General features: G+C 49.9%; 1 protein-coding gene and 1 long non-coding RNA gene across 2 annotated transcripts; one reads left to right on the forward strand and one right to left on the reverse strand.

Moving 5' to 3' along the window:
- Positions 1 to 6,915: 6,915 nt before the first annotated feature.
- NUF2 (NUF2 component of NDC80 kinetochore complex) lies at positions 6,916 to 21,538 on the reverse strand. Its single transcript, XM_081121446.1, has 14 exons — positions 21,433 to 21,538; positions 20,537 to 20,679; positions 19,411 to 19,485; positions 18,589 to 18,665; positions 18,051 to 18,112; positions 16,157 to 16,254; positions 15,006 to 15,079; positions 13,679 to 13,775; positions 12,866 to 12,928; positions 12,072 to 12,209; positions 10,048 to 10,188; positions 8,957 to 9,132; positions 7,916 to 8,051; positions 6,916 to 7,254 (listed from the first exon to the last, which is right to left on the reverse strand). The coding sequence occupies exons 2-14, from the start codon at positions 20,657 to 20,659 to the stop codon at positions 7,120 to 7,122; spliced, it is 1,395 nt and encodes a 464-aa protein (XP_080977572.1). The 5' UTR covers positions 20,660 to 20,679; positions 21,433 to 21,538; the 3' UTR covers positions 6,916 to 7,119.
- Positions 21,539 to 21,656: 118 nt separating this feature from the next.
- LOC308549138 lies at positions 21,657 to 28,340 on the forward strand. Its single transcript, XR_013997717.1, has 4 exons — positions 21,657 to 22,059; positions 23,741 to 23,817; positions 25,467 to 27,320; positions 27,572 to 28,340. It is a non-coding gene; the product is annotated as an uncharacterized lncRNA (long non-coding RNA).
- Positions 28,341 to 54,354: the final 26,014 nt, after the last annotated feature.

Here is a 54,354-nt window from a genome sequence, read left to right on the forward strand (position 1 = left end):
CAGGAGGGATGTTAGGGGCAGGAAGTATAAGGAGACCGTTCTAACCACAGGAAGTTTACAGTGTGGTGGGAAAGACAGGTGAACTTGTAAAGAGATAATGTAATGTTGTAACAGACAAGCTAGACACCACACACACACACACCACGCACATATATACACAATCCACACACACATACACACACTCACATACATACACACATAGACATAGACATGCATACACATGCATACACAGAGATACACAGCCCACATACATATACAGACACACACCCCCAGATACACACATACACACATGCACATACACATGTGCACACACATGCACATACAAAAGCCATGTACACACACATTCACATACATACATACACACACACGCACACATGTACAGCATCAATTCTGCCAAATTCTACTTGCTGAAAGAATCACGAGGTCAACCCAGGCGAAAGGCAGGAAGGAGGGCCTCAGAGTCACCTTGCAAATGACAAGAACACAGGCAGGGGTGAGGAGCCGGGGAAATTTGGTAATGACCACAGTCTACATGGAGAAAGTTTCAAATAGTGCTGTATCTCTGAGAGGTCAGATCACCGGTGATTTTCAGTATTTTGTGCTTTTCCACTTGTTTTCTACAAGCAGACTTTCCTTTCAGGAGCAGGTAAAAATATTTGCAATGAAATTCTGGGGCCCTTGCACAGGGTGGTGGCCATGTGGGCGGTTGTGGGACCACACAGGAGCAGGGCGCAGGCTGCGTGGGAGACACAGAGGCTTCCGGAGGGGAGGGGTGCCATTGAGCTGGAAGTCGAGAGTTGGGGGGCTGGCCAAGCCGGGGCAGACAGCGTCCCCTAGTCATGGGAAGGTCAGGAGGAAACCCTGCGTGGTTTGGGGGAGAAATGCCAAAACGAGGAGGGAGCCACTGGTTGATGAAAAAACCTTCATTTCAGACACCTGTGTGGATTGCAGCCTGCTCCAGTCCGGGGTCTTAGAAAGGGTGGGGCGTGGGGAAGGAGGCCGTGCCGGCTTTGAGCACAGTGAAGGAGTTGATGAGGGCCCAGCCGGTCCCGGCAGGAATGCGAGCCATCAGGTGAGAAGTCTGCAGAGCAGGTGGGACCCAAGGGCTGGACCCTGTAGGATGCACCTGTATGTCCAGAGCAGCCATGGTCCCAACAGACAGGACTCGGCATCTGCTCACGCGGACGGTGCTCGGAGCCCTGCACCTGCTCTGTCCTGTGGGTGGATGACTGTCCAAATGACCTTCGCACTGCCCAGCCCCTGGGTAGATTGTCACTGACCAGCAGACACCATGTGTGGAGATGTAACTTCTCCTGGGTCCCGGGCTGCTTCTCTCCTGTGCTGCCCTAGTGAGCCAGAGACACCAGGTCAATGGACCTGCTCTTCTTGTCCTAACAGGTCGATGGTGTGACCCTCCCACAGAAAACCACACATTTCCTCCAGCACAGAAGTGAGTTGGAGCACCTACCGTGTTTCCGTGTTCCTTTAAGAAGGGCGTCCCGGTTCAGAAGTATGAGATTACGCCATCGTGAACCATAGGAACACCCTGGTGCCCAGTCAGTGACAGGAGATGTTAGCAACTGACCTAAGCCCTTTCTGTAGCCGTTGTGGACCAGCCCCTCCCTGCTCTTGGGGTCTTTATCCTAAGGCTGAGGTCTTAGCTAGGAAGAGGGTTCCCTGGAGGCTGGGCCTTCAGGCAGATTTCCCTGAGCCCAGTCCTTCTGAAGGTAAACGGGACTCCCTCCCACCATAATCCGTTACCAAGTGATGCCACTGACTTCAAAACCCTGGAGAAAGCAAGGTGAGTGTAGAGTTTTAAATATTCAAATTCATTACCATAGAAATGAGCCTCTTCTCTGTCCTGGCCAGCAGCGCAGAGGCCCCTGCCCGATGGCAGCCCTGGGTCCCCTGGCAGGGGCTCCGGCTTCCCTCTTCCATCCGACCCCGCTTCATAGACAGTTATGGGCTCTCTGAACCCCAGAGCATCAGAGGCAGCAAATAATCGCCAATAGTAATTTTAGGATAAAGCCAGCAGAAAGGAGTCCAGTTCAGTTGTGCCATACTGAGTGTGGCATTATTTTCAACAAGGACAGCAAACCTGAATCCCAAAGAGTAGTCAGATCCCCAGGCAGCTGCCTGTTACACCTCTGACCTGTTTGTAGAATCTGCACACCATCTACCAAGGGGACAGGCTCATGATTGCAAACTTCTGTGCTAAGGCCATTAAATGCATAATTTCCTTAAGATCATATGGCAGATCTACAATTAATTAAACCCACCACGATATTACGGCAAAATAATTTGCTTTTCTAAAAAGGTAAATGTAATTTGCCAATCTGGTATTTGGAAGAACGCTTTGCCCAAAACCAATTCCTTTAGTTTCTAGAGAACAAGAAGGAGAGGCAATCTCATTTTAATTATGTCTCTTTATTGCTAACAAAGGAATGATTTATGCAATTAAATTAACTGGCTAGAAAACTGTTCTCTGCTGAGCTGTCCCGATTCTTTGCTTTCTGAATTGCAGGCTCTTACACTTCCAGGTGTAGATTAATTTTTCTGATACGCAAACAAGGCTTCGTGTTCGCCTTTTCCACTTTCTTATTCAGAAGTCCCCTTTTCTGCTTGCCAACGACATGAATAATATTTGTTGAACTGCTTGGCTCTATTTTTTTCTATTTTATTTAATGTTAAAAAGATGAAAAAGATCCCTTCTTTCCAGTCTCATTAACCCAGGGGAGAGCGAGGTGGGAGGGTTCTTATCTCTGGTCTTGGAAAAGCAGCAAAATCTTAGAAACTGGCAAAGGTGTCAGAGCCCCGACCCAGAGTCAGTTTCTACAGCCCCAGGATGTGTAATGGGCAAGTGCCTTGGGGACCATCCCTCCTCATCGCTTCTCTGTACCTTCACCTCCCCCACCCACCAGGCTCATCTCTGTCCCCAGGTAAATGACAGTGCTGTCATGCCACCAGCCATGTCCACCTCTGTGACCTCCGTGAGAGGACACTGGATGAGGTCCCAGGGAGGGGACAGCCCGGGGAGGGGCAATGGAGGAATTCAAAGCCATCCACTCTGTCCTGCCCAGGAGGGCAGTGGTGGAAATTCCTATGAAAGAACCATTTCTGCAGTGATGGACAGAAGATAGGATGGCATTGTGTGGGTCCTACATTAATTCAGATTATTTTAAAACATCCGACATATTTTGTGATTCATTCTTTTAAGATAGGATGAGGTCAGGAGTTGCGAAATACCAGATGGGATGCTAAGAAAGTAACATAAAGGATAGGGTCTCTTTTTTCTTTTAAAGCCACAAACACATGACAGCAGCCGCTTCCCCTTTGCTCTGCTTTATCTGCAGACCAGGTGGCCAATGTCCTCTGAGGCAGCCAGATAGTAAACAGTCTTTACCTGTAGGTCCTGTGGTCTCTGTCGCAGTGGGCAGCAGCAGCAGCGACAACATGGGAGCAAGGAGCCTGAACTGACAGAGCAGGTGGGGCTGGTCCGGCCTCTGGGTCACCTGCCCTGCTCCCCACCGCCACCCCACCTTGTCTAAACTTGGAAAGCACCATCGGGCCCCATGAATACGAGGTTCAGTCACAGTGATGACTACTTTGCCTTCAAGGAGCTCACAACCTAGTGCACTGAACATCTGAGTGGATTTAACGGACTTCATGGATTAAAAAGTTACAGGTCAGTGGGACAGGTACCTCAGTGAAAGCTTTTCAAATGTCCCACGGGGAGAAGACATGAAGACACACCAGGGGACCTGGACATTTGCAGACGGACCACTGACAAGGAGTTTCCAGAATTAAGTGTATATATCCTTGAAAGCAATAGGGAAAAATAAGTGGGCAAATAGCAGAATGTTCAGAAATGTGACAGGTAATTCGCCAGAGAGGAAAGTGAACAGGAACAAGCACGAAAACATGGCCATCCTCACTACCCACAGGAAAAGAGAACATGGAGGCCATGGTAAAACATCACCTCATAGTCATCACATCAGGCAGTCTGGATGCTGATGACGACAGGAAGCCTCTGGGACACAACCCAACAGTGCAGACCCCACAGTTCCCCTCTTTGGTATAGCTCCCAGAATTTTCATGGCATAGCACACTGACAACTGCAAAAACAAAAAATTAAATGGGGATCAGCCTAACTATCCTAGACAGGGGTAGATGATGCAGCCAGGCCATGAAATACTATACAGCAGTGAAAAAGGAATGCAAAGCTACATATACAAACCTCGCCATCACTCAGAAATGATATGTCTGTTCACCTGGGGGTGTTGGAGGGCCCTTGCCAGGCCCTGTCCTGAGCGCTGACAAGGTCATCACTCTCATTATTCCCATTAAATGAAACAAGTGGCAGGAGGGTGTGTCCCACGCCACGCCTGTATGTTGTTAGGGGAGCCTCACATAGGCAGTAAATGTGTAAAGAAACCCATGGGAACAACAAAACAAAAACTTCAGTTTCAGAGCAAGAGTTCCCTGGGAGCAGAGGGCGCAGGTTTTTGTGATAACAGTGAGGGCTGAGGTTGGGTTGCGAAAGTCTTCTGTTAAATTAGGGTGGCACGTGGGTACTCAGTACTATTTGCTGTGTAGTAGGCTTGTCTGTTCTGAAGCAGAATATCTTTCTTACAGGAAAACAGATGCCTTCACGTCAATCATTATGTGAAGGTTTTGATTACTGAATGTCACAACCACTAGTTCGAGGACCTGCCCTGCGGCCTCCCTCAGAACAGAGTCCTTCAGTCTTGTGGGCTTTACCCTGAAATGGGTCAGCATCAAAAGTTTTCAAAGCAGGGAGAGGTGACAGGCATGTATTTTAGGAAGATCTGTGTGGGCTATGTGAGTGCATTAAAGAAGGGGGTGACTGTCACCTTATCAGAAGAGAAGGATGTCACCCTGACACAGCAGGTACTGGTCTGGGTCCATTTCCTATGGGGCTTCTCACCACTGGGCGCTGTCTCAACTTGTCATCTCAGGAAAAGTCACCCTGTCTTAAGTTTTAAGACTTGCATGGAATCTGAGCTAGAAATTCAGAACCAAGTGCTCCAGGGCTTAGATAGGATAACCCCAAAAAAGATAAAATAGAGTCCAACTTGGAGCTTTGGCAGAACAGTCATCCTTTTATGAATTTTTAAAATAATTTTAAGATGCTACTTAGAACCTATTTCAACTCTAAATAGACGGTCTCTAAATTCTATCTCATGCTTTTTCTGAGTTCCTCGGATAACTTTAAATTTTTAGCTTTGCTGTTTCAAGCCCTACGCTTCCTGGTGGCAGCGTGGACAGAAGACGCAGGGTTGTCATCCAACGGTGAGCACAGAGTTAACTGAAATGGGTGGCAGGCCCTGAATTTGAAATGGAATTTCATATAAAATTTTTCTGGCCTTTCTATAAATAGAAAACACCATTAGACCGAAGTCTGGCGCATTAACTTTGGCCTACAAGGTGCATATTTCAATTTCCCATGCCTTGTCACAAACTGGATTAGCTCCTTGAAATGTCCGTTGAACTTGGTTATGTAATGGCTTTATACGTGGCGCAGTGGCCAGACTACTGTGCTGGTGCCCATTTCCATTTATGGTGATAAGCTTTAGTGTTTACATGGCCCCAAGAATCATTTTCAAGAAGGCTTTGGGGAAAGACTCAAAATTTTATAATTTATTCTTCAGTCAAAACAGCCAAATAGAGGTTTGACTGTGGGTGGCACTGAGCTTCTGAATAAGGCTCATGTTTGGGGGAAAAGGTGAGAGAAGATAGGAAGCTGCCAGGACACGTGTCAATGTTTGGGTGAAAGTGCACAGAAGGTGAGCATTTCCCGTGGGATGAACGTGAACCTGGCCCAGTGGCTGTATGTCGCAGGAGAGAATGGCTGTCCCCCAAGTAAACACAGTGCGGGCCAGGCGCCAGGGGCTGCGCTTCACCAGGAGGGAGGGGCTCTGCGGCTCACAGAGTGGAAGACACGTGAGAAAGTACAACACAGCCCTGCAGGGTGGCTCAGCTGGTTGGAGCGTCAGCCCTTGCACCCAAGGGCTTGATCTTCTGTCAGGAAGCATACTGGAGGCAACTGATCCATGTCTCTCTCTCACATCCATCTTTCTTACTTTCCCTTCCTTTCTCTTTAACATCAATAAAAAACCAACCAACCACCTTTTGTTTGATGTAGTTGCATTTATTTTTTCTGCTTCCCTTGCCTGAGAAGACACATCTAAAAAGATACTGCTAAGGGTAATGTCAAAGAGCTTACTGCCTATGTTTTCTTCTAGTTTTAGGGTTTCATGTCTTGCCTTTGTCTTGAATCCATTTTGAAATGACTTTTCTGTATGGTATAAGAAAGTGGTCCAAGATTACTGTTTTGCATGTGCCTCTCCCATTCTCCCGGCACCACTTACTGAAGAGACTGTCTTGACCCTGTTCTGTTGTATGCTCTTGCCTCCTTTGCTGTAGACCGACCGCATGAGGATTTATTTCTGGGCTCTCTAGTCTACTGATGTCTTTATGCCAGTGCCATACTGCGTTGATTACTGTAGCTTTATAATATAGTTTGGTATCAGGGAGCACACTACCTCCCACTTTGTTCTTAAAATTTCTTTGGGTATGTGGGGTCTTTTGTGGTTCCATATAAATTTTAGGATTAGTTGTTCTGAGAATGCCACTGGTATTTACCGGCATTGTTGTGGGTAGTATGAAAATTTTAATAATCTTAATCCTTCCATTTATTTGTATCTTGTTCACAACTTTTCTTCAGTGTCTTAGTCTTGCACATCTTTGGCTCAGTTTATTCCTGGATATTTTTGGTTTTTGACATAACTGTGGATGGGGTTGTTTCTTAATGTCTCCTCCCGATGGTCTGTTTTTGGTTTCTAGAAACGCAACTGACCTCTGTGCACTGCTGACAGAAGGAGCGGGGCTGAGTCAGGAACAACTACACAGCTTTATTGTCAGTGGGTTACGGAAAGTCCACATTAAACGCATTACCCTACAAATAATAACCTATGAGGATACAAAAAGTGACTGAGCAACATTATTTGGTACTTCTGATGCTTCCATTAACTCCAGCTTCCAATTACAAAGGCCATTAAACCACGCGAGCTACTCACAAGCCCCTGCGTGTGCGGGTCAGGTGGGCAGTGAGGCCATCCTCCTCCTCAGCTCCGCGGCCTTCCCCTCCAGCTTGGCACAGCCCTCCTCCACCGCCTTCCCAATGCCTTCGTGGTACTTCTCCAGAGCCCCTTTCAAGGTCAGAAATATTTCCTAAGTGGAAAATGAGGGGAATGAGTCCATGCATCAGACTCAACTGAAAATGAACCATAAGAATCCCCGGTCAGACTCATATGTTTAATACTATTTTGAAGCCTAATGTCACGTGCATTGGCCTGTCACCATGGCCTGGATTCCAAGGCACTGAGAACTTATTTTAATTGTCAAGGAAACATTTTAACTTCGATGCTCTCCATGGCAAACACCAGGCACACACTTAGATCAGTGTGAACAGCTAGAGCCTCTGCATCTGACCTTGCCGTCATGGAAAGACGTGTGAACAGAGTTACTATGAACCTACAGGACAGAGACACACCAACGCCTTGTCTGGTTGTCTTAACTGGCCAGGCAGCTCTACCAGCAGTAACAAGTTTTCATGCAAACCTACGTGCATATGTGAAGATGACAAATGAAAGCAGAACAGTTTTCAGACTGAATATAATTCCTTCCACCTCATACTCAGCCAATGCATTTTTGATCTTTTATTATTTACTTTTCTTAAAATTGTTAAACCTTGATACAAGAAAAAGTGGGATTAGGTTATAGAAAGGGTCAGCCTCTACTCTGGAGAACTGATGAAATCTTCAAAGTGAGGGTGACATAATTTACATAAACTCTTGAGATTATCTGAAACTAATTTCTTATCAACACTCACCTGGGACCTCAGCCTCTCCCTCTCAGTGGCATCTTTCAGCTGCTGAACGGTAAATCTAACCTTCTGGATTTCTTGATTAATGGTGGTTATCCGCTCATAGACAGCACCTCTTTTTTCTTGAACTTTATTGCAATCTCTAAAGGAAACAGACAGCCAAGTTATAATTCCTTTCTAGGATCTAAAAGGCAAACATTTAACTTAGCTTGATTACAAAGTACCCACCGTATAAGACACACTTTAGCCTCTCCTCAAGGCATAAAAGTGAACAGATGACCACCCCTGTGCGGGGCTACCCTCATGCAGGACCCCAGGAGCCACACAGGGTCTGAGGTCACAGTCTGTGCCCAGGATGCGCCTTGCGTGCCAATGGTGGGAATGAGTTGGGCAGCCCTGCTTCCAGGCAGCTTGGCCAAAAATCTAAGCTCCCAGGCTCTGCCCTTTGCTGTGTCCACAGGAGGAAGAAAGCAAAGGGAATCTTCCCACAACCGTAACGCACCTTTGAGAGGCTCAACAGTGACATCACAGGCATTCCTGGGGCCTCAACTATTCTAAACACCTTTTTAGCACGGACAGGAAGACCGCACCAAGGAAACCCAGCACTCTGGCCGACAGCTAGGACAGATGCTAGCACAGTGCAACTCTTATCCAAACACAAAAACCACAGGGGTCCAGGCTGCAAAGGAGCTGGACTAGGAGCTAGATTAGGGGCTGGACTAGGAGCTGGACTAAGAGGGGGACTAGGAGCTGGAGGAGCTGGACTAGGAGCTGGACTAGGGGTTGGACTAGGAGCTGGAACGGCTGGCTGACACGTTGGAGCACCGGGCCGCTGAAGAATTACACAAATTACAGAACTGTGACCCTGGAGAAGAAATCCAGAGCAGCAACATCTCTAAGTCTGGACACAGCCTCACAAGATTGCCAGCTGACTCATCTGTCCTGGCCTCCTCGTGGTGGAATACCTTTCTGAAATTACACGAGGTGTGGAATCTTAGGGGAAACTACTGGTTTCTTCAGCACGTTAAACTGGACATAGCTCCGTACTCGATCACCGTGCGCTTGTACTGTTTGACGTCCTCATGCTTCTTGTTGATTTTGAACTGCACCGTGGCGAGCTTTTCCTTCTTCACATTCATCAGTCTCCGCAAAGAGTTTTCCTCAGCCTTCAGTTTCTTCAGTTCTGACTCACCGCTCTCAATCTGGTCCTCCAAGTTCAGGTTCTGTCATGAGAAGACTTCGATCAATGCAACCAAGTAGGGGTACAGATGGAACCAACGACTCTTCTAGGAAGAGCTGCAATAAGACACCATTTGAAACGAGACAGAACTGTTTCAGCCCTGCACCCGCAGGAGAACAGACTGGACAGAGGGGACAGAAGGCGGCACGGGGACAAGATCGTGACACCCAGAGGGCTTCTTGTGCCACTTCATCAGCAAGGACTGGAACAGAAGTGGGGATGAGGCCAGCCAAGAGGTGGAGGGCAGGGGCCTGACCCAAGGTGGAGGAATGGGGGAGGACGGCCCCAGAGCAGTTAGAAGCAGGGACCTCCAGCCAGTTCTGCCGACTCCCGAGGGCAGACAGGGGAGCACTCGGTGCTCAGTGGGAACGAATACCTTGGGCCATCTTACACTCTAACCACTTCCCTCACAAAAGAAACCCCCATCGCATGCAAGGAGGTGGCCTGGGGACAGGTGGACGAGGAACGGAAAAGGTGCGAAGTGAGAAGGATTTTCAAGTGTCCAGCCTGAGAGACTTAAATAACGTGGGCACTGGCTCTCCACCTGCAGGGCAGACTCTGCGTCACTAACTTTCATCCCTTTAGCTCCCAGGTTGCACTAGGCAGTCACCTGGGATCCTGCGTACTGCTTAAAGGACCGTTTCTAACCGTTAAAATGAGTGTAAACTTCCACTACTTTTTTCTGAAATGCAGGGCAACCTGCAATGTCACTGACGTCGTCATTCATCTCATCTGGGGTGAAATGGGCCCAAAGCTGCCGAGGATCAGTTTGCCCCCAGTGCACATGGCCACACGCAACACTGTCTGTACAGAGACCAGTCTTTCTTTAGGACACAGTGAGGAGGAGGAAAGTGTACCCCAGGAGCTAACGCTGATAGCCCCAGTGAGACGGACACACCTCCTTTAAGACGCCAGCCAGCTTCTCCCTGTTCTCCGCCAGGTCCTGTATTTTCTTCTGATACAGCTGCACCTCCAGCTGGCAGGAGGGCAGGCCATCCACTGAGTCACGATATACCTCGTACTTCTCCATTACTTGTTGCTTTGAAAGGAAACACAGAAACCCATCTGAAAGCCTGGTTATGAGGCGGCAGCAATGTCAGAGCTCACTCGGCAGCAGCTGCCAACAGCTTAGCAGCAGAGAACGCCTGGAGTCCAGGCCGGGAACGAAGTGCTTAATGCCGTGTGTCTGAGCCCAGGCTTACGCTTTCCTAAGCCCGGTGAGTGGGGACTGAGGAAAACTGCCTTGATTTTACCAAACCTCTCACTGAAGCACCTCCCAAGGTTATTCGTGATGATCTCAAAAGACTCCATTTCTGCTCACGCTCCAACTACTCCCTTTACTCCCAGGCAACTGCACTGTCAATTATAACAATCTTAGCCCTTTGACCACTCCAGCTCATTTTTAAAAGATTAATTCCATTCTAAAACCAGAAATGGGCACTGTTGACCACAACCACCCCCATATCAAAGGCTTCTTCCCCCTCCCCCCCTCCATCCCCCCTTCTCAATCAGTTGGCTTGTCACAGCAAAACAGTTAATCCTCTCATTGCTGGTTTTCCTGTTGTCTTTCACACTAATTTGTCAAGACCTTGCATGTCATGGACATAATCCCTCCACCTGTCACACGCACTACAAGTATGTTCCACAACTGTACTGTTGTTCTGTATAGCTTTTGGGTTTCCAGTCTTGATTTTAAAAATCTACCCCAGGCCAAGATTATACAAATGTTCTCCTAAAATGTCCAAAATTGCTAAAATTTTCAATTTAAATTTTTAATCCAGTTAAAATGTATTTTTGTAAATGGTGCAGGTGTAGGCCTGGCTCCCTTTGCTTCTGGATGAACAGCCAATTGCACCAGAACTGTTTGCTAAATAATGCAATGTTCTCTCAAAACACTCAGACCTCTTTCGGGGCTCTCATGCTCTGTAACTTCTATTCCCATGTGACAATTTTTAATAATCAGGAATTACCTGAATAACCACCTCAAGATGAACCAGAAGTGTCTTTTCATAGTTTATAAAACTTGCCTCATAAAAGACGCTCAATCACCCACCCACTTCTACTGTCCTACCCTATTCAACCCCTCCCAGCAATAACTGGGATCTTTTAAACACAAGTATACCTTGTCCAGCACCCTCTCTGAAACCAGTCACTGGTGTGCCCTTGCTCTTAAAGTCAAATCCAGCACCCTGAGCCCTCAGCCTCTGCCTATTTTTCCATCATCTCAGGCCACTCTCCTTCTAAGTATCATGCTTTGTTCCCAGAACACACCTTGATCCCTATGACCTCAGAGGCTTTGCATATGCTGTTCTCTCTGCCTCAATGCTCGTCCATGTACAAATTTGCTAGGATCGCCCCTGTTCTTCCTTCAGATGTCAGCATCAATTCCCCTTCCTTCCCACCACACCGGATTCCACAGGACTAAAGCAGGCACCCCACATTAATTATTTCAAAGTACCCTATACTATTTTTTGTTTCAGTTTGTGGTGCTTTTTAAAAAGTAGACTTTATTTTCTGGAAAAGTTTTATGTTCACAGCAAAACTGAGCAGAAGGTACAGAGACCTCTCATATACTTCCTTCCCCCACATGCTGGCACTACACGTTTTCATAGTACATGTTAATGCTTGTTATTATATAATTAGTTATAAAATTGTTTAATACCGTCCTCCCTGAAAATAAAGCACCTAAGGCTCATAAGGATCACCCAGGGCAAAGCCTCAAAAACATGTTGTGTAAGTAAACAAATGTCTTCAAATTCTCTCTTCACCCTGAACCCACTTAAAGAGCAACAAATGAAACACGAGGGCGAAGTGCGTAAGAGGAAGAGAGAGACAGGCAACCTGGAAGTCAGAGACCAGCACAGGATTAAACAAGAGTTGCTGAAAAAACAAACTCATTAAAATGAAGAAAAGAACACTCACCCTGGAATTTTTAAGCTTCTGAACTGTATCTTTCATTTTTTCTTTATAATTCTTTAACTTCTCTGGAGAATCCACAATTTTTGTTTTCAAACTCTCTTGTACTTCTTTCAAAGAAACCACTGACAATTTTAGCTCATTCTGTGGAGAGAACGCTTTTATATATGAAATACAACAATAAGATAGAAAAAAAAAAGAAGTTGGGTCTGGGCTTGTTGTCGTAGGGGTGAAATCAGGGGACGGCCACACTGCTTCCTGTGTCGGGGCTCCCACTCCTGTCCAGGCCCCGGGCCAAGTTCCTGGGTACAACATGAAAGGTCATCCCTCAGTCCCTCTCAGGCTCCCATCCAGTGTCATCTCCCTCATGTCCTAGGGCACCCTGTAAGCTGGTCATATTGGTCCTGTGTCGGGCCCTGATCAGTAAGGTCTTCCTGAGGGTTACCACTTCCCCCTGCACTGCCTGTGTTCATGAGTCCCTGCGAACCCTGCCCCACCTGCTCCAACCCCTCCACAGCAAATGCCCAAACCCCAGGATACGGACTGTACGTGCCACACCATCCTTGTGCATTTCAGGTGTTTCTCAACTGACTGAGCAACGTGGGTGTGTGACTAGTTACCCCTGTTCTCCCAGGACCCAAGCAAAGTAATAGCACTGACAAGGTGCTATAAAAAAGTTCAATTTGTTTCATTTTAAGGGAAAAAGACTCGGGAGAGACATCTGACTATGATATACCCAGTTAATACTCCTCCACACGAACTCTCCAGCCTCAGTGCTACTGTAGTGAAAAGGTGCTCACCAAATGCTTGGTTTTCTCTAAGATATCAGACTTCTTCTGGGCATTTCTCTCTTGCAGCATTATCTACAGAAAAAGCAAACAATTGTTTTACAATGATTCAAAGCAGGTTTAAATGTACCTTCTCGGTGCATTCTCATAAAACAAAGGTAAGAAAGTGGTTAATGGACTAGACCGATACCCTCAAACTCCCTGTCCACCCCTTCCCCCACCTCTGGTCAGAAGTACCCACAGCTCCCTTACTGAGCAGTTCAATCCAAAGAGCTGCTAAGCCCATGCCTGCCAACCCAGTAGCCCAGACTGAAATACTGTGTGTCGTCCTAGCAAAAGGAGTGCCAAGCTAATGTGCACCCGTCACATCGGGCCTGCAACCTCACACTCTGGAAGCAGAGTGCAGACAACCTCGTCTCCTGTTCGAGGGCTTGCATGCACACTGCTTTTTATCACAGCAAATGCCCAAACCCCAAGAGCTGGTCTCTGCAACAGGCAGACACAAAACATCTTGTTTCCCTGGAAACTTTAAAGTGCCTGGAAGCACCCAGGAGGGTTTGCTGCAGTGTCTAAGGTGCCAGTGCAATTAGGGGGCAGCAGAATTAGACATAGGAAAACACTAAAAAATGCTAGTCTCCAAGAAAGCACATAACTTTGGCATCACAAATAAATACCATGGTCTGACGTGGGCGACAGAGGTGAATGTATGTCCCTTAGAATATAGGCAGGGCAGTAACGCTGTTTAGTCACTGAATGCGCCCCCCCGCCCCCCAAAAAAACTACAGAAACGCTCTTCCTAGGAGTCAAGGTCTCGACAACACCCACCGTTTTCTGCTGGAAGTCCTGGCTCAGCAGCTGCTGCAGCTCCTGGATCTCATCGGAAAGCTGCTTAAACTCGGCCTGCTCCTCCACTGGAACAGAACTGAGCACAGTGCGCTGGTTACACTACCAAGGTCCCAACTCTACAGGACCAGGCTGGAGTCTCGGCCCCGCGGAACTTCAGCGAGGGCACCCTCTGCCTCAGGCTCTGAATGATACCCTCCCAGACAGCACCTGAGAACAGGCAAGCCACCTCCAGGGAATGGGCAAAAGTGCTCCTGCGCCTTCCCGTCAGGTCTCCGTGGGGACCACTGCGCACCCCACCCTCTGCTTTCCTGAGAACAGGACCACAGGCCCCTCTCCCCTGCCCACACATCTGCTCACAGTTCCTGCGGCTCCCTGCTCTCGCACCCCTGTCCTCCCCAGCAGACTGGCGCATGCTGTCTCCTCCACAGGAAGGTTCTCAGCATTGGTCTCTGTATCATGGTCTAGAATTGCTCCTTTCGTTTCAATCCCGACTGCCAGTGAGCTAACGAGCTTTATGTATTTTTTATTAGCCATTTGTTACTAAATCCGTTTATAACCTTGGGCCATTTTCTAGTGTGCTTTCCCCCATCAGTGCATGGGATTCCCTATATGTTGGAACAGCACTCGGGCTTTCTGATCAAGAGAGAAATGTTTTGCTGTATATGCTGCAAACACTCCCTCCCAGTCTGCCCCTACCGTCTGATATGGTGTGAGCTAACTCCCCCAGAGGAGACTTTCACATCTGCGTCCTAGGCCATCTTTTCAGCTTGCTGCTGTCCCTGAGGGCAATTACAGGAAGGCATGACACAGATACACTCAGGCACCAACACGGTAAAAGGGATAAAAAGTCTGTCAGTTCCTAATTAGAACACACAAGGCCAAGGAATCCTAACTTGTGAGTTTCCTCCTATCTGACCTATATGAGCCAATAAAACCCACCCCTGCTGAAGGGGTAAAATGCTGACAGAATCAACTGGTCTGAAGAGGGGAGTCCAGTGAGCTGCTGCTCTCCTGTGTAAGCTGAACACCCCCCGGTGCAGCTCAGGAGAGGAAGCTGAACACTCCTGGGGGCAGCTCAGGAGAGGAAAGTACCAATTTGCACATGTCTGGCTAATGCACAACAGCAGGAAAGAAGCAAAAGATGTATCATGTCCCAAGAGTGAGAAAAAAGAAAAGGTAAACTTAAAACAGTGCAGTTTAGTAGGAAAGATGACTTGAAGTCAACTGTAGGGCTGTCAAATACTACTCGCAATCCACTCTGCATTTTTAAAGTTGCAATTATTTTATTCGTAAATCTGCTACTCACTCAAGTTTCTCCAGCTTCGTTAAGGCCTCCTGGTGAGCCATATTCAGCTGCTGCATTTTGTCCACAGAAGATTTCTATTAAAGCAGTTTTAGTAACTTCACGTTAGTGTTTTCCAACATAATCGCGACATGTTTAAAAATTCACCTGTCAGTGCAGACTGCAAATGCTCTCTTGCTACACCTTACACCACGAGAAACAGGCACTGTGACATGTGCGTCAGGGACTTCTGTGCTTGTTCAGCACATACGTGTTGGTACCAGTCAGCGCTGTGTGCAGTGCTGGGAACGACACCAGAGACTAACAGTTCCTGGATGTGAGTAGCGCAGTCGCCTTGAAGAGTCACTACATGAGTATAAAACCACAACCCAGCTTGTTACAGTGCTGAGCACAATGGCAGCCAACCCTACTTGGGTGATGACCAGGGAGACCGTCACAGAGAGCTGCAGCGAAATGACAGATGTCTGAGCCGTGTCTTAGAAGTGAGAAGAAATCAGCCAAGCCAAGGCGTGTGCGTGAGCATGTATATACGTGAGTGCGTGCGTGTGCACGTGAGTGCGTGTTGGCACACGCAAGTGTAGGCTTGGGGAGCATGTGATGTTCCAGAGGTACAAGTGTGGTGTGATTTGTGCAAGGACATCTCTATTGATCTGTAGCTCAGTGTGTGGCTGGAGCTGAGTTCCAAGTGTCTGGCTCTGGTACTTTTCTATGAGCATGTGCCCACAACTGGGGACAGACGGGAACAAGTCATAGATGACCCACAGCCTTTCCAAATTCTCTACTGCTGACGAGTGAGTTTATCTGTTAGGTGGCCTATTGGACTGAATGCTATGATGCAGTGCTGGGCCAGCATTGGAGCAAACATGAATCTCAAGCCTCATGACTAAAGGACATTGTTAAACATCAGAGAACACGCGACTTGTCACTACTCTCCTCCTTACATTTCCTGACATAGGAAGAGATCAAACAGGAAACCCAGCCTCTCTGTAACCAAACAGCAAAGAAAACCTCTCTCTGAGATGCTTTCCAGTACCTAAACCCTGAAACTTCACATAAATATAACAATCAACTTGCTTCTACAATAATTAGTCATTCATGACAACGGCTTTAGAGCAGACAATCAGTTTACAAGTGGTGCTACGTCTCCACCTTACATATTGCCAGAGGAACTCCATGTACGTCTCACGGCATGCTTCCCTGAAGTGGATGAAGTTGATGATGCCACTCAAAAACCGGCTGGTCCTTTTGGCTTCTAAAACAGAAAGCGAGACTCCCTAAGTAAACCTTTGAAACAATATAAAAATGAAATCCACCCTCTCCCACCATATACTCTGCTCACAGAATACAAATAAAGCTGTGTGTGCTCTAACCAAGGTTCAAAGAGTTTGCTTTAACTTAAAAATCAGAATTATCTTTGCATTAATTATCTTTGCATTTAATAAAAAAAATCAAAAAGGCAAACCATTTTTGGCCATGAGAAAGTGGCAGGACCTGCTTTCTTTTCCCATCTTAACCAATCAGAAAGCCACACAAAATGTACTGCAGCAGCCCAGCCAGCGTGGCTCAAACGCTGAGCATTGCCCTATGATCCGGGAGACAGCAGTTCGATTTCCAGTCAGGGCAAGTGCCCAGGTTGCGGGCTCCATCCCCAGTAGGGGCTGTGCAGGAGGCAGCCAATCAATGACTCTCTCATCATTGATGTTTCTCTCTCTCTCTCCCTATCCCTTTCTCTCTCTGGAATCGATAAAGACATATTTTTAAAAAATGCTTTCACCATAACATTTAGGGGGGAAAAAAAAAAAAGTCCTGCGGCATACCATGGAGGACAGCAGCCCCAAGAGAAACACTATGGGGGGAGAGCCCTGTCAATATGTCAGTGTGGACTCCAGGCTGAGTCCAAGGAGGAAGAGCACAGACTCACAGCTCCTAATGAGTCGTGAAGGCAGAACCGAGAGTCTGGACAGACCAAGGTAACTGGAATTTAAGTTGGCCTCTCCAAACTAAAGTCCATTTCCTGACTTACATTCCATTTGTTCAAGGGAGAGAGAGAGAGACATACAAGGAGAAAAAGGGGAAAATTTTAAAAGACCTGAACCAAAATTTTACAACTTAAAACTGAAATATCTGACACTAGATGGGCTTAATGGCTGATCAGACCTGCAGAGGAAAGGACTAGTGAGATGAAGGCAGCACTAAAAGTCAGAGATGAGCGTGAACAGAGCACCGTGCACTGAGGGACACCCCCAAGCAGCACATGAATGTGTAACGGAAGCCCCACAAAGAGGAGTGGCAGAGGACTTTCGTAAGACAGCTGAATATTCTCCAAATTTGACAGAAACTATAAACACATCCAAGTAAGCAAATCTAAGGAGGTGAGGACAGGGACGGGGAACAAAGGCAAACCCCCAAAGGCACATTGTAATGAATTGCTGAAAGCCTTTGAGTCTTATAGCAGCCAGACGGGAAGAGAAGCAGAGAGTTAGTCCAGTCTGAGGAGCAAGGGCTCAGTATTACTGGCCTTCACATAGGAAAGCTGGTGACACCCTGGACCCACAGGCCATAGGAAACAAGCTGAGAACCCTACAGGACGTGGGACTTCAGCAAGGCTGCACACGTTCCAGTGAAAAGGCAGACCAGGGGGAAAACTCACACCAATGCAGGGAAACAACAAGGTTACTAGCATCTCTACTTGTCTCTGCTGAGACAATCACCTCCTCTGAGAAGTCTAACCCTGGCCACTGCCACATGGGTTTCAGTGGAAGTAAACTCTGTATGTGGTCCATGAACTATCAAAATTAAGAGTTAAGATAAAAAGTGCTCTTTAGTCAATGATAACCCTGGAAGAACTGCCAAAAACAAAACAAATCTCAGGAGGGTGGTGGCCTCAGCCTCAGAAAATGAAGATAAGTTTAGACTTATAATCCAAAATGCAGGTGGGCACATGTGTGCACCACACGCACACGCACACACACAGAAGAAAACATCTCTCATTGGTTTGTGGGTACAACTAAAGCAGGGCTAAATGTGAAGTTTGAAACCCTCACTCACTTGGGTACAGAATGTCGGCCGTCTCAAAGTCGTTCACCCGGCAAATGGGCAGAAATGAGTTCCTGGAAGACACAGTGGAGAAAGAACACTGAAAAGTGTACTATAAATATACACGAAGCCAGAGGAGAGGAACATCTTATTTTCAATGAGATTTCTGGATACATTCTCCAAGTCAAACGACATGTCAGATATCTACTAGAACGCATGGCCCTGTGGCACTGAATCTCCTTTTCCATACATTACATGAGTGTTATGCCCTGGGACAGTGAAATATGCCAACACACACTCTGGGAGGTACTAGGACTCTAAGCACGCAACGGCCTCCAACAATTTTATATTTACAACACTGAAACTTCAATTGAAAGTGCCACAGGTGGAGGCAGTTAGTTATGCTTGTTGAAAGTCTATAATTTTGAATACATATGGGATGAAGTGGAGAGAAAAAAGGCAGAAATTCCTTTCCAAAGAAAATCATGTCATTAAGAAAGCTTAATGTAACGCAGGTATGGTTAGACTAAGAAAATAAAATGCTACTCACAGATGAATAAACAGGTTGCTGACAGGTAAGAAGCCTTCCATTAAGTGTGGATACATGACGTCCGAGTTCACTGGCATCTAAAGGGAAAAGTCAGAAAATCTAAGTTACACATTAACCTGATGAAATGAAAAAAGTCTTCCACTTAAAGTAACCTCAATCAGAGAGTAAGATCAAATTATATTAACCTATTAAAGAGAAACAACAACGAACAATACAGATCCTAGAACAAACCTAGAGTTGCGTTCATATTAATTCTGAGTCACAGTGGGTGTTTCAGAACGGTTCTGAGTGCAGGAGAAAATGAAGGTGCTGGTTCCCAGGGACTAACCAGCAGCACTGACACTAGCTTTTACACGTGCTCGCTTAGCCTGTAGAACGAGCCCAGGACAGAAGCGAAGCCTCAGCACGGGCTCACAGCAAACACGGCAAGCTTTCAATCCCAAACAACATGCAGTGACACTGGACCATCCGACAGGCATTCTATCTCTGCATCTCCAGATGATGATCCGATGAGAAATACCTAATGTACTATGGCTCAGCTGCCTTACTCCAGCTGCTTTCCATTTCAGTGCCTATCCTCTACCCCAACGTGGGCTACGCCCTGAGAACAGCGTCTCTGAGTGCAGCCTGTGAATCTGAATAACTGCCTCCATCAGTGATCAGGGTCCTTAGGTCTCTCACTGCGGTCTTTGTCTGACTAAAGCTGTCAATATAAACCACCGTTATGCCTGAGATTCCTGATTCTCAGTGACATTTCACATAATAAAGTCAAGAACTTCCTGTCCTGAAAACCTGAAGCCTGCAAGTACGGAAGTGACCCACCATGTAGAAGTGCTCCAGGCGCGTGCCGTACACAATCTGTAAGGCCCTCAGGTAGATCATATGCAGGACCTCGGGCTATGGGAGAGAAGCACCTGTTAATGCCGACGCAGGGCTAAGCGGGGTCACTACCATCCTCACCGCCCCACATCAGAGTCACCACAGGCAAAGAACAAGACTGACAAGTTTCTCTATTTCCCTTGAAATAGTTCTTAATTTCTCCATACTTGAAAACACCTTATATACTTACCATTTGCTCATAAGTAAGTGATCGATAAGATCAGTTGTTTAAGTCCATAGACAGGATGAGAGCAAGACTATCCAAATCCAACCCAAGCCATCCACCCACACTGGAAGGGGAGGGCCACTCTTTCCAAACTAGTCCTCCGTGTGGTAACCCAGGGCACACCGGGAGTAAAGGTGACCCACCATGGAGACCTCAGATGCGAAGGTTTCCTCAGATGTTAGAGTTAAGGGAACAGCATGAGCAGAGGTATAAATGTCATAGGGTGGGCAGGATTTTTCAAAGTTCCATCTTCTAGATTTGCAGTTCCCAAGTGCTGGCCTGCAGACCCTGTTCTACATACGGGTTCATTTACCCTGAGAGCCTCTCTTTCCTTGTAAAGAATTAACGGGGCACCAAGACCAGAAAGTTCAGCTCCACGCCACTAAACCAGGTGGTCCTGTGCTACCCCTTCAAGACCAGCCCAGTAAACTCAAGGAGACGCTGGGACTTCTGTGTCACGTAAATAGTTCATGTCACACTTATTAACTACAGACATAAAGAACAGCGTCTGTCAAAACAAATCCGCCCCTGGGGACATGTAAGAAAATCAACCTGTGAGCTTCCAGAGGGCTGTTCTCAGCAGCCCGCCCGTGAGCCACGGGGGGAACGTCCCCATCGCCCTGCCCACCAGCGACGCCCCTGGAGCACCGCTGATGACCGCAGAAGTGCGTGCACGGCAGGAAGCTGGTTTAGAAGCTTTCTCTTTGGAGAAGAGGACCACGTTAAAGAACTGCATTCCTGGTGGACGCAGGAGCCGCGCCATATGACCTTCGCGGTGTCCTCAAGGCCCCAGGAGGGCTCCGGGTGAACCACAGGGGGCGCCGCCCAGCACAGCCGGCTCACCTTTGGGTTGGGGTAGAGGTCACCCTTGGAGAGGTTTTTGCCATCGGCCCCGGTTAAGATTTTGTTTCGAACGTGAGTCACGATCTCAGCGACGTTGTATCTGGGGAAGGACAAGGTCTCCATCCCCGGAGTCCCCCGCCGGCCTGCGGGAGGAGGCAGATGAGCGGGCGGGAGGGCGGCTCAGGCCCGGAGCCCGCGGGCGCGGGAGAGGGAGGGGAGCCCGGCCCCGCGCCGCCGCCCGCAGCTCCGACCAGGCGGCCCCGCCCCGGTTTCCTCGGCCCGCGCGTCCCGGGCTGAGCAGGGGGCAGCGCGTTTCCTCGCGCTCGGCGGCCCGGGGCTCAACCACATCCACCTGAGCGCTAACCCTCCGGGCAACACAACCCGCGGGGTCACGGGTGAGCAACAGCGACACGGGGCAGGCGTCCCGCCTCGCGGCTCCTCGGGGACACAGCGCGATGCTCAGGCTCGGGTGCCAGTAAGAAGGGAGAGGACCGCCCGCGCGGGACCGGCTGGGAAGGGCCGCCTCCGCCGCCGCCTCCCTCGGGCCCGCACCGGGCACCGCCCACCGCCCCCCCCCCCGCCGGCCGTGCGGGCCGCAGGCCGCGGAGGCGCGGTGTTCCGGACGCAAGGCCGCGGGAAGGGGAGGGCCGGGCCGGCCCCGCGAGCGCGGGCCCTCGCGCCACCGGGTTCACGCGCCCGCCGCCCCGCAGGCGGTGCCGCGACGGCGGAGCGCCCGGGCCGCTCGCCTGTGGGAAGCGCGGCAGGCGCGCCCGCGCGGGCCCCCAGCAGCAGCCCGGGCCGCCCCCGCCGCGCCACGAGCCCCGCGGGAGCCGGCGCCGCCTGGCCACGGCCGCCCCGCCGCCCCGCGCCCCGCGCCCCGCGTCCCGCGCGCTCACCGCCAGAGGAGACGCCGAGCCCGCCGCGGCCACAGGACGAACCACCCCGCTCAGCGCCGGCCCGTCGTCCCGTTTCAAACCAGCCGCCTACCCCAGCAGCCCCGCCCCTTCCGCCCACTTCCGGTAACGGTCGCGCCGAAAGCCCGTGAGGTTCAAAAGACTCCAGCTGCGCGGGGCGCGGTCTCCAGGCGGAACCTTTTCGCGGAGCCCGCGTCCGCCGTCCTAGACTCCGCCGGAAGTGGGCGCAGCGCCCGGGCGCATCCGGGGGGCGCTGCGGCGCCCGGCGGGTTGGAGGTGCAAACCTCTCGCGCTCCAGCCGCGGGCCTCGGCTCGGCCGGGGTTACTTACGAGTTAATGGGTGGGCAGGCGCAGTGCTTCTGAGTGTTTAATTAGCATTTTAGTGCATAAGACGTTTATGTACAGTATTTTATGTAAAAGATTGGAGCTGCAGATCTCAGAAAATGCCCGTTTATTTTTTTAAGATTTACCTTTGTTGTTGAAAGTATTCCTCTTTTCCCCATTGACCTGCACCCGGCGCCCGGCCCCCCAGGCCCTTGTCAGCGCCCCGGCTCTGCGCAGACGGCCCCCCCCAGGTTCCGCAGTCGGCCCGTGCGTTCGATTCCGCGGGTAAGCGGGAACCTGTGACATTTGCCTGTCTCTGCCTGGCTTCGTTCCCTTCGCATAATATTCTCCAGGCCTAAGAGGGCCTTTTTTTTAACCCTCACCTGAGGATGTCTTCCCCCATTGCTTTTCAGAGGGCGTGGGATGGATGGAGAGACACGCTGGTGGGTTGCCTCCTGCGTGAGACCCGACCTGGGCCAGGGAGCAAGCCTGCAACCAAGGGCTGGAATCGGACCCAGGACCGTTCAGTCCACAGGCTGACGCTCTAACCACGGAGCCAAACCAGCGAGGGTGAGACCCTTGTTTACAGCTGCGCAGTGTCCGTGGTGTGCATGTCCCGCAGCTGTTTTATCCGCTCACCCACGATGGGCACGGGCTGTTTCCTTGTCTTAGCTATTGCAAATTGCGCTGCTGTGAACATCGGGGCGCATAGATTCTTTCCGATTAGTGTTTCAAGTTCCTTAGGATATATTCCTAGGAGTGGGATCACTGGATCAAAAGGCAGCTCCATTTTTACTTTTTTGAGGAACCTCCATAGAGTTTTCCACAGTGGCTGCACCGTGTGCATTCCCACCAGCGTGCACCAGGGTCCCCTTCTCCACTCCCTCCCCGGCAGGCCTCATTTGTTGATTTGTTGATGGAGCCACTGGGACGGGTGCCTCAGTATTTAAAGCAGCAAGTCCTGGGAACATTTCCTATACACAGCTAGTCACTGGGTGGCACTGTTGCATAATGTGAACCTGACACCTTGGCGGTTTTATTTCATTTTCTTTTACACAAGTAAACCGAATTAGGCTGATAGACACCAAACACAGTGTTCTAGGTGGGACAATTAGATCCTATATTTATTGGCTTTAAAATGCATGGTTAGAGTTTGGGCTTAGGAAGGAAGACGGCATTGGACCCTATTACCTGTTAACATCCCCACCTGTTCAGCTGCCCCATCCACGGCCTGCTCATCCTCACTCCTGGGTCTGGGAACAGCTCTGATTCACAAGACTTCAAACAGCGTCTTTGTTAAAGACTCAGATGGAATTTTTACTTAGAAACCATATAATGTAGTCCTTTGCTAAACTAATTTGTGACGAGCTGTAAAAGAGTTCCCAGGAAGCAAAAATTGGTTGTTAAACTCTAACCCCACTGGTATCCTCTCCCCTAACTTCCACAGCAAGTTATGTGATTTTAACATAATCACTAGAGAAAACCTTAGAGTTAATAACCCAAATAAATTGGATAGTGATAAAAATATTTATCCAATGTGACCTTATTTTTAAATACAATTTTTATGTTCTGGTGTTTCAACAGTGATTTTATAATGCCCAGTGGTGTTACCAGTTATTCTGAGAGAGTTAATGAGATTATCAGGGGAAAACTAGAATTAATGTTAAAATTAATTATTTATCATGTAAATTTTGATTAAAAGTTTTAAAAATGAAACCAATGACAATGTCACAAATCAGAAAACTCAGGGATTAACCAGCTTTCCGTCCTATGGAGTTCTTTATGCGAGTGGTTTCTATCATCTAAAGTAAATCCAGTAGGAACCTCAGAAAGAAATTTTCTCTCATAAAGGAGACTCGCACTTTCTCAAAACATGTCTGTGTTAAGTACCAAGAAACATCTAATTTCATTCCTTTTTTTGGAGAGAAAAAAAATGTCAGTTTTCACCTCCCATTTTCTTTAACAGACTCAACCTGGTAAACAGTTTGGCCATATAAATTCAAAATTGGTACCTGAATATTGTTCCTGGGATAACCCTTTAAGGTAAGTTTTATATACCATTTGCATATGGTGCTTAATAATAGCAATGATAGCTCACATTCATAGAGGTGTCCTAGGTTTCTCTCCATGTATTACTCCATTTAATTCTCACTGCAATGGCAGAAAGTAGTTTCTATTTCCATTTTCAGGTGACAAACCAAACACAAATTCCTTAAGAAAACTTAAGCAATGTGCTTGTAGTCCTGTATCTAGGAAACCAAGGGGCCAAAATTTGAACCCAAGTAAAGTAATGGCAGAAGTTCAGTTCTTGGCTGCTTACTGTGCTGCCTGGCCTGGAACCTGCAGAGCAGTGTCAGACCCCTGCTTTTTATGTAAGACTCATGGCTGTACCCCCTGGGTCCTCCCAGCAGGGATTGTATCCCTAGATGCCTTCTGGCCTCTACCACCTCCCCACCACACACACACACACACACACACACACACACGCACAATACCTGTGAAAAAAACACCCGCAGAGGTTAAGCATTTCTTACGGGAAGGATTTAGCTAATGGATCTTCGCTCTAACTCCTGATTCCCTTGTGTTGTTCCTGGTGTCCCTCTAAGCGTGTGATGGGCTGGCAGTCTCACAGGGCATTCTCGACCTTCAGAGATGTCTGCATAGGTACCCGCTCATTCTCTCGTCTAACCCTCCTTCCCCACAGTGGGGCAGCTTCCAGGGTCTCTCCCAGCCCCAGCTTCCCTAGGGCCCAACATCACTGCAAAGAAAAAGCATAAAGTCCCAGACTCTCTCTGTTTCTTCCTTTGTCTTAACAGGAAATTTCACAGCCTTAGCTGTCCATTGACTGTCAGCTGCTCTGGTTCTACTCATTGACTGGCTCCTCTGAAGGTTTTTTCCTGTTAACAGAGACAAAACACACTTAACGCATTTCCTTCCCCTGAGCATTGATTTCTTCAAGAAAACCACAACTTGCTCTAGATAAGAAATTCATAGCCATAGTATTATAACATCATTTTGACCTTAGTTGTTAGGAACAAACCAGGCTACGTTATGCTAAGAGATCATTTGTACCCTGAGTGACAATGAATTATTTATCTCAAAATCGCTTTATTTGTGTGGGGTGATGAACACACTTCATTTCATGCCTGTTATGTTTTGGGGGTCCTTGGAGACAGAAAGAAAAGTGTCCGCAGGGTTGTTACCTTCTGAGGCTGTGGAGGACCTGTCCCCGGCTCTCCCGGGCTTCTGGTGGTTTGCTGGTGATCTGTGGGCCCCGTCTCTGCTGCACCTTCGCATGGCCTTCTCCCTGTGTGTTTGTGTCCAGACCCCCTTCTTACAAGGACACAGGTCACAGTGGATTAGGGCTGCCCTAATGATCTTATCCAAACTTGATTATCCCCATAAAGGCCCTGTTTGCACATGAGGACACCTCCTGATGTTTTGGGGTGAGGACTTCCACATGTCTTTTGGAGAATGCCATTCAACCCATAACATGTCGTGGACCAAAAGCCTTTGGGAGCAGGGTGTATAGACAGCCAGAGGGCTCGAGCAGGACAGATGTGCCAGCGCCCCTCAGAGCAGAATTCCACCCCTGGGTTTAAATTGAGTCCTAATTCCCTATGATTTTTATATTGCTGGTGCCCTTTGAGTGCAACTTGCTCAGTACATGTGATTTGTTGCATTTTTCTTAGAAACAGAACTCTTAAAAGGCATGTCTGGATAGCTGCAGAAGGAACAAGCAGAATTGGTCACAGAGAAAAGGAAGGTTTTATTCCACAGAGCACAGAGGATGATCCTGATTTAGCAGGACTGGCAGTGTCTGTGAGCTCTAAAGCGGTGTACAGACTAAACCCAAAGATACCATTGAAAGGAGCGTAAAAGAATATCAGTTTAGAAACTACGTTAACAACGTGCCCAGCCCCACACCATGATGACATGCACCTTGGCCAACAGTGGAAGGTTTGTGTGATGCACAGTCGGCGGTCAGTGACCACATTACCGAGTCCACATCCTCCCTGAAGGGGTGAAGACTACTTGTTCGACCACAGGACTTTATAGTGTTCCTTTCCAGCTCCTCTCTGTACTCAACCCTCTAGTCATTAGTCACTCTATTGGTCTTATGTATTTAGGAATCCCCTATTTAAACAGATTTAACCAGAACATCAATGTCACAAATATATACTGGTTGCCTGTTATTAAGCAGAAACTATATGAGATGTTGGCAGTATAAGCATGAAGAAGGTTTGCCCCGTCCTTGAAGGGGGGTGTGTGCCGAGGAGCGCTGTCCTGGAGGGCTGACACCCGGGGGAGGCCATCCCCGTCCTCCCTGGATGCCTGGGCAAGGTGCCCATTAAGCCCATGGAGTCCGGTCAGGCTTCGGAATCTTGCCCAGGCTGGCTTAGCAGGTGTTTCCCCACCAGCAGCGAGATGGCAGCTGGGCCGGAAGGTTCTAGGGCAGGAAGACATGCTGGGGAGAGAAGGCCCTGCAGGGAGGAGAGCGGCGGGCAGGGCCCATGAGTCTCCTGGGGCAGGGGCCAGGGCTCGGGAAGAGAAGCTGCAGGAAGCAGGCACGACCTGTGGCCTAGGTGTGGTTACATCCATGTGGGGTCTACCTCAGGGGACTCAGAATCACACTTCACTGGGCACACGGACTGACCCCGGGGCAGATGATGACCAGTGGCTGGCTGAGAACTCACTTCCTGTGTCCGAGATTAAAATGACAGAGCCTGATGCTGGCCGGAGCCCTGCACCTGCACCGGCCCCAGGAACAGCGCACTAACTGCTCTGTCCCAAGACACCTCGTCCAGGGACCACACAGGGGGCTCCCTCCATGAGAAAGCATCCCAGGGTGTGTCCTGGGGCACCTCAACCAAGGGCAGCACCTGGTGCCTATTCCGTGCTTTCCGAGGCATTTCCACAGAGCGCCTTAATCGCTGTCACGTGATGACCCCATGCGGGTGTTGTAAGCACCCAGTTCTGCCAACGAGGCGAGGCGCGGGACAGGGAGGCTGAGGGACCTTCAGGACATGCCAGGTTGCAGTGGCAGGAGGCAAACCCAGAGCCCCTGCCACAGCCCAACGCCCACTGTAGTGGCCTCCCTGAGCTCTTCGGAGTCACTCTTCCATGGTCTGCAGAGCCTTCCAAGTCTGGGGACAGCACAGGAAAGGAGGCCAACGGGCGGCCATCTGCACCTGGCTTCATCACAGCCCTTCCTCCGTCTCACACCTGTGGAGGCAAGACTGGTGCTCCGAACACCGGGCACTCGGCGAGAACCCCTAGAGGGTGATCTGCCCCCTAGGCCGTCCGCACCGCCCACTGGGAGCCTGCGGCTGCAGGAGTCTCACTGTCTAGGCCCTTTGTTCACCCCGCCCCCAGTGCCTGCCCCAAGAAAACAGAGAACATGCTACGGGCTGAATACTTCTGCAAAACACAGTGTGTCAACTTCAGACGGGACAAGGGAGACAGCGCCATCCTCGCCTCTATCACAGAGGTTTGAGTGTCTTTTAATGGGGTGTACGGATTTTTTCCCTGCCGGCAGCCATAAGGTGAGTAATTATTTACTTAACCTGCATAAATAAATCAGAAGAGTAATTAGAATTTATCCCATCCCTCCGAATGAAGTACATACTGGCGCGTATCGTATATATTTTATATTTCTATGCCCTTCCCCCTTCATCCTGTGCGCTGGGCCTTGTTTTGTTAGTGTTCAATCAACCAGAAATGAAATAATTAAATACAAGGCTGATGTACAAACCTATTGATCGCAAGCAGCAGTGGCCGTGTTTTTCTTCCACAGACTGAGATCGACAGTCCCCGAGCCCAGCCAGTCTTGCAGAGCTGTTCCCTCACCTCTTAGCAGCCAGCAATTCCCGGCGGAGAGAGGGCGTGAGAGGAGGCCGGGGGCCTCGGCTGCTCCGCCGTCTGCGGGACGCCGTTCACCACGGCCCAGCAGTGACTGAACCGTGTTCTTAGGAAGCCACTGGGCATGTCAGCTGCTCTCGATCCCGATGCGGTGGCAGGATGACAGCTGGTCCCTTGTCCCTTTTCCTCACTTCTGTGAAAAGGGAGATCTGATAGAAAAAGGAAGAAACTTACTAGCGTAACAACATTATCAATAGAAAGGCTTTTTTGTCTTATGGATACTATGCTCTGAAGAATTTAAGGCCAAAAAGCCTCTTCTGAACATTCACAGCATCAGTCTGACGTCATCCACCGAGGCCAGAGCCAGGACATTGGCTTGAAGCCCTGAATTCGTGAAGGTGCCCCCGGGCAGGGTGGATTCGAGTACCTGGGGTTGGGGTGGAGGGGGTGGAAAGGGCACAGAGAAACCGGGAGGAGGACCAGACAGAGGAGCCAGAGGGCAGCTTCAGGCCCCTGTCTGGGAAGCAGGAGGGGGTGTTTGTTTAACAGCCGATTCTCAGGGGTCCGAGGGCCAAGGTCAAATCCCTCACCTTCTTGTACAAGGAAGATACTAGTCCCGGCGGCAAAGAGTTATTTTAAGAATTAAATAAATGTGTTCACGTGAACGGGTTAGAACATGGCCTGGCCAGTGGCAACCACTCTGTAAGTGTCAGCCATTACTTTCTGAGTCAGTCTCTATCGAATCTGTGGGTATCGGGATGGGGAGCGTCTGGGCGACACGTGTATGGTGGATCAGCTGACAAACACTTCAGCCCCAACGGCCTAAGTGAAGGCTGCGCCATCCGTTTCCGGTTGGCGGCCTGCACCGTGGTGCTCTGGCTCTTCGCAGCCAGGAGACCGTCACTACCCTGCGGGCTCTGCGTTCTTCTAGGGAAATAATAGCCACAGCCCCCCCTTCCCAAACCAAATCATTTGTTTATTTCTTGAACCAGCTTCACTAAAGTTTTCAGTCATATTTTTATATAAAATCTGACGTTTCCTTTATTCAAAAGGCCATAAAGCAAATGCTCATAATATGTTAGTGAAAGGCAGGACTTAATGCCGTCCACCCAGGTAACCCATTACCTGCCCCCAAAGGCAAGATTCTGGGCAGCTTGTGAGTTTTCTAAACTATATTAATATGCTTTGATCACTTTCACAGTAATTAAATCATTATCTAAATGTTTGTGTTCCCCCAAAATGTCATTGGAAAGAGAAGGAAATGATTGAGAGTGGATTATAAATGGAGAAGTGGAACTGAAAGGAAATGCCTGACTTCCCTTGGGACGCGCTCTCCTGCCAGCTAGGAACCTCCCTCCCAGGGCAGCTTTGGCTGCATCCCATACGTTTTCATCACTCGCCTCGAGGTAGCTTCATTGCCTGTTTGATCGTCTCTGATCCTTGGTTCTTTAGGAACATGTTGTATGGTCTCCACGTGTTTCTGCTTTTTCCAGTTTTCTTCCTAAAGTTGATGTCTAGTCTCATGCCGCTGTGGTCAGAAGAGATGCTGGATATGACGTCAGTCTTCTTGGATTCACTGAGGCTTGTTTTATGTCCTAAACTGTTACCTATCCCAGAGAATGTTCCAGGAACACTCGAAAAAAATGTGTCTTCTGCAGTTTTTGGGTGAAATGTCTATTAAGTCAATCTCATCTGATATGACACTTAAAGCCATTATTTCTTTGTTTTCTGTCTGAATGTCTATCCAGTGATGTGAGTGAGACATTAAACTCCCCTCTATGACTGTATTACTGTCAGCCTCTCCCTTTATGTCCATTAATAATTGCTTTATCTTTTAGGTGCACAGACATTTACGATTGTTATGTCTTCACCTCGGATGGACCCCTTTATCATCCTGTTATGTCTGTCTTTGTCTTTTCATACATTTTTTGTTTTACAGTCTATTTTGTATAGGTATTGCTACCCCAGCTTTCTTTTGTGTCTATTTGCACGTAATATCTTTTTACCATCCCTTCACTGTCCATCTGCGTGTCTCTTGATTTGAAGTGAGTCTCTCGTGAGCAGCATGCAGATGAGTCACGTTTCTAGCCCCTTCGGCCTCCCCGTGTGTTTTCGTGGGAGCATTTCGCCCACTCGCATGTGGAGGGGCAGTTGCTCGTGAGCGTGGGCTTGCCACCACTTCCTTCTTCACAGCTGTGCCCTGCCCCAGTCTTCTCTTGACCCCCTCTGTGGTTTGCTGGTTTTCTTTAGCATCTTGTTTAGGCTCCTTTCTCTCTGTTCTCTGTGGCTCTCTCGTAGGTTACCCTGAGGCTTACGTGTGTCATTCTTTACCTGTAGCTGACAGGTAGCTGATTCTTAGCCGACAGACGTTTAAATCTGAGTGTATTCTGCGGGACATTTTTATTCCCCTCCATGCTTCTGGTCATGGGTGCTGTGTTCTAGGTATGTGTTGTGTATCTCTAGCTAACGATTGTAGTTTGAGTTGAGTTGGATACCTTTTTAACCCTCACCCGAGGATACTTTTTCCATCACCTCTTTTCAGAGAGTGGAAGAGAGAGAGAGAGAGAAACATCGATGTGAGAGACACATATAGGTTGGTTGCCTCCTGCACATGCTGGGGCCGGGGTGGGAACTGAGCTATCAACCGAGGCACCTGCCCTTGGCTGGAACTGAACCCAAGACCCTTCAGTCCGAGGGCACAGCCAAACTGGCTAGGGCGAGTTTGATACTTTGAAAATACACTTTGTAGTGTCTTTTTAACTATTAGATTGCCATGTTTATTGAATATTTGGCTCTACCTGTGAGGTTTTTCTCTTTCTCATATTTTCTTATTTCTAGTTATGGCCTTTCCTTGTCTACTTAAAGAGGACCCTTTAATGTTGACTGTCAAGCTGGTTTAATGGTAATGAGGTCCTTTAGTTTATGCTTGTTAGGGAAATGTTTGTGCTTTAAAAGATACCATTCAGAACCAAAAGACAAGCCTCAGACTTGGAGGAAATATTTGCAAATTACATAAAGTACTTGTTTCCAGCATATATGCTCCTATAACTCAACAATAAGGTAAATAACCCAGTTTTTAAAATGCCAAAGATGAGAGAAAACCAGGAATAGAGATGCCACCATCAGAGACACAGACACCACAAGGGCGAGGGAACAGAGCAACTGGAACTCTCGGGTGTGGCTGCTGGGACACAATGGCAGCCAATTTAGAGAGCAGTTTGGTAGTTACTTTAAAAATTAAACATCGCGCCAGCCAGGTGGCTCAGATGGTGCATCAAAAGGCTTCAGGTTCCATTCCTGGTCAGGATGCATACCTAGGTCTCAGGTTCGATCCCTGGTCAGGGCACAAATGGGAGGCAACCCATTAATGTTTCTCTCTCGCATTGATGTTTCTCTCCCTTCCTCTCTCTCTAAAAACCAATAAATATATCCTTGGATGCGGATTTTTTAAAGTTTTTTAAAAATCATAAATTTACCATATGCCCTGGCACTGGCACTGGTAGGAATCTAACCAAGAGAAATGAAAGCGTCCGCCCCTACAGGACTCACACGCAAACGTGCACGGAAGCATTGTTCACGATCACCCGCAACGGGAAACAGTCCAGTGCCCATCGGCTGGCGAGTGATCGGGCAGCGTGTCCACACGGCGGACACCACTCGGCAGCCAACAGGAAAAGCCAGCACATGGTATGTGAAAGAAGCCACACGCAACTAAGCCGTCGCTCCGTTTCTGATCGACGGCCAGAAAAAGCAGACTTTCAGAGACGGAGAACAGGGCTTATCTGGGAAATCGGGACGGGGCAGTGAAAGCGTTCAAAAGCTTGTTTGTGCTGGCGGTTGCGAAACTCTGTAAATTCACTAAAGATCCTTGAATTATATGCTTACAGTGGGTGAATTTTATAGCAGTTAAATTATTCCCCAGTAAAGCAGTTTAATGAAGACTTAAAAATACGTGAGGATGGTCATGGACAACAGCGTGGCGACTGGGGCGGGCTAGAGGCGGAAGAGGGCCTAGAGGGGATAGCTGTTGATGGAAAAATAAAGTTAAATTAAAAATAAATTTTAAAAATTAATCCAAAAACTCCATGAGGAATGGCAAGGTCAGGCCCTGGCCAAGCCTGCTTCTGTATATTTAGACAAAGACGGCTCTGCGCAGGGACTGTCTCTCGTTCTCACCATGGGCCTGATTGCCCTGCTTTCCGCAGCGGGAGCCATGGGAAATTCAAGCGCTTCACTCCCTAGAGGACTTTTGACATTCCTGTTGTCCTCAGAGGAGAAACTTCTAAATAACAGATGCATGAATTTTATTAATGAGGGAAACTGTACATGTTTTTAAAATTTTTTTTCAAGACAGATTGCCCATAGTTCTGTTTATTTGCCCATAATCTCTTCCCAACAAGTAAATTCACCTTCTGAAGCCCTCACAGACTAAATCCACTATAGTTAATTAAGGTCTTAGCCCATTTGGGCTACGACAGCAAACACCACAGACTGTGTGACCCAAACAATGAACAGCGTTTCTCACTGTTTTGGAGGCTGGAGTCCTGGGTGCTGGCTGATTCATGTCCTGGTGAGAGCTGGTGGCCTTTCTGGCTGGCAGGTGGCCACCTTTCCTCTGTGGTCTCACACGGCAGAGAGATCTTGGTGCCTCTTCTTATGAGGGCACTGATCTAATCCTAATCACCAGGGTTAATCACCTCCAAGTACCATCATGTCAGAGGCGAGGCCCTCAGCATATGAATTTATGAGAACACAAACATTCATCCCATAACACACTTCCCGTAACTATAAAGTGCACACTTTCTCTCTCCCGCCCTCTCTCTCCCCATCTCTCTCTCTCTCCCTCTCTCTCTCCCTATCCCCCCCCCCCCCGGAACACCCTTTAACTCTGTTTTATTACAATGTCATTTTATTTCTCTCATCTCCCAGAGTCCACTCAGGGTTCCCATCCTCCACTTATTTCTTCAAAACTCGTTATTGAGAATGAGGGACTTCCAGGCACTGGAGCGGTCCTGGGACGTAAGGAGTGTGTAGGAAAGTGGGGGCGGGCCTCGGTGAGGGTCAGAGGGGAGAGCTGAGCAGGGACAGGTAAAGGGTGGTAACCGCGCAGGGGGTGCCCCCGAGTCGAGCCCACAGATCTCTAGTGGCAGCAGGACCCAGGTGTGCGCCTTCAACGACGCTCAGCAATCCAGTCGTGGGAGCGGGGAAGGCACAGGTTTGGGCGAATCGACGGCTGTGAATGGAGGGTGGGTACAGGGCCTGTGGACCCTGCAGGGCTGGGGACAGCAATGTGAGAGATTCATTGCGGATTTAGACTGAGGAGGAAAAGAAGGGACCACTGGGAAGGTGGTGCATTGGGGGGAAAAGGAAAATAAGGCTGTCCGGAGGCTGAAGGGTGTGTGACACACAGGGATGAGGGGTGGAGGGCAGGAGGAGGCCGGCCTGGGATGGTGGGACTTAACCGCCGCAGAGATGAGGGTGTCCGAGGCCAGGCTCAGCCACATGGCTGGGGCACTGAAGGGGAGGTGCTGTGATGTCAAGAAGTTCGAGACCAGGTCCTTAGACGGGGGTCATCCGAGCGATGCATCGTCCATGACCGTGGCCAGAGCCAGGGTGAAACAAGGACAACCAACCAGACCACGTCCTTACTGATGGGAGGCGTGGGTGTGACCCAGGGGAGGGACGCAGCTGCAACCCTGAGTTCACAAAGTCTGTTCACACATAGAACTTGGCTAACCTTCACATCCGGGCACAGACCTGGCCGTTGGTCTCATTTCACAGGTAAAGACACAGATGTAAGTCAGGACATCACTCAGCCAGGCAGAGTGAGCTGAGACCCCAGGTCTCTGGTTCTTTCCACGACATCCACTGTCTCAGCAGATAAAAGTGTCCCCCTCGGGGCACATGTTTCACAGGTACGATCCTTAACCCAAACAAGAGACACTAAGTATGAAATTAAGACCCGTCAGTAGGTAAGAGGTGGGAGAGAGTGAGGTGTTTGTCCCTTTTGTGCCACGGGAACAAAAGACTGTGTCCCCGCACTGTCACCCCTCAGCTGACCCTCCGGCACACCTCACGTGCTCAGCCTGGGACACCACACGTGCTCAGCCCAGGACACCTCACGTGCTCAGCCCGGGACACCTCACGTGCTCAGCCCGGGACACCACACGTGCTCAGCCCGGGACACCTCACGTGCTCAGCCCGGGACACCACACGTGCTCAGCCCGGGACACCTCACGTGCTCAGCCCGGGACACCGCACGTGCTCAGCCCGGGACACCTCACGTGCTCAGCCCGGGACACCTCACGTGCTCAGCCCGGGACACCGCACGTGCTCAGCCCGGGACACCGCACGTGCTCAGCCCGGGACACCTCACGTGCTCAGCCCGGGACACCTCACGTGCTCAGCCCGGGACACCGCACGTGCTCAGCCCGGGACACCGCACGTGCTCAGCCCGGGACACCGCACGTGCTCAGCCCGGGACACCTGCACAGAAAAGTCGGGAGGGCCAGATGAGAGCAGAACAGTCCATGCTCCTAAAAGCCTTCCTACTTACAAACAATGACCTAAGGAGGTGGATGCTCAGGTCTTATTGGTCACCTCCCTCTAAGGGCTCATTTTCTCTCAAAGATGAGAGTGTGGCTAGTTATTTAAACAAAGCGTTTCTCCAACACCAGTCTTTCTGAGAGCAAAACTCACAGCCCCTGCTTTAGGACATGACAACCATTTATTCCTTCAGTTTGACTCACATAACTATTAAGACAGGAAACTATAAAAGAAAAAAGAATTAATTCCTCCATGAAAGAACACTCTGGATCTGCTAATGGTGTTTCGTTTTCCCCAAATCACATGTAAATGCGGCCACATTTCCCGGCTCTGTGCAATGCCGGCCTCGGCTTCAGGATTCTGACTAAGTCGCTGTAGAAGGCCTGAGTTTCGGGGGGGGGGGGGGGCTCTGCTGCTGTTCAGCCATCTCTCCTTACTCCACATTTGTACCCGTCTCCCATCCACACTGGGCCCTGTAAGGGGCATTCTTTGGGTAAGCCATTTCCCTGAGACCACCTGAAATGCGAAATTCCTGTAGCTGAAAACTCCCTGAGAATCCAGTGACATCCAAAGCCCCTGTTGAATCCTGCTGGGAACAGAGTCAGGCTGTGAGTGGCGGTGGGAGAGGCCTCGGCCGAGCGGCCAGCGGCTGGGAGCAGTGTGGGACAGTCTGCCTGAGTCCTGTCCCTTTCCCTGGGGCAAGGTCCAAGGTGCCACAGGGAAAGGTTAATGAGGCCAGCCTGCGGTCGCCGGGTCACGTCTGAGAGGAAACATCTTCATGGGAAAGTGAGGCAGAAATGAAAATAGCTGGAATGCGCAAGCTCTGTCTAGCACCCTGGGGAGGGCACGAGTCAGAGAAAGAAGGGGGGGGAGTGGGGAGAAAGCGGGCTGGACGCACAGTCGGGCCACGCTAGAATATTCCGGTGTGGCTGTCGCTGTTTTCTCCAGGGCCTGTTTCTTCACGTCCAGTAACGTCCTACGGGTGATGTTTAAATAAACGGCTCCATATAGAGATGGAAATGAGTGGACTTTGATACATGCAGCAGCTTGGATACAACTCAAGGGAATTATGCTGAGTGGGGAGAAAAGCTAATCTCAAAAGATTACATACTGTTTGATTCTATTTGTACAAAATTCTCAAAATGACCAGGCTATGGAGTTGGAGGACATATTCGGGGTTGCTGGAGGCTGAGGAGGGGATGGGCAGCTAGCATCTCGGCCGAAGTCATCGACGTGGGGGGACTCAGCAGCACACTGGGGAGAGCGGGCATGGGGAAGGTGAGACGTGAGGGACAGCCCTGGGTCCGGGGACAGTTAGGAACCCGTGAGAAAGGGGAGATCAGCAAAAGCAGCTAAGAAGCTGCAACCAGGAGCAGAGGGGTGGGATTCGGGGCGGTTCCTTTCCTTTTTCTTATTTTCTTCATTGTAGTTTCATTACTTTAAAAAAATATTGTTCAAATAAAACTTTTTGATGCCTGTACGCTCCTTGAAGACAGAGCAGATCTTCTGCTTGTTCTGGGGCCTTTTTATGAACCCCGCTCCTCCGGGAAAGCAACCTTCGCAGAGAGAGAGCTTGTAACCCTGGAGCACGTGGCCACGGTGTCTGATGGGCATGGGGTCCACCTGGAGACCTTTGGTCCGATGCATCTGTAACTTGAGGAAAAGGGAAACATCCTAACTGTCATCAGACAGTGTCAGGGTTGACCCTCCGGTCCTCTGGGCTATAAGCTTCAAAAGGTGGGAGGGCGTACCTGGCTCTTGGCCTGGATGCCCCCCTTAGTGAGCTTCCATAGTTTCCAGGCGACAGAGGTCTGTGAGACCCCCAGAAACCCCCAAGCCTGGCATTACGAAAAACTCCCTTGCTCACGGCCAAGCCCTGAGCAGAACATGTCTGTAACTTTTACGTCACATTTTCCCCTCTTAAGGATGGAGTTGTATGGATCATAAATTCAAATGCCCTGGGAACCTCCAAGGTATTCACTCCTGCCGTCTCCCCCGATCCTCTATGTTGAATTACTGACTCAACCGACCTTAGCTGAAATTGGCACTTTTCTAACACAAATAATATTTTCAATGTTTTCAAGGTCTCATGGCCAAAAGCTTAAAAGTAGCGAGGTTAGTCAAAAGGCATTTCCTGTCCAAAAGCCAAATCGTGAGAGTTTGCCCTGGCACTGGCCACAGTGAGGGTCCCCGTCTCTCCACTGCCACCCTCAGCGGGCTTGAGCAGAAGTGACCCTGGGCTCCATGTGTAGCCAGGACACTAGCCTCGCACGTGACCTGGACAGACAAGGCACCCCATCTCACAGTAACGCCATCCATCGCCTGTTCACTCTGCTGGGGCAACTCTTGACATAACACTCACGGCTGGTTCAAGACACACAGACGCTTCTAAACACAGATGTTCTCTACCGATTTGTTTTTGGCTTTTCTTACGGTCATTTCATGGCTGCTCTGATTGTTTCCATAAGGTTAAACCTACGCCCTGTGTCTCTAGTCTGTCTCTGTCCACAGCGTCAGCTGTGTGGGACCAGCAGTCGACCCTGCAACACCCCAGCCTGAGCAACGTCCGAAGGTGACTTAGGGCTCCACAGGAAAACCCGACGGTCACGTTTGGGACCTTTTGTCCTGGGTCAGCCAAGGTCGGCTAGGCGGTGCTCCACTAAGTGAGCGAGCAGGGTCTCCTAGCCTTGAGCCCGAGTTACTCTAGGAGCGGTGGGGGGGCTGTGCCATGACGGGGACCGAGCCCTGAGCGGGGAAGGCAGAGGGGGGTACAATGACAGTGACAGAGAGGACTTACTAGTGCTTTGTGATCTCAACCCATTTCACCTTCACAAACTCCTGGCACAGCAGTTGCCACCATCCCCTTGTGCAGAAGGGGAGACAGGCGCAGGGAGTGGGTGGCTTCCACAAGGAAATGCTGAAGGCTTGGCAGAAAGGTGGCCGCAGAGCTCCCCTTCCATGTTCTCCTGACCTCTTGTACCTCCTGCCCTCGACTGATAAGAGGGGGCGCTGTTTTCCCGCCCCTTCCTCTCAGTAAGCAAACAAGCGGGCAGATGGCCCCCACCTGGCGACGGTGGGTCACCTTCCAGCTCCTCCCTTGCCATTCGAGTGAGTACATCGGATCTACTTTGCCCACCAAACCAATCTCCACATTCGGGGTGACGTGTTCAGATGGTCCCAGGTTGGCCCAGGATCCAGCCACAGTCTCAAATCCAGCTTTACCAAGAAGCTCTGCATTTTTTGTGTAGCTGACCAGGCTTCATTAAAGCTGATTCTCTACACCTGTTAGGAGCCTAAGGCGAGGAGAGGAACCTGAGATTCCAAGGGGAGCCCTGGGGGACAGAACCAAATGGTCCCTGTTCACAGGAGCAGTAATTTTCCTGGAAAATGCTTATTTCTGATATCTGGCCTCACTGCTTGGCCAGAACAAGGAACTCTGTGAGTCTCTCTGAGTCTTTCATTCTTCATCTAAAATGAGGAGCAGGAGTCGCTTATTTTAAACCGGGCGATGCGGCTCCCAGCCCTCCCTCTTAGGGTCCTAGTCGGACTCGAGAGCCTGGTGCGTTTTCTGTCCTCTCATCTTTGATGGCAACCAGAGCTCCACCTGGGGCTCCAGGACACCTGGTGGGGTGTCAGGCAGCGTTAGAAGAAAGGGGTGAGATGAGCCGCAGGAGTCCTTGATCCCTAGAACACAGGGGCCTCCTAACCACATTAAAGCCTGGGCAGAGCTGACTCCGTGCCTGTTTGGGGGCCTGCTGGCCGCGCCCAGATTCAATAAAGAAGGTGCTTCATCTCTGCTCTGCCTCACCCCATCACGCTGTGCTGAGGGAGGTGACGTGGCACCAGGACTGTCCTGCCCGCTGTCTGCCCCCCAGGACAAGCCCACTCTGTCCCAGGTCGCCTCATTCCAATTCTTTGTTTTCATAAAATTACAGAACTTCACAGATTCAAATCGTTTCTTTTCCATGGAGGAAACGGGGGTGGAGCCCAGAAATATTGATGATATGCTCAAAGTCATAGAACAAGTGAGTGTCAGTAGGAAAACTGAGACAATGTGTTTATGATGGAAAGAACAATCAGAGCTATCATCTGCCACAGGCAGCACTGGGCTGGGCACTAAGGACAAGGTTTAAAGATGCATAAATATTAGTCGTGGCCTACCCCCAGGAGCAACGAAGTGTCCCTCCTGCGGTAAAAGAACTTTGTACAATATGCAGGGGACACCTCAGGGGAGCGTGGCATTCTCCCAGGAGAGGACATGTGTATATATGTGGTTATTTTATATATATAAAACTTCAATCCAATTGCAATGTCATTTCTGTAACAAAAGAAGTACATAGATGATTTGAAAATGTTTTGGTAGAACTAAATGCAATTTAATTGGATTTGTTTCCCTGGTAGTCAATCTTAATAGTTCCTGATTACACTCTAAATCACCCTGAAATCTGTGTCACCCGTGTCTCAGATAACACGGCGCCAACCACAGAGCCCCGCAGGCTCTTCCATTCACTTGACCACAATAACACTCCCATTTCTCATAAAAAATGTTCCTTAAATTATCCAGGTGACCATTTCATGCATCTTGAAGAGGCTTTCCAAATTTTGGAAAGTTTGTCATTGCAACAAATCCCAGAGGAATCAGCAGGTGACACTGGCCTCACTGGCTGGGTAAACAGCCTGCCCTGGGAAGAGCGGGTCTTCGACGTTGGAGCTGTTAGTAGCACTTGGGGATTTTCTTGCTCACCAGGGCTCTTCTGCTTTAACTGCCAGCCACACGGAGGGCGTGAGCTGAAGGAGTCATCTGAGAAGACAATCGCCACACCTCGACTGTACAGAGCACAGCTGTCCGAGCTACTGCTTACTGACCACACGCTGGGACACGGGCCACTCAAGTGTTCAATACGAACGTGGCCAGAGCTCACCCACCCCTTGCAGGTGACGTTATTTTCTGCTTTACAGGTGAGGAGTCAGAGTTCCCAGGAGGTAAACAGGAAGTGTGGCTGCACTTGCACAAGCAGTTTGCATTCTCAACTGTGACACAACCAGCCTGGGGCGGGGCGTCCCAGCGGGGCGCCGATGCAGGAGTTCCGCTTTCTGGGACCTTACTGTGCCTGGGAATCGGACATTTATGAAAGTACCCATGTGTCTGAAACAAAGTTGGTTTTTTATCCACACAGTTTTCCACAGTGGGTGCAAGACACAAAGCCTTAGGGAGAATTTAGAAAGACGAGGCAGCTGGAAAGCCTGGAGCAGATGCAGTTTTGGGAAACTTCCAAAGAATGACTATTCCTACAAGGGATCATTGGCAAGAGAGAATTCGGGGCCAGGGCACTCGGGAAAGTCTATGGGGTGAGCTTGGATGTCCCTAGGTAGCTGGGTGAGCAGAGTTCTCAGTGCTTGAGGGGCTATCAGAGGGGAGGAGTCTTGTGAGGTGCAGGTGGGAAAGAGACCAAGGCCATAGATTATTTCCTAAGGAAAACATGGAGAGTTTTTAAAGCTATGAAATTTCTGGTGTACAGAAGGATTTTTCAGTGGATAATAATCTTTTTCACTATTGCCATCTTGAGGAAATCTGTTCAGTAGAGTACGCTTCATAATGTGCTCTAAGGTGCGATTTCTCAGGTGATCTCTCTCTGGTGCCCTCGCAGGTAGATGGGTAGATGGCCCATCTACCTGGATAATGTGGATAGTGGGGAGAAGGGAGCGGATCGAAGATCTCAGGGTCTTTACAGGGAGTAAAGGGAAGTGTGTAGTTGGCAGGCAGAGCCCTGGAGGTCTTCCTGGAACCTGGCTTTCCCTGCGACCCTGGGGCCTGGGACTTGCTCTCTCTACCCAAGTCACTTAACATGGATGGGCTGTTGTGAAGAAAGCCTTCAGAGAGATGAATGAAACCCTCCGGGAGAGTCTGTGATGTGTGTTCTGGGACCCTCAGCCTTGCTCCCTGAATGACTGTGTTGATGTGGTTCTGGGACCCTCAGCCTTGCTCCCTGGATCACTGTGTTGATGCAAATTCTCAGACCCTCCTGGATCACTGTCCTCAAGTTTGGTCATTTTCTCTTCATTGGGTACCAGGTGTGCAGAGAGTCACAACCAGAACTGAGGACAAATGACCCTTGTCTTTTAGGAGTTCCTTAATATGATTTATTTTTTACTTGCTATAAATGTTATTGTTTCTGCTAAAGTTGTTTTCTTAATTCTGTTTTTAAAAAGAAAAATAGCACTTTGTAATCCTTGTAACTTGCTTTCTCCATGAGTCAGAGAGGCTGTTGTCGGACCAACTTTGAGTGGTTGGTGGTTCGACACACTCTGTGTGTCAGAGGCTTCGAGGGTCACTCCTGAGCTGAGCAGCAAAATGAATGGGTAGGTTCAGAGTGGAGCTGACGGGGAGAGAGACACTGTTTGCTCGCTGGGGCGAATTCTGGGAGGAACACTGGAACAGACTCTGGAGAACTCTGCTTTCCGCAGGTGCAGCTTCTTGTGTTAAAACTGAAAAACCATTGTCTCAGGGATTGTGGGCTTTATCTTCCTGCTTCTGTAGACTTTAAGCTGCTTCTGGTCAATGCCGTGACCAGAGACGAATTGATGTCAGGCAGGGATCAGCCGGCAAGAATCGTGAAAATGGCAACTGTGGTCCTGCTAGCTCCCAGCTACATTTAAAATAGGCCAGAACTACACCACGCCCTTCACATACCTTGTTATATTTACCGCTCCACAAAACTATTAAGTGAGTATTTTTAACTCCATGTTATATTAGAGAGCATAAGTGTCTAAAGCAAAGTTATACACCAGCAAAGGAGCCGGGCTGTTGCCTGACTGTGACGGCCAAGTCCTCATGATATTCTACCCCCTGGGCTCTCTGATTTTCTGCCACACCTGTGTGTGTGTGTGTGTGTGTGTGTGTGCGTGTGTGTGTGTGTGTGAAGGCCTCCTCTTGTGTATAACCCTCCCACACGAAGGTGTCCTGCTGTTTTGAGTATAGAATATTTGGTGACATGGAGCAGAGCCATCACCACTCACAGGGACCTGGAGCCGACTGCGAGGCTGCCCCTGGCCCGTCCTCTCCACAGCCCACCCAGCGTGTGCTTCTGGTCAACACCTTCACGGAGGGGACTCTTATTGCACAGGCCTAACCATGTCACTGCTGCCCTGGGAAACGGCCCTGGTCCTCTGTGGAGGACGTGGTGCCAAGTGAAGTCCTTGACGTTCTGCCTGCTTCACCTTCCAACCTCCCATCTCCGTACACCTTCCCTCCAACTCCAAGTTCTCATCACACTGGACTCCCGCCCCCCTCGGACACTGTTTCCTGCCCGAGCAGTTGTTCTTCATGATGACGAAACTCCCTTCCTGTCCTGAGTCTTCAACACCTGAGATGCAGCTGAAATTGCTGAGGACAGACACTGCCTCGGGCTCTCTGACCCGACACTGTGTTTGACAGTTTGATTCCCGTGTAATGCTCTTTTGCGTGTGTGTCCATCCTGTCTCGAAGTAAAGATTTTTCTGGTGTATGTAAACAATATGCCATGTTGGATCCATTCTCTTTCTTCACAGAGCCACGAACCTGTGTGTTCAGGTCAAAACTCTTATAGGGCTCACCTATGAAGCAGGAAGCGGACATTCGGGGGCAGGTCATTATCTTTCAAGAGGGATCTTTCTGCATAGAAGAGCTCAACTCCATGCCCACTTGGTGGCCTGGAGCTGGTTATAAAAGTGGAGGTGCCGGAGCTGAGAGAGGGATGCTCTGTACACAGCTCATCTTGTTCAGTCTTTTTTTTTTTTTCGTCAATATGTCTTTATTGATTTCAGAGAGAGGGGAGAGGGAGAGAGAGAGAAACATCAGGATGAGTCACTGCTCGGCCGCCTCCTGCACACCCCCTGCTGGGGATGGAGCCCCCGACCCGGGCCTGTGCCCCGGCTGGGAATCGAACCCCAATCGCCTGGATCCTAGGTCAATGCCCAACCGCTGAGCCACGCCGACAGGGCTCGTTCAGTCTTCAGTGAGAGTCGTAACATAAGTGCTGTACTTCTCAGGCGTCCGTTTCCGGGTGGTGATGAATCACATCCCCACGAGGCCAGCCAAAGCCCTCCCTCAACTACAGCGCCGGCCAGTCCTCCATCGGCTCCTTTTCTATTTCAACTATTTTAACCTTATTTTTATGCATGACTGTCTGTGTCAATGTTTTCTATCTTAAATGGAGCATGTAGGTGTTGAACGGCCACGCCAGAGCCTGGTCAGCCCGACTGTGTTGGTCACTTTCACGTAACCAACAAACAGGATCGACCAAGTGACCTGATTCGAGCTCCACTGCTGCACTGGCAGTCGGGCGGCCAGAGAAGCCATGGCCCGTGGTCCTGGGCTGCGTATGTGTGCCCCATACCCGCCCGGGCGCTCCCAGGAAACAGCTAAACTATAGCCTGAAACCTGGGTGAGAGGAACAACTTTATCACAAGAAAACAATTTCATCTGAGCCACCGCAGGCAGGGAGGAGCGAGGGGCCGCATCACAGAAGCTTTTAGAGCGCTGGGGGTCGCTGGCAACGTGTACCCTGGAAGGTAATACATTTCCAAGGAAAGCCAGGGGGCATTCATTCATTCACCATCCACTCAGCAAGCGTCTCCGGAGGCTGATCTGTGCCTGGCACTGTGCAGGTTCGAGGGAGAGAGTGGTGAACATCAAGCACAAACTCCCGCCACCTGAAACTTACATTTTAGCCTGAGAAGAAAATAAATAACAGATTAGCAGGTAATCAGGCATCATGGAAGAAAAATAAAGTAGGGGAAAGTGGTGAGTCAAGGACCACTTTGTTCAGGTGGATCCCCTTCTTGCTGGCTGACCACCGGTCTCTCAGGAGGCGTAGCTCATATACGCTACATACACGGCCACCCTCAGACCACGTCACGGCCACACCCAGGCATGCAGAGCCTGAGACTCGTCCCCCAGGGCCACTCTGCACCCATCTTCAAGTTTGGAGAAGACGGTACAGAAATGCATCAGACGTTTTCCTCAGCGGGCACAGGAAACGTCCACGAGTGAGGACGTGATGGAGAGATTCCTGGGCTATGCATCTCTGCTCGTAGCAAGCAGGCGGCTCGGACTTGCTGCCACTTTAAATGTCAGACAAGTTGACCAGTCTCCATGCCATAGTTTTCCCACAAAAAACCTATCAAAGAATGATCGTGATGAGTCTAAAAACAAAAACAATGGAGACCCACAGGTCAATCAATCAATCCCTCGGGGCAGACAGTTAGCAGAAGGATGGGCCTGGGATCTAGGTCTCACAACTTGTTTTTCACTTTCTCTGTTATTTCAACCTCCCAGATTTCACCCTTAAATGTGAATAGTCCACCTGTTGGGTTACAGCTGTGACTGCAGGTGTGACAGGTTCCACCTCCACACATGCAGCAGTGACAGGAAACGGATCAACCCCGATATTCTCCAAGGGCTTGGAGGCACCACCTCAACCCAACTGGAGAGACCCCCCTGCTCAGCCTTATTGGATGTTAGTCCATTTCCTCCGAGGACACAGACCACAGAGCCCTGACCGGCCCCCACGATCCTGGGACTCAGGTGAGCACGTGGGCGAGAGGAACCAGCACTAAATAAGTTCAGCTCATTGCTCACCCCCAGACGCATTCCTCTGGCCTGACGGCGCCCGGCACACAAGGACTAAAAATAGAGCCGTTCCCGAGGAGCTCTGCCGGCTTTACTGCTGCTAAATCGTCCAGGCAAAGCAGCTGTCCCGAGACAGGACGCTGGGGGTCTCGAAAGCTCAGGCCTCCTGGGGTGGCTCCCGAGAGTCCAGCGTGGTGACAGGGCTCAGCCTTCCATCAGCACCGGGACTGCGACAAGCCAGCTTCCTCTCCAGCCCGTCTTCCCGTCAGCACAACCGGAACATAGTATCGCCTCGGGTCACTGCTCCGGTTTTGTGCACCTCTAGTTACGTCAACATACAACATACATAAAGACTGTGTTTTAAAAGACTGAGAATGCACAGGCTTATGTGGCTGTCAGGGCCCCCAGGTAAATTTCTCCAGTGACTTAATATTAAAGAGAAGATGTGGGGAAGGATGCTCTCGGTGACACTTGTCCTTCGGCCTTGCTCTGTGGTTGGCCGCAGCCTGACATGCATGTGGTCCCTCCTCCCCTCCGCCTGCTGTCTCGCTTTATGGGCCAGAGTGATCTGACTTGATTTGCCAGCAACGCAAATGCCAAGAACTGTTGCAAAGTCCATGAAATGTGCAAAGCAGCTGTCTTAGACTCAATAATGGGTGAAGTGATGGTGACTAAGGTTGAATTTCCTGTAAGTGTGACACTGTGGACTTTTCTGGGTCCTTCACAGCCTCACACCTCACATGTCCCATGTCTCTGTTGTTGCTGGAAGAGGGTTGAGCTGCATTTTCCATGTTCTTTGTACTCACAGTTTACATTCGGGTCCCAGGCAAAGTCAAGTCACGGACACTCTGGGGCCAGCATGCTGTGGGCAGTTAGGAGGGTGGACCAGTGCCTGTGTCTGTGGGCAGTTAGGAGGGTGGACCAGTGCCTGCGTCTGTGGGCAGTTAGGAGAGTGGACCAGGGCTGTGTCTGTGGGCAGTTAGGAGGATGGACCAGGGCTGTGTCTGTGGGCAGTCAGGGGGGTGGACCAGGGCTGTGTCTGTGGGCAGTTAGGAGAGTGGACCAGTGCCTGCGTCTGTGGGCAGTTAGGAGAGTGGACCAGTGCCTGTGTCTGTGGGCAGTTAGGAGAGTGGACCAGTGCCTGTGTCTGTGGGCAGTTAGGAGAGTGGACCAGTGCCTGTGTCTGTGGGCAGTTAGGAGAGTGGACCAGGGCTGTGTCTGTGGGCAATTAGGAGGGTGGACCAGGGCTGTGTCTGTGGGCAGTTAGGAGGGTGGACCAGGGCTGTGTCTGTGGGCAGTTAGGAGGGTGGACCAGGGCTGTGTCTGTGGGTTATATCTGTTAACGTTCACACATCAGCAATGAAAGCTGAGGGATTTTGAAAGCAGAAACGCATGAGTACCATACATGTCCTGGGACCTCTGGGAGCCATCCCTGCACGCCCAGGACAGAGTGAGCCTGAAAAGGCAAAAGCGTCTTAGCATTACTACCACGACGTTTACACCTTGTGGACGCCCTGCACAGGTCCCTGGGGCCCCAAGTGTCCCTACATCACACCTGCTCTGCTCCATAGCAATGGAATTGAACAAACGGCGGCACCCAAAATATGAGTTCCTGCCCCAAACTTGATGGAGAAGTCTCACACGAAAGAGTCCATACCAAGTGGTCTCTTTATATAAAAAGCTCAGGGACAAGTGGCTCGATGCTATGCGGTTAGAAGTCAGAACCAGGAGTGTGACCCAGGCCCGCACCTGGGGTTCCAGGGTGCTCAGTGCGCTGGGGCTTAGTCCGGGTGCCTGCTGTACGGGTGTGTTCAGTCTGTGAAAACGCACGGATCTGTGCCCTGTGCTACGTCCCTGTACACATGTTACTCTTCAATAAAGTGTAAACCACACCAACAGGACTATGAAACGCGAAGAGCCAGTGGCCTGCTGCCTGCCCCCGAGCCTGGTTCTGGCAGGAGCGTCTCTGCGTGGGACAGTCCGGTCCCACAGCGAGTGGCTGACCGGCCCCTCTGGGTTTCACAGAGGGCCTCAGGGGAAGATTATAGACAGTGGCTCTGGGTGTGGACGCACTGTCATCCCCCTCGGTCCCCAGCTGGTTCCCAGACGCTCCTTGACAATAGAGGCCTTTGTTCCTTTCTTGGGGGAGAACACTTAGGGGGCTGCCTGAGGCGGGGTTTGTCTCCTACCACCACCCCGTTCCTAACCTGTCTCCCCTCCCCGCACTGGCTCCCAACCTTTCTATGCCACAAACCCTGGGGAGCCCTGGGGAGGCTCACAGACACAGAATAATACTCCTAAGTGCATAGTGAGCTCAGAAGGTTACAGGAAAATTAGGTTGAAGTGTAGCTGTGAAAATAATAAAATCCCATGTGATATTATAGGTGTTTATTCATTCATGAAAATTAATATTTAAGATATTTAAAATCAATTCAATATCTAGCAGTGGGTCTACTGAAAGTCCAATGTAGTTGTGAATTGAGGTGATATTTTGTGCACCTGTAATGACTATAGCATGATATAGAAACGCCTGTGTGTTCTACTGGTGACAAATACTCACAGATCCCACGGCAGTGGCCAGCTTGCTCTACGTTTGGAATGAAAGGAAATGCTGAATCTCAGTTGGGGTTAGTGAGAAGAAAGGTGTGATTTTTCTCCCCATCTGAGTGCACATTGCTCTGAGTTTTATTAATGGACCCTCAAAGCACTGGAGGTCCGTGGAGAACAGACGAGGCCCCCGCGGCTGGTTCGGCTCATCCAGCCCGCACAGCTTCAAGTTCCCACTCTGTCCACCCGGCCAGCAGGCCACAGCCCGGCCGCACTTCCCAGTGCAGTCCCCGTGAGGCGGGCCACTCCTAGCACACCGTCTCTGCCTGTGTGAGGGCGCAAGAGAAGGTCACCACACGCCAACCCTGCACGTGTTGGCTCCTCGGTGCCCAATTCCGCCTCGGACACCGCATCTGCATCGCAGGAACTGTCACTCACGGCTCCCTCTCCCGCCACCGGTTTCTGTATCTTGTGGTTTTTACTACAAATAACATAAGCCCAGGTTCAAACAGTTTTAAACAATAAGATGTAATTAATCACATACAAGAAGTCATGGACAATGGGAGGTTATTTTCATTCATGGCTCAACAATGTCCTCAAGGTCTCAAGTTCTCAGCACTCGCAGTATAATTTCCTACAGTGAATTCTATGGGCCATGAGTCCCAGGACAGAGAATTCTGGCAAAACAAAGCAAGAAAAACCCCAGGGAGCAGATTTACTCAGGAAATACCATAGAACATTCTCAGCTTATATTCTCACACAATGCTACTTAGTAACTATAGGTTTGCCCTAATATTAGTCTAAAATATGGATTTTGTCTAATATTATAATTTGCTTTTTATTTAGTGAAGATAATTGGCAAACTATTTTAAATACCATTAAAAAAATAAATTCCAGATGATCTGAAGATACAAATCTGAAGGAGTGAACCATATAAGGAGCTGAGGGAAACACAGCAGTACACCAAGACAGACTGCCACCAAACACTGAAAACCAGGGGCTGAGGGAAACGCAGCAGTAAACCAAGACAGAACTGTCAACGGAACACTGAAAACCACGATTCATGAAACTATTTGGAGAAAAAGACGCCATAAAAGATGTTGAAAATCCAATGATAAATATAGAAATACAACGGAAATTCATGACCATGTTGAGCCATCACAGAGAAAGAATATCTAAAAATCAGCATAAGTACAAACAACCAGGTCTGGTTTAAACTACTGACAGGTGTGAGCCTGGTGAAGTCACTGCCCCTTAGGACTCACCCTGCGCACATGCAAATTCACGCAGGTTCACGGAGGTGTCAATAGAACAGGATTTAGCTGTACAATTTGTTCTTTCATTTAAAACTTAAAGTATCAGGGACTTCTTTAACGTGACCTTGATTCCTAAAGTGTAGGGATTGTACTTGTTTTTTGTTTTAGTTTTTATAAGATTTTTAAAGTTAATTTTTAGAGAGAGAAACATCGATCTGCTGCCTCTTGCCCGCAGCCCACTGGGGATGGAGCCCGAAACTGGGGCACGTGCCCTGACTGGCAATCCAACCGGCAACCTTTTGGTGCACGAAATGCCCAACCAACTGAGCCACTGCGGCCAGGGCAGGATTTGAACTTGACTGAATTAAAGTCTCCTGTGTGGCGGCGAGCAGGGTGCACGGCACCGATGGGCGCCTGATGTAGCCCTACCAACGCTCCCAGGATTGCACAGACCTCATGACAGAGAACAGGACAGGGGAGATGTGTCAGTTTTTAAAGCTGAACTTTTAAAAACACTGGATTTAGGAAACACCGGTTGTGAACGGACATTAAATTCTGCCTTGTCAAGCTTGAAGCAGTTTGGGGGAGGGGAGGGGAGGGCACGCAGTAGAGGAACCTTAGATTCTTACGGAATCCAAGAGAGGGAAGACCACCTGGCCACCATCGTCTCCATCTTTCCAGGCAGAGAAAAGGGACCTAGGTCTCCTCTATTGTCAGCCATATCATAAATGCTCATTTCTGTCCGTCCCCAAGGCAGTCCTGGCATTTATTGGCTCATAAATAGTTTATGACTCTATTTTTCTCTAAAATACCTGAGGCATAGTAATAAATCTTTTGGAAATTTCCCCAGGAAATTGAGGAAACTAAATTTTGTCAGTAGAATCTGGACTCAGAGATTTGTGAGTGAAAAAGTAAGCTAAAAAAGAAAATAAATGTGTGCTTAGGCTTTATGGAGACCCCCGTAATTATTTCTGTTTTTATACAAAGTGTCAATACCAGTGGCTAACATGCATGTAACGAGCGCTCCCGTGTGCCAGGCATCATGTTACCTCACACGGGTCATGTGGAGGCCTCACGGGAGCCCTGTGGGGCGGGGACTGCACAGTCTGGAGCCTCCTGCAGCCCTGTGATGTCCGGCCTGCGAGGGGGACCAGGCGATCTCAGCGGCTACACTGCCTGAGCCCCAGGCTTCCCGCCTTCCCGAGAGTGACACTTCTTTACGGCTTGAGCCGTCTGCTTCCTTGCCAGAGTCCCGTTCCGCCACCTAAAGAACTGGTTTGCTGTGCCCTGGACACAGGTGCCTGGACAGAGACCTCCCTGGTGCGATTTCAGGGATACCCGGGTGGGACACAGGGTAGGACAACAGTGAACCCACTGACTTACCCAGGTAAAGCCGTTCCGAGGACTCACCTCACTGCTACGCAGTTGGACTTTGAAGTGCCCCTGCGTTAGAATAAAACTGAGTTGTTCCTTCAAAACTGCCAGCGCCGTGGGTTGGGTGGGAAGCCGTTGTCCAGCTAAAGGACCGTAGGTGGGATCATGGTCAGAGAGATATTTTACTGCCAGGTCGTGACAGTGAAGAATTTGCCTGACATCCCGTCCGTGATGAAACAAGTGGCCCTGCCTCATTTCCTCAATGTATCTACAATGTCATCACCAGAAATCCTCTTATACATTCTCTAACTCCCGAGTTCTTTAGCAGAAAAATAAATCTTTCACAAAATAATCGAGAGAGTAGGTTTAGAATATAAACATACGGAAAGAAGAAGCCTGTACTCATGTGTAGATGTCCATGACAGCTCCTTAATCATTAAAATACAGTTTGCATTTGCACCCAACGCCTCTCGGTGGTTCCTTAGGGAAAGGAGGGGTGCAGCCAGGATGGGAGTGGAGGGGCTTGAACTAATTTGTGCTGCTTTCTTCGTTCCTAGTGATAGATTTGTTTTGTTCGGCCCCTAGGCTGCCAGCTCCCCCTCTCCTCTGCCTCGCTCCTCCAGGCTCCCCCGGCTCTGCCTACACTTTTGTAATCGGTCCTTTTATAAGCAAACCCCTTCCAGATTTCCTAATTTGCACCTGTCCCTGTTTTCCTGTTGATATTCCTACAGGCCGGGACGGTTCCAAAAGCTTCACGTAGGTTAACTCGGTTAATACTTGTTGAATCCAAAAACAAAGCTACATTTATCAACTACACTTTATAGATAAAGGGGCTGACGTCAGAGAGATTAAATAACTCGCCTCAGGTCGAATAGCTGGTGAGTGACATGGGTTTGGACTAAGCTCAGCGCCTGAGCCCCAGGGCCCCGGCCCTCTCAGACAAAGGGCTTCGAGTCCATATCACAGAACAATACGCAGCATTTCCAACGAGTGATGGGGACAAATATGAACCAACAGGGAAAATCTCAGACAGAATTGTTCCGTTCTGTGCATATTTTAAAATAAACATGCTAAACTAGACTTACCTTGTTTTGGGGGAGATATGTATGTACACACATACACACGCACACACACACACACACTCTTACATATAGTAAAATGTATCAAATAAAAGGACATGTTTATATGTTGTAAAGATTAAGTAGTGATGTCCGTATGTCCTGACGGTTTTCCTGGGACTGGATGGAGATGTGTCTGGGAACAGAACAAAGGGAATCTCAGCTTCCCTGTAAGAATGTTCAAAACAACAAAACATTAAAGAATCTGGAAAAATAAGATGCCATGTTAGCAATTTCTGATTCCAGCTCACCTGTGTGGGTGTTTAGACATTCCTACCCGACAGTTTCGGGGTCTCACCTGGGAGTCCCTGAGGAAGGGTTTCTAGGTGGGGACGGAGTTCGAGAGATGGGTGTCTGCTGAGGTACGATGATTATTTTAACGGGTTACTTGAGCCATGAATCTTGTAGAACAGGAGGTAGTGTTGGAAAGCAGAGGGTGTGGATTTGAGATTTTGGAGGGGGTACAGTTTCCGGTTTTGACAGAATCCTGAGTGATTTCTTGATGGAGAGACAAAGCAAATTAGAAATGAGTTGAAAAAACCTTTCTCTGTAAACCAGGACTAGGCCCCTCACCCGATACTGATGTCACAGTGAATGGTGGCAGGAACTAGGGCACAGAGCTGAGGAAAATGGACCCTGCAGTCAAAGTCCTGGGGGACCAGGAGGAGAAACCTTCCCCGCCCACGTGGGCCAAGTACACGAGGGTCCCATTTTCCTCCCACCTCAGGGCATCTGGATGGCGTGCTCCGTCTCTCTCCTCTAGACCAGCTTTGCCTGAGGCTTCGGTCCTCACACTCACTGCCTCCTGGTTACCAAGACCCAGTGCCCACAGCCAAGGCTGTCACTGTGGTCAGACAGAGGGCAAGGAGGGGACAGAGCTCCCGCCTTGCTACCCAGTGGTTTCTGCCCCCTCCACTTGTGATAAAACCACGTGACCTCACTGATCGCAGCTCCAAGGGAAATTTAATTTTAATTTTAATTTTATAAGAAGCTGGGCATGTATTGTGGCGCCATTCAACATCGGATTCTGTTTTGGAAAGAAAGGGTGAGTGACACACAGGCAGCAAGCAGCATCCACCCGTGTTCTGGGAGGGATGCGCACTGGAGAGAGCAAGGACTTGCATTCACCTCGAAGAGAGAGTGCAGGGCAAAGCAGAAACCCACAGAACCCCTGGTCCCGAAAACCTCAGGTATGAGGAAACTGAACAAGAAGGGGAAGAACCCTCTCATTGGAGCCGTCCTGTTTCAGGGGAGTGCAGGGAGCGAGAGAGAAGAAGCTGAAGGTGGGAGCACAAGCTGGGGTGTCAGACAGAGCCCCGGGCGGTGACCTGGGGGAGGGCAGAGGACATGGGGTTAGGTGGGAACCGAGGTTCTGCTTCTCCAGGCCTGAGGTACAGAGATTGAGGCAGGGTGATGCTGCTCCCTAAGGAGGGTGTGTGTGTGTGAGTGTGTGTGAGTGTGTGTGTGTGTATGTGTGTGATGTGTGTGTATGTGGTGTGTGTGTGAGTGTGTGGTGTGTGTGATGTGTGTGTGTGGTGTGTGTGTGAGTGTGTGTGTGTGAGTGTGTGTGTATGTGATGTGTGTGTGTGTGATGTGTGTGTGTGATGTGTGTGTGTGTGATGTGTGTGTGTGTGGTGTGTGTGTGAGTGTGTGTGTGTGTGTGGTGTGTGTGTGTGTGGTGTGTGTGTGGTGTGTGTGTGGTGTGTGTGTGTGTGAGTGTGTGTGTGTGTGTGTGATGTGTGTGTGTGTGGTGTGTGTGTGAGTGTGTGTGTGTGTGTGATGTGTGTGTGTGTGATGTGTGTGTGTGATGTGTGTGTGTGTGATGTGTGTGTGTGTGGTGTGTGTGTGAGTGTGTGTGTGAGTGTGTGTGTATGTGGTGTGTGTGTATGTGGTATGTGTGTGTGTGATGTGTGTGTGTGGTGTGTGTGTGGTGTGTGTGTGGTGTGTGTGTGTGATATGTGTGTGTATGTGGTGTGTGTGTGTGTGATGTGTGTGTGTGTGGTGTGTGTGTGTGTGGTGTGTGTGTGTGTGGTGTGTGTGTGTGGTGTGTGTGTGGTGTGTGTGTGTATGTGGTGTGTTGTGATGTGTGGTGTGTGTGTGTATGTGGTGTGTGTGTGTATGTGGTGTGTGTGTGATGTGTGTGGTGTGTGTGTGTGTGATGTGTGTGTGTGATGTGTGTGGTGTGTGTGTGTGATGTGTGTGTGTGTGTGGTGTGTGTGTGATGTGTGTGTGTGTGTGATGTGTGTGTGTGTGGTGTGTGTGTGTGGTGTGTGTGTGTGTGTGATGTGTGTGTGTGTGTGTGTGTGTGATGTGTGTGTGTGTGTGGTGTGTGTGTGATGTGTGTGTGTGTGTGATGTGTGTGTGATGTGTGTGTGTGTGTGTGTGGTGTGTGTGTGTGATGTGTGTGGTGTGTGTGTGGTGTGTGTGTGGTGTGTGTGTGTGATGTGTGTGGTGTGTGTGTGGTGTGTGTGTGTGATGTGTGTGTGTGATGTGTGTGGTGTGTGTGTGTGATGTGTGTGTGTGTGGTGTGTGTGTGTGTGTGTGGTGTGTGTGTGTGATGTGTGTGGTGTGTGTGTGTGTGTGTGTGTGTGTGTGTGTGGTGTGTGTGGTGTGTGTGTGATGTGTGTGTGTGTGTGGTGTGTGTGTGTGGCCCCATCTAGATGCTTCCGTTACTGGCCCTGTGGCTCCCAGGGGAGCTGTGAGTTTGAGACCTCGAGCTGTTCCCTTGGGTCGCGTGCAGACCCGTGAGGCCCATTCTCAAGGTTCACGGGAGGCTGCAGTCTGCACATGAGCACGCGGCCAAGAAGGGGGGCTGGGTGACACTCAGCCAGGGCTCCGCCAGTTAGGCAGGTCGGTGTTGCGTCCGTTCCCTTGCAGGCGGCACCCTTGAGCAGTGATACAATGTCTGGCCGCGGGCCCTTTGCTGAATGACCTCGTTTACATCGTCAGTAGCCGAGGGGGACTGACCGAGGCCCTCCACCCCGCGCCGGGGCAGAGAGCTACGGCAAGCTGTGGGTTTAAGGCACAAATCGCTGCGACCCCCTGGAATCGCAGCCCAGCACGTTAGACACGGGAGGGACTCAGAGGTGCCCCGACCCCCTCCTCAGGTGTGGGAGCCAAAACCGAAAAAGATGGAGGTCAAGGGTCGGAAGACTAACGCGCTGTCCGCGGGCCGCTCATTCTCTGGAAGGGAGTTCAGTCTGAGGCATGTTTGGCTCACAGAGATTAAGAAAGGCTTTGTTTTTAAAATATCCTCCAGTGCTACGCTGGATGATACTTGTAGTGAGAATGGGGACTACAGAATGTTCTTCCAACAGAAATTATTTATCTGGGAGGACACTGCTCTCCCGGGCGCGGGGCGGGCTTCTCACCAGCACGCTGACCTTGAGGACAAACACAGCGCTGGGCAATTACGCCAGGACCGCGCTCAGAACGGAGCTGCCTGTTCCCTCCGAGACGGGGAGGACTCCTTGTCTTCAGCACCTTTGAGAGAAAAATCATGGGGTCTGGACCCGGCCCGCCCGACGTCTGATCTCACGCGCGCAGCGAGAGGCTCCGGGACGCCCACGGTGTCATCTTGTCCCGCGGCTGAGCGGTGTTTGGGTACAGGGGCCATCCCTGGAAGGAGTGGGAGTGTTTCCACAGCTTCCCCGCCTTCGTCTCCTCAGCGGAGAAGACGGAGGCCACCACGCCTCCCGTCTCCTGTCCCCATCACCGTGAATCCCCTCGGAACGCCCATCCTGTCGTTCACCCCCCTCCGTCTCAGCTGGGCCTGGCCCTTCCCTAGCCCCAGCCGCGCTCTGCTCGCCGCCGGTGCGCACGCTGGCCTCCCGCGCGTCCCGCCGCGCCTCTGCTCAAGCCCGCGCTTCATCGCTCTCTCCCAGTCACCCCGAACTTCGGAAAGAGTCCTCTTTACTCACCTTCCTCCACTCCCGTTCACTAGCAGTTCTTACAATTCGAGTTCTGCACCCACAGTGTCATAGAGATTGTCATCTTCAAGCCACCCTCTCGGTCAACTGGCTGGAATGAAACCGCAACAAAGTAACAAAGTGTGCCGCCCCCGCCCCCCCGCCTCAATTCAGAAACCTGGCGCTTTAGCCTGGGTCTTCCGGGGCACGGTCCGGGTTTAAACTGCTATTCCCCGGCCCACCCTGCAGGTTCCAGCCAGCTGTCCTGCACAGTCACAAGCCTGACCATCACACAGCCCCTGACTCTCAGGACACGCCTGGGAGAAAACTCCCACAGGAGGTAATTCCACAAAACGTAA

Source organism: Miniopterus schreibersii, assembly GCF_964146895.1.
Source record: "Miniopterus schreibersii genome assembly, chromosome: 19".
NCBI lineage: Eukaryota > Metazoa > Chordata > Mammalia > Chiroptera > Miniopteridae > Miniopterus > Miniopterus schreibersii.

Coding starts and splice junctions, on each gene's coding strand:
- NUF2 (XM_081121446.1), bottom strand. CDS start 20,659: ATGGAGACCTTGTCCTTCCCCAGATACAACGTCGCTGAGATCGTGACT. Junction 18,113..18,588: donor AGCAACCTGTTTATTCATCT/GTGAGTAGCATT, acceptor TGTGTCTTCCAG/GAACTCATTTCTGCCCATTT. Junction 12,929..13,678: donor AGGACTTCCAGCAGAAAACG/GTGGGTGTTGTC, acceptor CTTTTTCTGTAG/ATAATGCTGCAAGAGAGAAA.